This window comes from Vigna angularis, chromosome 10 (genome assembly GCF_016808095.1).
Source record: "Vigna angularis cultivar LongXiaoDou No.4 chromosome 10, ASM1680809v1, whole genome shotgun sequence".
In the NCBI taxonomy this organism is placed as follows: Eukaryota; Viridiplantae; Streptophyta; class Magnoliopsida; order Fabales; family Fabaceae; genus Vigna; species Vigna angularis.
In genome coordinates, this window is record NC_068979.1 from 11,266,272 (window position 1) to 11,337,788 (window position 71,517).

At 34.2% G+C, this 71,517-nt stretch overlaps 6 protein-coding genes and 1 pseudogene across 7 annotated transcripts in view; 3 read left to right on the top strand and 4 right to left on the bottom strand.

Annotated features, from left to right (window-relative positions):
- The window catches only part of LOC108335182 (isoflavone reductase homolog), a 2,665-nt gene extending 79 nt beyond the window's left edge, over window positions 1-2,586 (top strand). The window contains exons 1-4 of the mRNA XM_017571136.2: window positions 1-516; window positions 1,498-1,738; window positions 1,918-2,121; window positions 2,206-2,586. The exon at window positions 1-516 is cut by the window's left edge and continues 79 nt beyond it. Of these exons, the coding sequence (XP_017426625.1) occupies window positions 187-516; window positions 1,498-1,738; window positions 1,918-2,121; window positions 2,206-2,369 (939 nt within the window). The 5' untranslated portion in view covers window positions 1-186 and the 3' untranslated portion in view covers window positions 2,370-2,586. The remainder of the gene's footprint in view (window positions 517-1,497; window positions 1,739-1,917; window positions 2,122-2,205) is intronic.
- Window positions 2,587-2,789: 203 nt separating this feature from the next.
- Window positions 2,790-5,639, bottom strand: LOC108335277 (myb family transcription factor PHL11). Its single transcript, XM_017571255.2, has 6 exons — window positions 5,005-5,639; window positions 4,310-4,386; window positions 3,919-3,979; window positions 3,668-3,740; window positions 3,451-3,520; window positions 2,790-3,325 (listed from the first exon to the last, which is right to left on the bottom strand). The coding sequence occupies exons 1-6, from the start codon at window positions 5,138-5,140 to the stop codon at window positions 2,933-2,935; spliced, it is 810 nt and encodes a 269-aa protein (XP_017426744.1). The 5' UTR covers window positions 5,141-5,639; the 3' UTR covers window positions 2,790-2,932.
- A 16,208-nt stretch (window positions 5,640-21,847) lies between these two features.
- Window positions 21,848-22,234, bottom strand: LOC108335265 (histone H4-like; annotated as a pseudogene).
- Window positions 22,235-25,655: 3,421 nt separating this feature from the next.
- Window positions 25,656-29,472, top strand: LOC108334583 (uncharacterized). The gene is made up of 2 exons (XM_017570445.2): window positions 25,656-26,483; window positions 27,984-29,472. The coding sequence occupies exons 1-2, from the start codon at window positions 26,140-26,142 to the stop codon at window positions 29,248-29,250; spliced, it is 1,611 nt and encodes a 536-aa protein (XP_017425934.1). The 5' UTR covers window positions 25,656-26,139; the 3' UTR covers window positions 29,251-29,472.
- A 7,108-nt stretch (window positions 29,473-36,580) lies between these two features.
- On the top strand, window positions 36,581-40,205 carry LOC108335147 (uncharacterized). The gene is made up of 4 exons (XM_017571089.2): window positions 36,581-36,882; window positions 36,960-37,063; window positions 37,170-37,254; window positions 39,835-40,205. The coding sequence occupies exons 1-4, from the start codon at window positions 36,688-36,690 to the stop codon at window positions 39,922-39,924; spliced, it is 474 nt and encodes a 157-aa protein (XP_017426578.1). The 5' UTR covers window positions 36,581-36,687; the 3' UTR covers window positions 39,925-40,205.
- A 2,162-nt stretch (window positions 40,206-42,367) lies between these two features.
- On the bottom strand, window positions 42,368-45,697 carry LOC108335990 (plastidal glycolate/glycerate translocator 1, chloroplastic). Its single transcript, XM_017572255.2, has 7 exons — window positions 45,103-45,697; window positions 44,539-44,800; window positions 44,230-44,345; window positions 44,041-44,150; window positions 43,275-43,452; window positions 43,027-43,156; window positions 42,368-42,814 (listed from the first exon to the last, which is right to left on the bottom strand). Exons 1-7 carry the CDS (start codon window positions 45,530-45,532, stop codon window positions 42,664-42,666), a joined length of 1,377 nt encoding a protein of 458 aa, XP_017427744.1. The 5' UTR covers window positions 45,533-45,697; the 3' UTR covers window positions 42,368-42,663.
- A 255-nt stretch (window positions 45,698-45,952) lies between these two features.
- Window positions 45,953-50,620, bottom strand: LOC108335989 (4-coumarate--CoA ligase-like 6). Of its 2 annotated transcripts, XM_017572254.2 has the most exons (7): window positions 50,546-50,620; window positions 49,268-50,332; window positions 48,678-48,867; window positions 47,665-47,810; window positions 47,116-47,183; window positions 46,724-46,826; window positions 45,953-46,382 (listed from the first exon to the last, which is right to left on the bottom strand). In XM_017572254.2, the coding sequence occupies exons 2-7, from the start codon at window positions 50,303-50,305 to the stop codon at window positions 46,269-46,271; spliced, it is 1,659 nt and encodes a 552-aa protein (XP_017427743.1). In that variant the 5' UTR covers window positions 50,306-50,332; window positions 50,546-50,620; the 3' UTR covers window positions 45,953-46,268. The 2 variants fall into 2 exon arrangements, with proteins under 2 accessions (XP_017427743.1, XP_017427742.1); XM_017572253.2 differs by having other exon boundaries at window positions 49,268-50,616.
- Window positions 50,621-71,517: the final 20,897 nt, after the last annotated feature.

Here is a 71,517-nt window from a genome sequence, read left to right on the forward strand (position 1 = left end):
CCTTCCTACTCTAGAGAGAGTAACTTGAACTCCACCTTTTCAAGATATTGCTATATTTCTTGGTAGAAACTTATAAATATGCAGAAAGAGGAATGATGAAACGTGAAAGTAAAGGTTGAGTCTTTCGCAAGTTTTTATATATAGTTGGCATTGGGTGGTGCATTTACTGAAAATTAAGGAGAGGCAATGGGAAAGAGCAAGGTTCTTGTTGTGGGGGGAACTGGGTATGTGGGAAGGAGGATAGTGAAAGCAAGTCTAGAACAAGGGCATCAAACCTATGTTCTTCAACGTCCAGACTTAGGGTTAGATATCGACAAGTTGCAGATGCTGCTTTCATTCAAGAAGCAAGGTGCTCACCTTGTGGAGGCTTCTTTTTCTGATCACCAGAGCTTGGTCGATGCTGTGAAACTTGTGGATGTTGTCATTTGCACCATGTCTGGGGTTCATTTTCGCTCTCACAACTTGTTGCTGCAGCTTCAACTTGTTGAGGCCATCAAAGTTGCAGGAAATGTCAAGGTATGCATTTTTCGTGTATACTAAAACGGTGTTCTCATGGATCATATTATAGTATACTCTTTCTGTAAGTTTATTAAAACTACTTAAGCAAATATAGCATAGTTAGACAGGAAGATTTAATAACATATATAATTTTCAATAAATTTTAAGGAATAAAAGAATGTGTTAAAGAAAAGTTCAAATCAATCTTACTGATAGAGTCACAGAACGTTAAGGCACGCAACCTTTCTTAAATCAGTGTTTTGTAGCCTTCAAGCCTTAAAGACAAATCAATTATAAGATGCCAAATTCAGCACCGGGTATGCTCTAAATTGGTTTAACTGCAAATGGTACACATCTGGATGGTTCTTTTAGGATGGATTAACCCGGGATAGACAATATAATTAAGACCTTAACGAAAGTTATGACATTATTTTAACCCAACAAATTAAGAAGTTTATGAATCTTCTTTCAACTTTTTCATTTTTACTTAGTCTAAGACTTTGACATAAAGTCATAAGAAAATGACGATGGAAAAAGTATGCCAGAAGAAATTACATTGGTCTGTGTATTGTGTGTAATGAGGTTTTGAGGCAAAGTGTAATTAGTGTATGCTAATTGGTGGATGTAATTTCCTGTGCTGGTTTTGAAACAACAATCTTGGTCAGGCCCAGTTCATTAACATATATAGTGTGGCTGACAACCTTATAATGAGAATAGAAATAGTATGTAGATAATTTCAAAGTTTTATGAAAATGTTATTCATTTTTGGCTCAAATTTATAATTATAGTACATTTTCATTTTTACATTTGAGTAGAACCGGTGAATCATTGAATATAATCTCAATCATGCATATATAAAATTTTAGATAAGTTGAATAACATATTTTATTAATGACTGTCCTGTGATAGTAAGAGCTTTTACTTTATTATTTCTTTTAAGATAGTTATTGTCTTTGAATCACACTTTTGTAATCAATATAAAATTTGTTTGTTGTTTAGCGTTTTCTGCCTTCAGAATTTGGCATGGACCCTGCACTTATGGGGCATGCACTTGAACCGGGAAGAGTGACATTCGATGAGAAAATGACTGTACGGAAAGCAATTGAAGATGCCAACATCCCTTTCACTTACATCTCTGCTAACTGCTTTGCTGGCTACTTTGTTAGTAACCTCTCTCAAATGGGGACCCTCCTCCCTCCACGAGACAAGGTCATTCTCTATGGTGATGGCAATGTCAAAGGTACACAAAATTTTAGTACAATAATAAATCTATAATGCTGTTATTTCTTTTCATTATATGTGTTATTATGCACACTCTTGCTGTCATATTGTGTGAAACTTATTCATAGTTTAAGAAATTAAGATGCATTCCCATGTGGTCTAACACTTTATACTAAAGAATATCCATTCACAATGCAGCTGTTTTCATGGATGAAGATGATGTTGCAACATACACAATCAAGACAATTGATGATCCTCGAACGCTGAACAAGACTGTATACCTAAGACCACCAGAAAACATTCTCACTCAAAGACAGCTAATTGAGAAGTGGGAGAAGCTCATAGGGAAGCAACTAGAGAAGTCCAGCATAAATGAACAAGATTTTCTTGCTTCCATGAAAGGTAACAGTACACCCGGAAGAGAAAGTACTAAACTTTTTGTAGTAATTCTTTTATTTCAACAAAAATGACTTTGGTTAATTCCAGGTTTGGACTATGCAACACAAGTGGGAGTGGGGCATTTCTACCATATTTTCTATGAAGGGTGTTTGACAAACTTTGAAATAGGAGAAGGTGGAGAAGAAGCTTCAACACTTTATCCAGAGGTGAATTACACTCGCATGGATGAATACCTTAAAGTGTATGTGTGATGAGATTATAGGCATGAATAAAGTGTAAGTTAGACCAACCAAAAAATTGGGAGCTGGTATAATAAAATTATTGAGGAGAGATAACGATGACCTCACTTGCAAGAGATTCTATTTTTTTTTCTGTTGAATGATTTCTGATCATGTCTGCTGTAATTGTGAAATTTTATTTTTCATCTGAATTCCCGTATATACAAGAAAATGATGATCGCCTCGATTATTGTTGATGTCCCAATTGGATACTATAACTTGTTGATGACTTGGTTGATTGCTCCTATTATACTAAAACTTGGATACCATTGTTTATCATAGAGTTATTAGAGAAAAAAAATCAATTTAACAGGAAAGTTATACTAAAAGCTACTTGGGAATTTGTATCAAAATTTTGTCCAGTGGAATATTGGTAATAAGGACTTAGCTCTAGAAAAGGAAGAGATAACAAGCTGTTTTGATATGCAACTTTAGTTGATAAAAGAGAGGGAGAAAATTATTGAGAATATCTAGGGAAAGGGGTATATATATCATTCAATCTAATGGCTAACTTAAAGTATGAAAATTCAAAAAATCTACCCCCTATATGAAATCATATTGACATCCATTTCAGCCCCACCAGAAGACATGAGATCATTGCTACCCTTAATGTTTAAGTCAAACTGTATTGAACCCCCATCAATCTTGGGCTTTTGATCCCTATTTTGTTCTCTCCCTACTTCCTCATAATGGAAAGCTGAGCCATGGTTCTTATTATAAAAACCGGTCACTTCTATTATGTTTTCTTTGCTATCTTTATTCATATTTTCCATGAAATTTGACAAAGCAGAGTTGAATTCAGTCAACTGAGCTCTTGATGCTTCAAGACCTCCTGATCCATCCAAGGAAAGGGTTCTCTGAGCTTTTTCTAACACTGCTTGCAAATACTTCCCTTGTGCCTCTATTCTCATCTGCAACTTCTTCTGTACCTATTGCCAACAAAGAAGTTTAACACAAGTGAATCAAGATTTCCTATAGTTGAACAGTAAAAATTAGAAATCACATCTTATAAAAAATTTAATTTAGAACTATGCAAGTTAAAACTGAGAAATACCTCGAGCTGCTCTTCCAATCTCTTTTGAACTTCAATCTGATGCCTCAGTGCTTCTGCTATTGGGGTTTCTCTATTTTAGATATGAAGATTAGTTAGGAAAAGGAGAAACCAAACAAGTGCAAGAAGTGAGTTGCATTTGCACAAAGCTAAAAGAGCTAAATTTAGATGAGACTTTGGTTCATAGAAACTATAGTTATGCATATGATCTGAAACATACCCCCCTTCATTATCACCTCTGTAAGTAGTGTTAGGCCCTGAAGAACGAGTGCTAAAATTTACAAACGAACATCCTAAAAACAAACAGAAACATGGAAAGAACATTATTACGTTATTATCAAACATTTCCAGATTTTTATGTTCTCTATTTAAGTAGTTTCTTAAGGTAAATCCACCTATAACTGTTCTAAACGATTTGTTAAAGAATTGCATAGTATACTCAGTGTTTGTCAAAACTTCAAACGGACTCACTACTGTTCTCTTTGTTCAGTTCCTCGTTTTGTTTTCGAGTCTGCTGTCCAAGTCTATACTTCTGCAAATAAACAAAACAACAATGCAAAATTATGCTTCCAAATGGTAATTCTTTGAAGATGGTTTAGGAGAAAACAAGAAAATTCTTTGATGTTTCGTGAATTCCAAATATCATTCACATATAAATTCAGTATTTTCACTCCTTCATTTGCACTACTTTGTTTCCATCTTTCTACAAGATTTTTGTATGCTACTAAATAATTAATGATAATATCAAATCAAAATAACATATACTTTGTCTTTTACACTTCTCCATCTATTTTTCTTTCTACATTTTGTAAACGGTACCCTCATGAATCAAATCTAGTATATGCAAGTTAAATCTAATTACCTGTAAATGGCTCTTCAAATGATACAGTGTCAGACCTTTCAACCCCATTAACCTCAGAACAGACTTGGGAGTGGCCTCTGAACAAAAAACAAAACATTTCAGATTAATGTCGTTTTCTGACAAAGCAGAAACCTTCACCAGCATCAAACCAGAAGATTATAAAATATTAAAAATGATAAGGATTGAGTAAACATTGGATTAGCCCACAGAGACATTAGCTGTACAAGCAAAACCCCTAGAGCAAAAAGCTTGAAGGAAAGTGATTGGTTATTTCCATCACTTTCTGAACCAACGATTTGTACCGCAAAAATGTACAGAGGAGGGAAACACCAAATGCTACTTTAATTTCAGGCTACATCAGCATGCAGATTATACGAACAACCGTTTGATAGAAAATACATAATTCTGTGACCAACCAATTTCTTGATTTGGCGCAGCAAGTAATCGTAGTTTCTAAAAGCACCCCATTACTCCACCTTTTTTCTACCCTTTCTGAACTCCAGTTTCAACAAAAACTTATCTCTCAAGTTAACTTTTCTGTGTCAACAACACCAACAAAGATAAAAGTTGAGAAAATATTTTCACGAATCATAATGCACATTTTTTAAATTCAACATACAAAACACAGACAGAAGAATTTGTGAAGTAAAAGTGCTTTTCAACTCTCAAAATTGAAATCCAAACACTATACATACTATCGGGGCCACCAAGCTTTGTAACTGCATCCACAAAGCGATCATGAAGATCTGCTGTCCATCTTAGCCTTGGCTTCGGGTCTCGTGTCATAGTCATCACCAACCCATTATAACTTTCTCTTCCTCCACCTTCCATCACTCACTCACTTCTTATGCTGCACCTTCAATTCAACTACCACCACTCTCGTTTTCTTTTCAACTTAAAAAGCAAATTCCAACAATCCCACTTGCAGAGCTTTTGCTTTATACCTCAGCCAAACAGCACCTTCATTCTACTATCCCAAAAGCGGAAAAGAAGAAAGGAAAAAGAAGGGATCAGCGTAGACCACAAGAAGATATACCATATACCCTTGGCAACTGGACACTGATGGAAGAAGAATATGTAATTCCACAACACACAACTCACAACATAAACCACCCCAAAGGAAAACACACTCTGATTCTTATCAATAATAACCTATCGGAACCAAACCATAAACACCAAACAAGTCAGCACAGAACATCATTGATTAGACACAAACAGAGCACTAGTGCGGCTAAAATAGAAAAAAAAAAAAAAGGTGGCTCTATGGCGTAAGAAGCAACACTAGTAATAACAAAAGCATTAAATGCGGCGTTTGATGGGCTTTTATATTGCTGTTTTGTAACAGTAATTCAATTATTTTGTTTGTAGTAATAAATAATTAACTGTCGCTAAATATTATCGTTTTGGTGCAATACATTATGTATACATGACATGATACTGTATTATGACTAATTAATAATATGAAAATTATTATAAGGTTGTAGAAATTAGAAGCTACAATTTAGTTATAGGAACATGTTAGAGGAAATCTCGGCGACGAATCCGAAGTAACATCGTGGATACTATGTTATTTAATCCGGAAGATGAAAGAGCAAGGTTGTTTCTTGGGGCGCATTGAGACCGTTGGATGAGAATAACAAGAGAGGGTAAGCGATCCAACGGACGAAAATGCAGGATGGATGACACGTGGATGCCAGCGTGGAAGATTCGGAGAAGAGAGAAATTAGCTAAAAATGAATGATGAGAGTTAGAGAGTCACATCACATGGATTGGATTGGAAGGAGGGGGAAGTGGGACCCACTAAACGAACACGTTTTGGTTTGTCCGTTGGGGATGGCCACGGAAGAATATTCTCTCTCCCGCGGAGGAACTGAGGTGGGAGATGCATGCTCTGTCAATACCCCATTTTTTATTTTTTTTAAAATTATTTAGTAAAATTTATCCATTGTATTTAACATGTTTTTGTAAATAAAATAAAAACGAACGAGATAAAAAATGGGACCTTTTTTTTTTATTTTTATCCAAAATGAGTAACAACAAAAGAACAAAACAATGTTCTGTTCTGTTCTGTTCTTTCCCGAATACTGTTGTTTGGGTGCAGAATTTGTATAATGTGGTCCAATAATATATAAGTTGTTTCAAACATTATATATATATATATATATAATTATAGGATGTTTTTTCTGTTCCAAGTCTCTTATTCAGCAAAAAGAAATAAAAAAAATAACAGTTTGTATATAATGTGGTATGAAACTGTTTGAATAGTAATAAGTTGATTGCAGGAATGTTTAGTCCGTGAAGAGGTGATAATCTTCCAGATCTAACACAGAGTTCTTCTGTCTTTTCTTATTGCTTTTTATCTTCTTCTCCTCATTTTTTATTGCATGGATTTTATTCCTTTTGTTCTTTCTGGGTCCATCTTAATTAGCTTCAGACACTACATATATATCTCTTACACTGTTCTATCCACTAATCACAATTACTTTTAATAGACTGCTAAAAAGTTAACTTATGTTAATGACAATTAATCACGGATTTGAAACTCAACCATAATAATCCAAAGGGTTTGTTGGTGATTCTTCATTTACTGCTTTTTATAACAATTCTCTTCACACATCCTTTTTGGTAGATGTAAGTGGAGTTATTTTAAAATTTTCTTCTACTTAAAAGGAGAAATTTGACCAAATAAAATTCAAAACAAAACTTAAAAAGGCCCTTATTATATGATTTTTCAAAAAAATAAAAAGCTTTTAACTTTTACTTTATTCCTTTATTTCGAATTTGAATTTCCAAACTTACAACCTCATGGAATGATTAAATGATTTAAGATATTTTTTTTTATGAGATTTAAGTGTTGTTTAGTCTAAAAACAATACTATGAATTTGTAGAAAATGACAAATGGTGAATTAGATTAAGAGCCGGCAATGTTATGAATATAGTATGATAGAACATGACAAGTTGGCACTTATGGCAATCGAATCTACTATGGATCACATGTTCGGTTGGCTAAAATACAATGTCATGATGGTGGGAGAAATGTTCAAAATCGCATGCCCACACCATAGCTTGTTTCTTCCAAGGTTGACACATTCACTTTTTTAATTATATTCTACCCTTTTCTAAAGCAGCTTCTCTTTTGAACACAAGTTTTTCTTCTACAATTCAGAAGACAAAATTGTGATCAATGCATTCATATAGCAAAGTTATTCAAATAGTAGTATTATATTAAAAAGAAATTATGCTGAGAAATTGTCAAAAGAAATCAGCACGTCCTATAATCCTTTAGTAGTATTATATACCTACCTACCAGTTTTCAAAATGCAAGTTATAAAGGGACTAAGCATTTGATGCTCTAATTTGTTCATTTTCTAGGAATGGATACGTTTAAAGAAGTTCAACTCTCACTCAAATCCACAGAGCCAGTTTCACATACTCCAATTTTAGTAAAGTTGGAGGACTATGCCCAAACAATCCTACCATTTACTTTTATATTTTTTGTTTGTTTGTTTCAATTCAACAATCTTATACTATTTAAGAGTTAAAATTAATAACAATTTAAATATATTTTTTTCTTAATGTTTTATAGTTTCTTTTATATTTCTTAATGTTTTATAGTTTCTTTTAAGAATAAAATTCTAATGGAGTTTTTAATTCTAAAAGAAACAATATCTTTGATACGAATAATTGATATTAATGATGTTGTTTCAATTAATTTCAGGTCTGAATATTGATGTATCTTTGGGAAAAAAACAAAGTTTCAAGCACAATCATTTATTTCCTCCGAGCTAGATACTTGTTTCAATATGTTTCACATAATTTTAAAATTAAAATTAAAGATAATTTAAATACGCATTCTTCTATTAATTTTTTTACGTATCTTTTAATAACAAAACTATAACGAATTTATAAACTTTAAAATAGACCATACTTCAAATTATGTAATTGATATGAACAATATTATTTCAATAAATTTGATATTAGAACAATTCATAAGCTTGAATCATCTTAACCATGATTAAAATCAATAAGTAGTGTGATTTCAAAATTGTTTTTTATGAGGATATTACCAACAGGCCCATGTGACAAGATATTCTTCATAAAAATTACTTAGGAATAAGTATTACTTTCATGTGAATCTTGTACACCATCGCGTTTAAAATTGAAGGAAAATAAACACTTTCATTCATAGTAATTTATGACCAACTCTTCACAACCTCTTCTATGATCTAACACGACTTCTTCTAACACTAGTTAGTTTTTATTGAATTAGATCCTGCAAATTATGCTTACGTTTTTAAATGCTTTTCAACATATACAATAAAAATGTGGTACCAACATGAACAATCTGGCAAACAAAATATCTCTTTCCATCTCTGTAAACATGATGAAAATAATACTCTTGTAGAAGTTGATATAAAAGAATAAAGATCACGAACAAATGATTTCAAGAAGCGTGTAGATTATTGTCCTTAAAAACTTATCCGCAATGTATTGCGCAAGTCCCCCAAGATACAACAAGAACTTTTAAAAAATTTTGAGGATCTCAGAACTAACAAGGATCTCTAAAAAGAGAACAAAATAAACCCAAAATATTTTTAGGAAAAGAAGAAAAGAGAAAGAATGAAACTAATAGAAGAGAGAATGAAAGAATAATGGTTTTTGATGATCTTTAGAGAGAATGAAATGCTCTATTTATAAAGCATGAAAAGGAGTGATCCGAGGAAAAGATCTTGCGGAAGAAGCTTCCCGAAATTGTGCCTTGCAGATGAGTGAAACCACTCTTTGAACGTGGATGATCCTGAGCGTGACTTGCGGATAAGTGGTATTGACCACTTGGAGTTGCAACATTCCAACGTTCCTTATGGAACGTGGACAACCAAACCAACTTAGATATTTTGCAATATAACGGCACTGTAGGCACTCCTTTTTATAACAACCCCCACATATTACAAAATATATATATATACATAAGAGATGAAAGAGATAGAAAAGAAATTATTCTGGGTTTCACAAGATGTAATGCATTAGAGGTGCATAACAAGCTATATGAACCAGTCTTAGATCAAGAAACATAACACACATTGTAGTTGGTATAGCAAGCTATATGAACCAAGGACACTTGACGTGTATTAAAGGTTTATCAATCACAATACACCCTCACAATCCTTGTTATTATCGTTGTATTGCACTTACTAGGTCATGTGTGTGCCCGATATTCATGAGTGCTCTAGAGATCATGCCAAGGTCTCATGCAAGCGGCTCCACTTGACACTCATATAGGTAATTTCATCAAGTCTATGCTGCAAATCATACACCACGTGTAAGGGATATGAAGATCATTAAAAACTTTGTTTAATTACAAATTTTATCCTCTCAAAGATGTAGTCTCTAGCACTTTCACACACACCATAGGAATGAACTATTTGATTTAAAATCAAATTAGTGTTATCAGAACTAACAAGTGACTTATTTTTACCCATATGAACCTTATTCATGGGATCTTCAATCACAAAGGTTGAGTTACTATCACTTGTTTGTTTGTCAGTGGCTTAAGTTCCATTTCCTTCGATGTTTCTAAGATCATATTTCTTCCTAAGGGTTTTGTCAGAGGGTCTGCTAGATTCTGTTCTGACTTCACATAGTCAATGAAAATAGTTCCACTCTTTAGCAACTGTTTCACCAAATTGTGTCTCAATTAGATATGTCTATTTGTTCCATTGTAATTCTTGTTTTTAGCTATATCTATTGCCGATTGGCAATCATAGTGTATTGACACCGATGGAGTTGGTTTCATTCCTAGTGAAATGTTTGCTAAGAAGTTTTTCAACCACTCAGCCTTACTACCAGCCATCTCAAGAGCGACAAACTCATATTTTATTGTTGATCTTGCAATAATTGTTTGTCTGGCTGATCTCCATATAATCATATCACCCTCAAGTGTAAATACATAACCACTAGTGGATTTTGTCTCATCTAAATCTAAGATCTAGTTAACATCATTGTACCCTTCTATAGTACAACCATAAATCCACTATAATTCAATGGCATAATCCATTGAACCTCTTAAGTATCTCATAAGCCTAGAAAGTGCATCCCAATGTTCTTGATTTGGACATTGAGTGTACCTACTCAGTCTATCTACTACATAAGCAATATCAGGTCTACAAAAGCTCATCAAGTGTAGTAAGCTCCCAATTATTTGGGCATACTGAGGCTAAGATATAGATTCTTCTATATTTTTTATTAATTTAGAGTTAACATTATAAGGGTTACTCACGGGTGTGAAATCATAATACCCAAACTTCTTCAGAAGTTTCTCAATGTATTTTTTCTTGAATAATAATATACCATCTCCCTTCTTTATGATTCTAACACCTAAAATTACATTGACTTCACCCATGTCTTTCATTTCAAAGTTCAATCCTGGAAACAGTTTAGTTCTAGCGACAATTTCATTGCATGTAGCAAAAATTAACATGTCATCCACATACAAACATATAATGACACAATCACCATTTTCAAATTTAGAGTAGACGCATTTATCAGCATCATTAGGCGAAAAACTATCACATAGCAATACATTATCAAGTTTTTCATGCCATTTTTTTGGTGATTGCTTCAACCCATACAAAGATTTTAAAAGTTTACATACTTTATTCGCTTGACTAGGTACAACACACCCTTTAGGTTGAGTCATATAAATTTCCTCCTCCAAATCATCATTTAAAAAGGCATTTTTAACATCCATTTGGTGTATAACTAGCTTATGGATGAAAACTAAGGCTAACAATACTCTAATAGAGAAAATCCTAGTCGTAGAGGCAAAATGTCAAAATAATATATGTTGGGTTTTTTAGTAAAACCTTTTGCTACTAATCTTACCTTATACTTCTCTATAGATCCACCAAGATGATACTTTTTCTTAAAGATCCACTTACAACTAATGGATTTTGCTCATTTAGGCAAATATACTAAGGTCTAAGTATTATTTTTCTAAATTGATCAATTTCAATCTTAATGGCTTTATCCACTTTTTTTGCATCAGGAGCACTGATGGCTTCTACAAAGCTACTTGGATCATTATCAACTAGATATGTATAAAAATCATTACCAAATGAAGTTTCCTTCCTCTGTCTTTTACTTCTTCTTAATTCTTCATACAAGACATCATTATTATTATTATCTACAGGCTGAGAAGTCTCACTAACCTTTAAAGGAAAAACATGTTAAAAAACCTCAGCATTTTTTGTCTCCATTATAGAATTACTTTCAAGTATATCACTTTTAAGAACTAGAAACCTATAGGCAACATTATGTTCAGCATAGCCTAAGAACATGCAATCAAAGGTCTTAGAGCCTATTTTCCTTTTCTTAGGATCGGGTAACATCACCTTAGCTAAGCACCCCCACACTCTTAGATATTTAAGGTTAGGTTGATAACCTCTCCATAGCTCATAGGGAGTTTTACTAGATTTCTTATGAGGTATTATATTTTCTAAAAAACATGCATTAAGCAAGGCTTCTCCGCAAAGATTATCAGGTGCACTAAAACTAATAAGCATCACATTCATCATCTCCTTAAGAGTTCTATTCTTTCTATCAGCTACTCCATTAGACTCGGGTGAATAGGGTGGGGTTACTTCATGGATGATACCTTCTTTAATACAAAAGTCATTAAACAATACATATTCACCACCTCATTCTGATCTAATCCTCTTAATTTTATTATTTTTCTACTTCTGCTTTATAGGTTAGAAACACATCAAAGACTTCATCGTTATGTTTGATTAAATACACCTTAGTGTATCTAGAATAATCATCTATAAAAGTTATAAAATAATTTTTACCTCCTCTAGACATGGTTTGTTTTAAATTAGCTAGATTAGTATGAATTAACCTTAACAATTCAGTTTGATAATCTACAGAATAACATTTTTTTGTTATTTTAAATTCTACACATATATCATATTTACTATTCTATTTATCATGCATATTAATTAATCCTAGTCTTTGTAATTTCATAACATAGGAAGAATTCACATGTCCTAATCTAACATGTCATATATCATATGAGTCAACAATATAAGCAGAAGAAGACGATTCATTAATATTTTCATAAATGTTAAGTACAAAGAGACCTTGATCACAATATCCCTTGCCCACAAAAAACATTATTTTTTGTCATTACAGTTTTGTCAGACTCGAATGACACTTTAACCCCCACTTTTTTCAATAGTGTTACAAAGATTAAATTAACTCTGATTGATGGCACATGTAACACATCACTCAATGCCATAGTATGTCTAGATGTGAGTTTGAGAAGAACTTTCTCTTTTCCCATAACAAGAGTTGTCCTGGAATCACCAAGGTAGACATGTTCTTCTTCATCTCCTATACTAGTGTAAGAGGTAAAATAACTTATGTTTGGACAGATATGTCTGATAGCACCAGAGTCTACCACTCACTTGCTTACATTGGTCATCAGATTTACTTGAGAAACGACCACGACAATAATGTCATTTCTTCTTAAAGGTGGGGTTAGATGCGTTGGGACGAGATTTTCGAAAATTATTTTTCCTATTGTGATCAAGTTTATGTTCGTACCTTTTTGAAGCAAGTTTGTCTTCTATCATGTTTGCTTTTGCTGACAAAGTTTTGGCCCTCACAACAACACTATTTCTTGTTGGTATCTTCAATAATTATGTGAGTGATCAGGTCTGAAAGTGACATTTGCTTGTGTCTATGTTTTAGTTGTTGCTTGTAATCAATTTAGGAAGGCTACAATTTCTCGATCAGAAGCTCTGAAACAAATTCATCTGATAGAAGAATGTTTTTTGCTTTGATCTCTTCGAGCAGCTTCTGATACTCATTGATTTGCGACTTTATGTCCTTGTGTTCAACCACTTCCCAACGATAGTAATTCCCAATAATGAACCTTTGTCTAATAATATCGTCAACAGTGTATTTCAGAATTAACGAATCCTAAATGTCTTTCGCTTCCTTATAGGAACAATACACATCGAACAAATCGTTAGAGAGTGCATTAAGTAAAGTATGTCAACATACCTTGTTTGTATGAACTCAATCTTCAACTTGTTTCGAATTTGGAGGGAGACTAGAGTCATGTTTTGAAGAAGAAAGAGCAAAGGCGACTTCGTACATGTCTAAGAGGGTTGACACACGTTCTTGCCAGCATCGAAAATTCTGACCAGAGAAGACTTCAATTTTTTATACATCCGAAAAGGGTTTCGCAAAGACCGTCTGAGTTCCAAAAATAATATTTTGATTCTCCGGAATTGAGTTGTTGTCAGCCATAAGTCCTTAATATTGTTGTAGAAGCTGACTATAAAAGAATAGAGATCACGAACAAAGGACTTTCCGAGGCGTGTAGATCATTGTTCTTAAGGACTTATCCGTAATGTATTGTGCAAGTCTTCCAAGATACAACATGAATTTTTCAGAATTTTTTAGAATATCAAAACTAGTAAGGATCTCTAAAAAGAAAATAAAATAAATCCATAATATTTTTAGGAAAAGAAGAAAAAAGAAAGAATGAAACTAATAGAAGTGACAATGAGAGAAGAGTGATCTTTAGAGATAATGAAGTGCTCTATTTGTAGAGCATGAAAATGAGTGTTCCAAGGAGTGAAGAAGCTTTCCGAAACTGTGCCTTGCGGACGAGTAAAACTACTCTTAGAACGTAGATGATCCTGAGCGGGACTTTTGCGAATAAGTGGTATTCACCATTTGGAGTTGCAATGTTCAAACGTTCCTTACGAACGTAAACAACCAAATCAACTTAGATATTTTGCAATATAACGGCACACTCCTTTTTATAACAAATATATACCACGTCTTTCTAAACAGAAATAGTTACTACTTCTTCCTTTTTTTGTCGCTGATATATATACAGATAATCAAAATAGGTTTTGTGTCTCTTAAAGCCTTGACAGTATTTTAATAAACTCAACCACCGATCATGTTGAAGCTTCTGAAAAGAATAACTTAAGTTTTGAAGCAAATGATGCAAAATTAGACATGGGAAACAACTTGCAGAACAGGTGATTAATAATACGATAGCACAAGCTAACTTCCTAACTGATAAATAGTTTGATGCAGTATCGATTAGTCACTATTCAAAACTTCTGGAAACATGTATCTTTTTTGGACCCTTCACCAAAACCAAAGACATTAACATATTTGAAAAATGAAATCCAAAAGTGAAGTGCATCAAGAAAATTGATCCCAAGTTCTGTGTGTTTCATTTTTAATCAGCTTAACATGCCACTGGCACACCCTCTTACAATGTCTCAACAAATCACTCGTCAACTCATGATAAGAGATGCAACTTTATATGATTATGCATGCTCTCATAATTTTGTGCACACGCGTTTCAATGTTTAGATAAAAGTAACAATCATTATCAGTTAAGCATGCATCTAACCTCAGTTTGATGCAGAATATTTCAACTGTGAAGGAAGTTATGACAGTATGACATGCCAGACAAAATTTTTAAGAGATGAAATTATGAGGCTGTGGCCACTAATGCACTTTCCAACTACTAAGATCGAATAGTAAATAATGGTTGTTAAGAGTGAACAGTGCATCATGTTGCGTATTCCCCAACATAGAGCCCACAAAAGGACCCATGACACTCAAATTTTCCTTCATAGTTGATTGATCCTGAAAACATGCTGGTTAGGAACATGATTATGGTGGAAGGAAAGAAGAATTAGTAGCATGAATTTCAAACTCTGACTGAATTTCTTAGATGGACCAGGTTAACCACAACGTAGTACTCTGTCTGGTACGGTTATCTATACCCTCATAAAACCAAACTGTTCAAAACTGGCCTCAAAAGTCAAGCATTTGAAATAATTGTGCAGAGCTTGATGGGAAGGAAAAAATGAAAGAAAATAAGTGAAAAATGGTTGCTTTAACCCTAAGTTTGGTATAGATGAAAGTGAAGGAAAGTGGTTGTAAGAAAATGAAATAAAAGGAAAAGTTGTAAGAAAAAGAAGTGGGGTCTGCGTTTTTAACTGTTGTGTTAAATTCCAAAACAAAAGCTCCCATTTTAGATTCCACAATTACATCTTTGAGAATCATATTTTTTTTCTTTCTTTTTCTTTTAACTTATGATATCATGAATTATTTATTTATATTTTTACTAATTTTAATTAGTTTATATATATATATATATATATATATATATATATATATATATATATATATATATATATATTTACACACGTATATATATACACACTGATACTGTAATGTAAAAATGTAAACCATATAAAAGTATTTATTAAAATAGTATAATTTTTTTTTGAAAAAAAATCATAATGCACATTTTTCATAAAAGTAAAAATAATAATAAAAATATATCGAACATGTCCAAACACATTCTAGTCATGTTAGTATGATTAACTAATTAGAATTCGGACAATATACTAACATTCACAATTTATAGTTAAGAATAAAGGAATATAATAGGCTCGAGCAAGGTAATTCAGTCATGTTATTAGATCCATTCAAGTAAAATAATGAACAATAGTATAAATAATATGTTGCACAAGTTAAATTAATTACATTTTGCATTTATTACAATATGATGTACTTAGCTTTTGAGTGTGGAATATTTGAAGTTGAAGCTCTCTATAATATATTTGGCTTTGTAAGAAAATTGGCACCCACCATAGGATCGACATATAATGTTGTAGAAAAGCTGACAAATAGTATATTCTGAGACGTGTAGTTTCACTATCTTTAAGGACTTATCCGTAGTGTATTATGCAAGTTCCCATGATACAACAGAAACTTTCCAGAATATTTCTGAGGATCTCAGAACTAGTAAGGATCTCTAAAAAAAGTATAAAATAAACCCAGAATTTTCTTAGAAGGAAAGAGAGAAGAGAAAAATGAGAGGATGAAAGAAATAGTTTTGATGTTTTGGAATGAAAATAGTTGTTATATTTATAGAACATATAAAGCACCTTACAACAAAGGAAAATTATTGTTGCAATTTAAAACGATTGAACATTGCTTAATAAAGATTGTAATGTTGCGGCCATAAAATTTCTAAACGTTGTAGAGAACGTTACAAACCTAACGTTTTTTTGCAATAATTAATATTTTATAACAATCCCCCACATATTGCAAACGAAGTTGAAAGAAAAATTCTTTGACTCAAATATTTCAAACACTAAAAGAAAGATAAGAAACTTCTATCCTTGGTCTCATAGGATGTAATGCATCAGAGCTGGTATAACAAGCTATATGAACGAGTCTTAGATTGAGATACTTAACACATAGTGTAATTGGTATAGCAAACTATATGAATTAAAGATACTTGATGTGTGTTAGAGGTTTATCAATCACAATACACCCCTATAATCCTTATTGTTATCGCAGTGTTACGCTTACTAGGCTATGTGCATGCCCGATATTCATGAATGGTCTAGAGATCATGCCAAGACCTCATGCAAGCGGCCCCACTCGACACTCATATAGGTGATTTCATCAAGTGTATGCTGCAAATCATACACCATCTATATGAGATATGAAAATCATTAAAAACTTTGTTTAAGCTAAAATTCTTTCACCACATAGAATTTTAATGACAAAGTTTAGCCTCTCAATAATGCAGTCTTTAGCACTTTTACACACAAACCGTAGGAAGAGACATAATTGATTAAAATAAATTTAGTGCTATCAGAACTAACAAGTAACTTGTTTTTACCCATATGAACCTTATTCATGGGATCTCCAATCACAAAGGTTGGGTTACCATCACTTGTTTATTTGCAAGTGGCTTAAGTTCCATTTCCCTCGATGTTTCTAATATCATTTGTCTTCCCAGGGGTTTTGTTAGAGAATCTGCTAGATTCCGTTCAACCCATACAAGGATTTTAAGAGTTTACATACTTTATCCTCTTGACCAGGTATAACACACCCTTCAAGTTAAAGTCATATAAATTTCCTCCTCTAAATCACCATTCAAAAAGGTTGTTTTAACATCCATCTGATGTATCACTAGTTTATGGATAGCTGCTAGAACTAACAACACTCGAATAGAGGAAATCCTAGTTACAGTAGCAAAAGTATCAAAGTAATTTATGTTGGATTTTTGGGTAAAACCTTTTGCTACTAATCTTTCTCTATACTTCTCTATGGATCCATTAGGGTGATAATTTTTTCTTAAAGATCCACTTACAACCAATAAGTTTTGCTCCTTTAGGCAAATCTACTAAAGTTCAAGTATTGTTTTTCTGAATTGATTCAATTTAAGTCCTAATGGCCTTATCCCACTGTTTTGCATCAAGAACACTAGTAGCTTCTACAAAGCTTGTTGAATCATTATCAATAAGATAAGTATAAAAGTCATCTCCAAAGGAAGTTTTTTTCTTTGTCTTTTACTTCTTCTCAAATCCTCATTCATCATATCATTATTATTATTATCATTAACAGGTTGAGATATCTCACTAACCTTTAAGGGAAAGATATTTTTAAAAAACTCAACATTTTTTGTTTCCATTATAGAATTTCTCTCAAGTAAGTTACTTTTAACAACTAGAAACCTATAGGCAGCACTATGTTCAGCATAACCTAAGATCATGCAATCAGAGGTTTCGGAGCCTATTTTTCTTTTCTTAGGATCGTGTAACATCACCTTAGCTAGGCACCCACCCACTCTTAGATATTTAAGGTTAGGTTCGTAGCCTTTCCATAACTCAAGGAGTTTTACCAATTTTCTTATGGGGTATTCTATTTTGTAAAAAAACATGCAGTAAGCAAGGTTCTCCCCAAAGGTTATCAGGTTTACCAAAACTAACAAGCATAACATTCATCATTTTCTTAAGGGTTCTATTTTTTCTCTCAGCTACTCCATTAGACTCATGTGAATATGGTGAGGTCACTTCATGGATAATTCCTTCTTTAACACAAAAGTCATTAAACAACACATACTCACCACCTCTATCTGATCTAATCCTCTTAATTTTCTTATTTAATTGATTTTCTACTTCTTCTATATAGGTTAAAAACACATCAAAGACTTCATCTTTATGTTTGATTAACTAAACTTTGGTGTATCTAGAATAATCATCTATAAAGGTCACAAAATAATTTTTACCTCCTCTAGACATGGTTTGTTTCAAATTAGCTAGATCAATATGAATTAACCCTAACAGTTTAGTTTGGCATTCTATAGAAAAACATGTTTTCTTGGTTATTTCATATTCTACACATATATCACATTTACTACTCTATTTATCATGCATATTAATTAATCTTAGTCGTTGTAATTTCAAAACATACGAGGAATTCACATGTTCTAATCTAGCATGCCATATATCATACGAGTCAACAATATAAGCAGAAGAATTTGATTCATTAATATTTTCATAAACATTTAGAATGAAAAGTCCTTGATCACAATATCTCTTCCCCCACAAAAACATTATTTTTTGTCATAATGATCTTGTTAGACTCAAATGAAACTTTAACCCCCACCTTTTCCAATAATGTTACAAAGATTAAATTAACTCTGATTGATGGCCCAGGTAGCACATCACTCAAGGCCAGAGTCTTTCAAGATGTGAGCTTAAGAAGAACTTTCCCTTTTCCAGAACATGAGTTGTCCTGGAATCTTCGTGGTAGACATGTTCTTCTTCATTCCCTACACTAGTGTAAGAGGTAAAAGCACTTTTGTTTGCATATATATGCTTGGTAGCACTAGAGTCTACCACCCATTTTCTCAGATTGGTCATCAGATTTACTTGAGAAACGATTGCAACAATAATGTGATCTCCTTCGGCTATATTTGCTCTAGGAGGATTGTCGGTTCTTACTTTATGCCTATATTGTGGTGCATGATGGCCTGACTTTCCGCATACGAAACAATTTCCTTTCTTCATAAAGGTGGGTTTAGATTCATTGAGAGGAGATTTAAGAAAATTATTTTTTCTTTTGTGATTGAGTTTATGTTCGTACCTTTCGGGAGCAGGTCTTACTTCTACCATATTTGCTTTTGCAAATAAAGCTTTGGCCCTTGCAGTAGCAGACTCCTTCCTGTTGGTATCTTCAATATTATGTGTGCAATGAGTTCTGGTAAAGACATCTGTTTGTGTCTGTGTTTCAACTATTGTTTTTAATTTGTCCAAGATGGCAACAATTTCTCGATTAGAAGTTCTAAAATAAATTCATCCGGTAGAAGAATATTCTCTGCTTTGATGTCTTCGAGCAGCTTGTGGTATTCATTTATTTGAGTTTTTATGTCCTTGTCTTCAATCATCTCCCAATGGTAGTAGTTTCCTATGATGAATCTTTGTTTAACGACATCTTCGGCAGTGTATTTGATAATCAACGAGTCTCAAATGTCTTTTTCTTCCTTTTAGGAATAATACACACATCGGACAAATCATTAGAAAGTGCACAAAGCAAAGTGTGTCGGCATACACCTTGTTCGCGTAGGTCCACTCTTCAACAAGTTTTGAGTTTGAGGGAACAGTAGGGTCGGGCTTCGGAGATGAAAGAGCAGCAGCAACTCCCTACATGCCTAAAAGGGTGGACACGCGTTCTTGGTAGCGCTGAAAGTTCTTTCTAGAGAAAACTTCAACTTTCGACACATCCATAAGTGATTTCGCGAAGACTGTCTGAGTTCTGAAAGCAAAGGTTTGGCTCTCCAAAGTCATGTTGTTGATTTCAACCATAAGTCCTTAAGATTGTTGTAGAAAAGCTGACAAACAGTATTTCATGAGGTGTGTAGTTTCATTGTCCTTAAGGACTTATCGCGGTGTATTACGCAAGTCTCCCAAGATACAACAGGAACTTCCCAGAACATTTCTGAGGATCTCAGAACTAGCAAGGATCTCTAAAAAGAGTATAAAATAAACCCAGAATTTTCTTAGAAGGAAAGAGAGAAGAGAGAATGAGAAAATGAGAGGATGAGAGAAATAGTTTTGATGTGTTTTGGAATGAAAATAGTTGTTCTATTTATAGAACATAAAGCACCTTGCAATAAAGGAAAATGATCGTTGCAACTTTAAAACAATTGAACGTTGCTTAATAAAGATTGTGACATTGAAGCCATCCATTTTCTAAACGTTGTAGAAAACGTTACAAACCTAATGTTCTTTTGCAATAATTATTATATTATAACAGAATAAGTGTTACATGGTGTCTATAAGGAGTAGGATGTCAAGTAGGTTCATGATCCTCCTTGACCCACGATGCTGAAAACACAAATGAAAGTAGTGAAAAGATAGATGCCTTAAGGCACAAGAACGCCAAGTTAAGAAGGAGGGTTGATGCCAAAGGAGTATTTCACAAAGGGAAGGAGAAGGAAATCTTCGAGAACGCAAGATCGGTATAGAGAATTGCATCTCATCTTCTTGTTATCAATGAAACCAAAGGCATAAGCAACTATAAAATTGAAGGAACAACAAACAACTCCTCGGCAGAATCTTCAACATTTCTTTCTTGATGGTATCAGAGATACCCCACTTCTCAAGAAGTGGAAGTCCTTGATACTAGATTAATATGATCGGAACACCAATCTAGACGAGCATGTCATTCTGTACATTACTAAAATAAGTTTAAACTCAACCGATGATGTTGTTATCATATTTTACCATTTTGAAAAGAGTCATCATAAAGTGCTTTACTCACCTATCACCTATTCCATCAATCGCTTTGGTATTCTGACATTTTTCTTCACGACACAGATCGTTATTAATAAACATCATTACCTCGTCTCCCTAACACATCTCAATGTTAAAAAGAAAAAAAAAATAATTTTTTAATTATTATGATAAATCCCAAAACCAAAAACTCACGTTCCAAAATTACATAATTACATATTTGATTATCATACTTTTTTTTAACTCATGGTAATGTTAATTATTTATTTGTATTTTTATTAAGTTTTATTAGTTTATATATATAATTCAATGTAAAACTAAAAATGATAAAATAAAACATATATAAATACTTTATTAAAATTAAGAAAATATATTATAATGTATTTGAAAAACATCCTTACATTTGTATAAAAATAAAAATAAAATTATTTTTTTAAATTTTAAAAAAATTGAAAATATAGATAAAAGTTATTAAAGTGTATTTACATTTGGTAGTTACGAAGAAAAAAAAACAAAACAAAGTAACAAATATATAAAAAGTAAAACAAGACCTCGTAATAAGGTGTTTCTATTGGGATTATCTATGTAACTTTTAGGTTTAATGTTTCAGTAGGTGCTTATTTTCATTCAAAATCTCAAATAGGTCCTCTTCTTTTTTGGCGTCTCAATTGAGTCCTTATTTTGTGAAAATTGCATCAATTAGACCCTTACCGTTAAATTAGACCTAACGAATTTAATGTATACTTGACGTGATACGTTGAACTATATTTTTAATTGATGTGGCGAAATGATGTGGATTTGGATTATTTTAAAATTAAAAAATTGAGAAAAAATTGGGATCCTTCTTTACAGCATCATCATTTTCAGCAATTTCATCTTCAACGATTTAAAAGAACAACACAAGGATTTCAAGAGAGCAAGTAACACCTATGTCACAACACAATTTCAAAGAAAAGGAAATCATCAAAGCATTGGATCAGCCTCCAAAACCATAGAGAGTCCTTCCGTGTCTCTTTAGCGCATACACCACGTCCATGGTCGTTCCTCCTAGCGTGCTCGATATAGGTCACAGCGTCACGAATCACATTCTCCAGGAATATCTTCAGCAATCCTCTGGTCTCTTCATAGATCACCATTGATCCTCTTCAAGCCACCTCTTCTCGCCAATCACCGAATCGCCGATTTCGTTATTCCTTAAATGTTGTCCCGAAGAACTTTCCTGGGCCTCTTCGCACCTCCCTTGCCCAATCCCTTTCCTCCCTTACCACGACCAGACATTTTCTCAACAGTTTCTGCGCTCAAATAGATCTACTTTGAGGATTTTTAGGGTTTTCTACTAGTTTGAATTAGAACTAGAATAGGACTCTAGAGAAGGATTTTGATCGAACTAGAAAATTTAGGGTTTTGTTTTGATTTAAGATTTCAAATGATTTTTCGGAGGGAGATATACGGGTATTTATTGAAGGTGGTTCCGAGTTTTGAGTTTTCATCTTTGTCGTTGGATGGAGAATTGATCGACAGTTAATCTTTGCAATTCGTGCACTGCAAATCCTTGGGATCCTTGTCTTCTTCAACATCGTCGCGACACACCTCCATCACCTTCACCAAGCTCAAACCTGCAAACCACAAAATCAAAAAGAGCTCATCCTAAACCCCAATCGCGATACACCCTAGTTCGCAAAACGCCACCATCGACCTCGCTGTCAACCGCGAGCCTCCATGGCTATCATGCCGCAACAACAACCATGTCGCCACCCAAACACCATTGAAGCCTCCATGGAAACCCTACAAATAAAAAAAAAAAAACCACAGAGCGACCAGAGAGCCATCTCTACGCCTTCAAATCGCAAAATGAGAGACCCTTGGCATCCATCCTTGGCCGCCGTGAATGAAGGGGCGAAACCCTGATTCGAAAAACTCCGATCTGCAAAATAAGCAGTGGCGCAAAGGAGATGAACGGCGCGAGGATTTCTCTACTTCGTGATTTATGTGTGTGACAAAGATGGTGGCAGCGTGGAGGACTTGACGACAACGCAATGATGATTGCCAATTTCTTTTGAAAATAAAAAATAAAAAAGAAATGTGAGAATATAATGAATTCCACGTCATTTAAAAACCAATGTGACAATGCCATATCAACTTAGCAATAACACCGTTAGACCCAATTTAACGGTAGGAGTGTATTTGTTTTAATTTTAAAAAAATAAATATTCAATTGAGACGCCGAAAAACAAGAGACCTAGTTGAGATTTTGGACGAAAATAAAAACTTAGAGACACATTAAACCTAACTTTTACTCTCTTTCTTATTTTTGTATATCACGTTTTCATTTTTATGTTAATATTATTACCATTAGTGTAGATAAATTAATTTATAATAAATATATATTTGATGATGAAAATATTAATAAAATAATAGCAGTGATAAATTTCAGAAATAATAAATTTTTTTAATATTAAAAACAGTACTATTTTTAAGCTTAATTTATCTTAAAAAAAATATTTTTACATTATTTCCCTCCTACAAATAAATTATATTTTTTCTTTTTTCAACTAACAAACTTCTTTCTGAATTCATCTTTATATATTTATCTTAATTTAATTAATTAGATCATATTCATTTCTACTTTATTTCTCTTTTATTTTTCTTTATTTCTAATTTTTACTTTTTTTTGCTCTTATTTATTTTCTCTTAGCCAAAAGAAATATACGAAAAATAGAGAAACATAAAAAAAAAATTAGCAGTTAATGAAAATGGTGAAAAAATAGTGAAAATAATTAACTGTTATGAAACAACTTGTTTTTCTCATTTCATCTTAAGCGTAAAAACTTAAGCGTGTGTTTAGTTCTTTTATGATAATAAAAATAATAAAATTATTATTATTGTTATAAAATTAAATTTAAATATATTTTTTAAATTTTTGTTGTAAGTATTTTTTATTTATTTTATAAATAGTGTTATAATTAAAAATATGAGTAAGTTTAGAAAAAAGATTAAATTAAAACGGTTAAATTTTTAAAATAATGTAAAATTGATTAAATAATTATTTTAATTTAAAATAAATTTTTATTTTAAAAAGTAAATTTGAAACACCAAATATAAAATCCTTTAATATAGTATAGAAATATATATATATATATATATATATATATATATATATATATATATATTCTCATATCTATACATATACATTATTAAGTATCATTCAGGATAACATTGACATATGACATGTTTGACTGTAATAGTAGATGTGTCCAAAAGTATAGAGAGATGAAGTAATACTTTTAATAAAGGATGATAAGTAAATAGTTATTGATATTATGTCTTTTACTTCAAATTTTTGTTGTGAACTTGAAAAAACATTTAATAAATTTTATTTAAATAAGTGTATCTAATCTATACTAATATATACATGTTGTAAATATTTTTTTTTTATTTTGACATGCACAAGTATTGCTAAAATTTAAAAATAGTCAAGATAAAAAATAAAAACATAAAATCTTATATATCTGATTTGTTTTAACCGAGCTTGGTGTTTATAAAATACATATTTACAGTAACACAAATATTATAAAGGTATTTCTTTTTAGAAAAAAAAAACATCCTTTTAAGTTTACCTATAAGTATTATTTAATTGGCTCCCAAATATTTTGTTGAGTATTCTCAAAACTTCAAACTATTTTAACTTAGAAAATATCAAGAATAAAAGTTCACAAAACAAAAAATAGATATAAATAGAATGAATAAACACAATTCTACATAATTTATTAAAAAATGTATCCACCATGTGATTTTTTTAGTAAAAAAAATATGTAATAAAGAGTAAATTTGAAATTAAATAAAAATATAAAAATAATAGTATTGAGAGTTATTAGGTTAGTATAAAAAAAATAATGTCAAAATATCAAAAGCTTTATTATTAACAAAATTTTTAAAATAATTATTAAATGCAACGAATAAACTCTAGCATTACCTAATCACTTCCCACCTTGAATTTTGTAAATGTTACTAACTCTTGAATAAGTCAAAAAAACATTTACTACACCCATCAGTGTAAGCTCTGTAAACTGTGTAATAATTCGACCGTTTAATGGTAAACCTGCACGCATGTGTTCATCCTCACATCTTAATCGTCAGTTTCTGTTCATAAAGTACAAAACACGCAACACGACAACACGCAACAGTACTAAACTAATTTAAGGTTAATGAATTTAAAATAATTTAACTACAATTTCTATTTTCATTTAAAGAGTCTCCCAGAATATAAGAATTTAATTATAATGTAGAAACAAACAAAAGAGGAGGTGACATTTAACTACTACATTATTTCTTATATTTGCCAGAAAATCATATTATAATTGACTGCAAGCATCAAGTGAGATTCATTAAACTATGTAACTGGACAGTATCTAAAAACTTGTATAGTAAAATTTGTCACAAGATGACAGAATCTTTTATGTAAGACACAACGACAATTATTTTTAATTCGCAACTAACAAACCTGTTGCCACCCGTTGAGAATCCAATAACCAATATGTCAAAATAACAATAATACGCAGCTCATACATTTACTGGTTACATAAATTCAGCAGAAAACATTTAAAAAAAAATTACATGCTTATGTTTTTTTCAGAGCACTGTCATCTGCATTCTGAAAACTTACTACAGTACATAAATAATTTTACTAATAAAACGTTTTTATATTGTATGAGTAGTAAAAGAAACCTGCTTTCCTATAAGTGGTATGATTATTAACTGCAGGATATTATTGGTTGCATGGGACCAAGTGTCATTCATAAATGAAATTTATATAAATGGGAAGCTTTTCCACACACAAAACTGAGCACTGTAGCGACGTTTCCTTCTTCTGTAACGTCTCACTGTGGTGATATTTTATCAATTCCCTAGAGACAGATGAAAATAAAGAGAGGTGGGAAATTATAGTAATATATACTTTCACTAAACAAGGCCGTTTAGAAAGTTTCATTAGACCAGCTGTGCACAGTTGCACACCAAACCAAACTCATCCTTTAGTTAGTCCCTTGCACTAGTGTCACCTTTGTTAAACCACAACACAACACTCTTTCTTCTTTCTTTCTTTCTTTCTCCTCTGCAACTTTTTATTTTCTCTCTCGCCATTACTCTCTCTGACACCTGTGGTGCCTTCGTTTTCTGTGTTCAAAGTGATGAAAGAGGTGACGGTTGAAGCTGATGGAGGGCAGGGAGGAGCACAGGGCGTGCAAGAGGGTGGAAAGGGCACGGTGAGGCCAGACATACACAACAGGGCCATGAAAATTTTGAGGGCAAGAGAGCCTTACAATGGGTACGAGGAAGTGGGGGAGAAACCCTCAGGTTTTGAAGTTATGGGATGGTACCTTTACGAGTTTTGCTTCTACTTTGTTCAAACTGTGCTTGTTCCTGTTGTGTTTCCTCTCATAATCAGTCAGCTACAGCGTCTCCCCACAGATTCGCTTCAGGAATGGGCCAAAAACCACCCAGCCAAGCACTGCTCACAAAAGGAAATTCATCTGTGAGTCTACTTTTTCCTTCTCCTTCTCATTTTCCTGCTCATTCTTTCCAACATTTCAACTCTTTTCCTTTTCCATCTACAATTTCACTGCCTATAGTAGTGCCAAATGCCATTTTTTAACCAAAAAATTTGTTTTTTCTTCTGTTGTCTCGATCTAGTCTAGTTTTGGTGTTTTGGGGCTTCTGTTAGCAAGTGTTTTGAAAAGGTTGCTGTAGTGGCCATGGATGGTACATCAGGGTTATTTTTTTGTAGAAGAACAAAAAAAAAGACTTATTTTGTGATTTTAAAAACTTGGCAGCGTGCAAACTGAGCATAGGGTTCCATTATTATTATTATTATTTTAATTTTTAAAAAAATACTATTTTGAGCCGTTTGGTTCCACTATAGTTCACCATCATGAAAAGTCGTGTCCTTTGTGGCTTTCTTACAATTCTACTTTACTCTTACTCTACTCAAGAGTTAAGATTCCTTTTTCAAAGCACTTCATTACCCATCGGACATCAAACCTATTTATTAACTATGTTGGCATGTCGACCTTTGATGTACAACAAAAAACACCCTAAAGCCATGCCCTTGTATTCTTGGCCAAAACAAGAGAGAGAGTAAAAATCCACGCTTTCCTCCTAGGGAGTATCAAAATGTTTGTCGGACCATCCCAAAAGTCATCAGTCACCTTTTAAACTTTTACAATATCCATGGTATTATCCACAACGGTAAAATATGCATTACTTAACTTCATTATATTCTATTAACTTTTTAAAAATCACTATTAACACTAATCACTTCTTTACCTGAAAGATCTGTACTGTTTACTCACACATTGACAAATTTTGCATTAAAGACAGAGTATTATTATATGTGAAAGTTTGTACCTTTAATTTTGGGTAAAGGCTAAATCTTGCCTTTTGGGACCTTTGGGTGAAATTTTCATGAGTTAAATTAACTACAATTAACAGTGCCGACACATGAAATTGTTTCTATATCTTGTATCTTATCCTTGTAATCTTTTCATAACTACAGTGCTCCCACTAAGAAACAGTAGTAACTGATTTTTTTCAATGTTCCCAAACCAAAATGCTGTACACACTACAGGATTAAGACTGTGTACACATCAAATAAACAACAGAGACACACTATTTACTATGTAAAATAGTCTTTGCATGTTCCCAAAGTTCCATTTAACAGTGACAGCATTCCCATAAACGGCAGGAAGATTATGTGTGCATGATCATTGTAGTCTGTGCCAACATATTAAGACAACATTTGAGCCAACAATTATGTTACTGGTTAATTTAAAGAGTAAATAATTCATGCTACTAGCTAATTTAGGAGTACATAGTTCATGCACTTATAAGGCAAAGGTATTTTTACACTGTATGTATACTACGAATATCAAGGATGATTTCTGATAGATTGATAGTTGATACTAGACTATGACAAGAAGTATAACCTAAACTAAAGTAAAACATCTAACAAAAGTGCAATTTGGTGGAATTGCAGGTATAGCAAACTCACAAATCACACCATAAGAACAGGTGGTGGATCAAATTTCTCCGCTTTGGAGTGGACATCGATTGCTTGGGCCACTGGTCTAGCTTTGGCTGCTCCAATTCTGGGGTTCATTTCCTTCCATCTTGATGGCCATTTCCCAAAACTCATCACAGCAGCAGCCACAGGAATCGGAGTTTTCTTCTGCCTCCCTGCAGGCTTCTTCAAAGTCACAGCCATCTTCGTTCCCTACATTGCTGGCATTGTTGCGGCCAGCACAGTTGCAACTGCTGCTCACACCCACCATCTCGGCCTCATGATCCGTTGTTTCACAGGACCAACCCTCAAGAGAAGCCAATTCTCCCTCAGACAAGCAGTCTCCAGCAGACTCTCCCTCCATGCCACAGCGGCCGGATGCCTTGGAGCCGCCATAATCTCCTCCTTCACATACCATATGCTCCGGGAACTCAATGACAACGACCGTGATGTGATGAGTCTTTGGGTTGTTTCAATATTCAGTGGTCTAATATGGCTTGTGGGGGTATTACACATTGTCACATCCATCAGCAGAACCACCGATTCCATCTCTTTCTCCTCAAGGCTCCACCCTTTTTCCATCTTCAAGTACCCTCATGCAATCGGAGGCCTTGCAGGGGTTTTCCTCTCCTCGTTCACCACCATGTCGATTTTCACTGGGGGAGTGATCTTCATAGTGGGACAACTCTGCATTAAGCCAGTGCACTTACTCTATTTCTGGCTAACTTACTTCCTTTTCCCACTTGTTTCTTTGTCAGTACTACAACCCTTGCTGCACGTGATCAAAATGAATTCTGTGAAAATGCAAATAGTGGGGTTCCTTCTGTCTCTCTTGTCATCTGGATTTGGATTCTACTACGGACACAGCCACTGGAAATGGGGTCACTTGGTGTTATTTGGTGCAATTCAGAGCACAGCAACAGGGATTCTGTATGCTTTTGGGAGGCTCTTGGTGTTGGACTGTGCTCCCTCTGGGAAAGAAGGTGCATTCTCGATCTGGTATGCTTGGATGAGAGCTGCAGGGTTGTGCGTGGGGTTCACGGTGGGGTCGGTGGCGCCCGGGCGAATTAGGACTTCATTCGGAGCTGCGTTCTGCACTGCCATTGCTGGAATTGTGGTGCTGCTATTCGGGAACATCAGTGATGTTGGAGGTGCTGTTGCTGCGGGGCATGTCAGAGAAGAATGTGAGAGAAGTTCTTCGAGTGCGGCTGGCTTGGATTCTAAAGAATCTGCACGAGTTTGAATAAGGAAAAGTGATGAAGAATATTGTTGTCTTTGTGATTCTTTGCAAATGATGTTAGTGCATGGAAGAGTATAAGGTTTTTATTTTATGATTGATTTTAGATGTATTCTGGTAGTTAATTGCTGTTGTTGTGCATGCATGATGTTTGGTCGCTGTTGAGGATTTGGGTGCTCATGGCATGTGTAACTGTGTTATAGTATTTTCTCATATTTCTCTCTCTTATACATCATTTCTGCATAAAACTCTTCTAACCTGCTTTTATGTCTAATTCTAGTTACAATTTCCAATTCTTAAAAGTTCCATTTTTTTTCTATTTAAAATGCCAAAAGTTTTTTATTGATATTACTAGCCATGTGGAATAGTTTTGGATTATTCGTTAACAGAACAGAGTAAATGGTTTTATATTGTAAATAATGGCTCACTTAACTTTTGGATGGTTTAAACTAAAAATGTTGTTGTTTAGTTTGTCATTTTCTACAGTTTCCATTATAATTGTAAATTTAAAGATAGTGCAATTGCCATAAACTATTTATTTTCGGAGGATGATTCTAAAATTTAAAGATATCGATTGTTTTGTTCTATTGACTGAAGTTTATTGAACCTAGTAAATAATGTGGATTTTTAAACATTAAAGTGTGAAGTTGCGTTTTTCTTGTTTTATTTTTAAATAACACAAAACTTGTTTAACAGCACAACCAATTTTTTTTTATGCTATTAGAAAGTCAGATCAGAATACACGAGGGGAAGTTTCTTTTATATTCTTTTAAAATATTTAGCATAATGGAAACTTGTTTTTCTATACAAATTTTTTTATTTAATCAAGAGTGGTTTTTTTAAAACAATCATACTTGGTTAGTTTTTTTAATAAAGGCTTAGTACCAATTTTGGGTCTAAATTTTTGTTAGGTTTTAATTTTTTTTCTGTTTAATGTTGTTTTAAAGAATGTAATTTATGTTCAATTTAGTCCTTTTTGTAGACGGTGTTTAAATCGTTAAGGGCGCAATGTTCAACTGTGCAATCAATAACACATCACCCTTGACACGTCATCATCATCTCTTACCTCCAAAAACTCTAATTTCCCTTACACAGAAACCTTAGTCACCACCTAACCCTAACCGCCGCCGCCACGGTAACGGCCAGCCACCATCTTTGCACTTTCATCATCTTCTCCGTCCAGCAACCACCCATGGCCACCTACCAATACCTTCATTGGCGCCACCCGAGCATCCAACAACAACCACCACGGAACCCATTGTCACGAATCAAATGAACCCAAAATGAAAAAACAAATTCATGGAAAAAGATCAAGAAAGGACCACCTCTAATCGTGATCACCAGAACCAACATCCTTCCAAAGAACAAATCAGATACATACTCCAAAAGAAAATTCCAAGTTCAAAAACCCTAACATTCCCCATCTGAACCATCATTCCTCACTTCGCAAAACCCAAAACTCAGATCTGTAGGGAAGAACAAAATCCCTAACCACTGGCAAAACAGAGAAGAACCAAGAATTCTCCAAATCAATTTTGAAACGAAAATCATATATTCCAATTTACAAAAACCCCCCAAATCGAAACCCTCAATCGCGAGTCCTATTGCTGCGAAACCGCTTGAGAATGGTGGGCTTCTCGCATCGCGACTATGTCGAAGATTGAACCTTCGCGAAGGCGCCGCCGCTGCAACCCTCAACGCGCCGCGAGAAAGGAGTTCACTCTCGTTTCTGCAAAACTCCGACAGACCCATTATAGTCAATTGGACCATCGCAAGCTTCAGTTTTCCTCTACCTGCATAGGCGTAAGGAAGTCTTTCCCCATTGCATTCAGAAACCTTAATTTTTTTGGTGGGGAAGGGGCTGCCACGTGGTAGTCCCTCATTGGTTGCGTCATGTTTCAGTCAACGCAGGTCAGCAGTTAAATGACATGACATTCACTTATTGAACGGTTGGACAGTGCGTCGTTAACAATTTAAACGCTGTTTGCAAAAAGGACTAAATTGAACATAAATTACATTCTTTAGGACAACATTGAACAGGAAAAAAAATTAGGACCATTTCGAATAAAGCTGACAAAAATTGGGACCAAAATTGGTATTAAGCCTTAGATAAACTAATGAAAACTAAGAATGGTCGAACAAGGATTACTATATTTATACTATTCAACTTGCAACAAAACAAATTATTTATTATCTATTAGAAACTTATTTAAAAAAAATACTTGTATGTAGTTTAAAACTCAGATATTTTAAAAAAAATATTTTATAAATTTTTAAAATAAAATCTGAATAAAATTACAAAAAAAAAAGTATAAAATATAATATAAATTTAATTTTAATTTTAATTAAATTTAACCTAATAAAATATAAATTAATTTTAATTTTAATTAAATTAAATTTAATAAAATATAATTTTAAATTTTTTGTAGGTAATGAATACAAATAGTATGATATCTATATTCGACCTATTTTAAATAGGTATTAAAATATCCGTTACGTGTAAATATAAACTATCTGATGTCGATTTTATCTGCAGATTTTTGCCGACATAGTTATTTTTGTCATCTATAATGAAAATACATTATTGTATTTGTGAGGGTTAAATATGCTTTTAGTCCCTCAACTATCAAACGATTTTAAATTTAGTCTCTCTTTCAAACTTTGGTTTGATTCCTGTCCTTAAGGAAACTATAAATTTTCGTCCTCTAAAACCAACGCCATTAAAAATAGGTTGAGTTGGCTAACGTCTGACCATGTGTGATGCCATGTAGTCAGTGAGTAATTCAGTTGAAGGAAATTAGGGTTCTTTTTTTTTGTTTTCATTCATTATCAACTATGGGCATGCTATCCAATTATGTTCAAACTGAACCAACCACAGTCCAACAAAGCCATGGCGGCATCACTCACCGCACCCCACAGTCCAACGTTGTCGGAGCCATGGCGGCATCTCGTCAGCTCCTCCATTGTCACAAACTTGTGCCACCACCATCAACTGGAACCCAAAAATGCAAGAATCAAGACCCCTAACTCCAAATTTTAAAAATAAATAAATAAGAGAACACAAGGACAGGAAACCCCCAAAATCCAATTTGAAAACAAAGATTCCAACTCCTTTAATCGCCATATCAGAAAAACCAAGAATAGAAACCCCAAAGAAAAATTCCCAAATTCAGAAACCTTAAAATCAAACCCCTAAATTACAAGATCAAAACCCTCAACCTATAGCTGTTAACCTGCATAATCAGGTTTAACCGAAAGATTTCCTCCTATCAACCTACTCAAGTCCCATCACTGGAACTACAAAAAGAATGTTACTACCATGTCGAAAAAGGGAAACAACAATCATGCTACAACGATGTGTTTATGTTACAGATGAAACGGTCTATGCCTTAGATGGATTGGATTCTTAATTTTTTCTTTTCATTGTTTAGGATGATTCAAGCTCTTTAGAGTTGAATTCCATTAAGGCTATAATAAAATGTGTAGAAAATCACAAGCTTGAATCAGAATTTGACCTTCATCATTTGAGGAAGCGAGCTACCCTTCTTGAGAAAGCTAAGGCAGAAATGTAAAAGTGTTCAACATCAGGAACTAAACCTCATAACAAACAAGGCAATGGATCCAGTTCTTCCCGTCCAGCCAAATTTAGTAATGCACACTAGTAATCTTTTGGCCGCAAGAACCTAGCACCTTCTCTATAACCCAGTCTCGTTGGAAGATTTTCTGGTCCATTCAATTGCCCCAGCCAGACCGTAATCGATGGTGCAACAACTAATCCTTACGCGACAACCTATGGAACTACCCTCATGCAAAGTCTAGCTGGAATAACACAACAACACTACTCTATGGTCAGACGTTAGCCAGCTCAACCTATTTTTAAAGGCGTTAGTTTTGGAGGATGAAAATGTATAGTTTCCTTAAGGAAAAGGATCAAAGTGTACCAAAGTTTGAAAGAGGGACTAAATCTAAAATCGCTTGATAGTTAAGGGACTAAAATATATTTAACCTTATTTCTAATAACCTAGAAATTAGAGTATTTAAAGTAGACGAGTGTTTTATTTTAATGAGATCGAATTTTTTTAATAATAAATGTTTTATAATATAAACAAAAGTTTATATTGTGTCTCATTATTTAAAACACAAACCATCTTTCTAAAAGCTCATTCTTTAAGTTTCTCTACCTTCTCTCTAAGGTATCTGATTCCTGTGTCATTTCTTTGACGATCAAGAGGTGCCTAAACGACAATAAGAGCGAGGTCTATATTTCTACCCGATCAACAAGAGGTTCCTTTCACTATTTTATTTTATGATCCTTGGTTTTGAAGGTTGACGCATGTGTCCACCCTTATCTATTCCTCGTTCTTTGTCAATCAACGGTCCTAGTGACCTATTCTGATCTCAATTATGCAGTTTGTCGACGTTCTTAAGGTTCCTTGAGCTTGAAGCAAGTGTTTGGCATGTTTAGAGCTTGATAGCTTTTGGTCTAAGGTAAGGGAAGCTATTGTTTTTCTTCTAATTTGAGTTGTAAAGTATGTTTTGGGTATTTAATAGTATCGAAGTTCAATGTACGTTAATTTTGATGTTTGACTCGTGTGTTTTGTTTTAATATGCATGTATGATTGAATGAAAGTGGTTGTATGAATCTAGTTAAAGGTGATTATTTTCTTGTGTATGGTTGGTGTTGTGAAGGTTGATGGTATGAAATCGATAGAGCATATAGAGGAAACAAAATATATGTTGAATTATTAGTCATTTTGACCTTAAAAAGGGGGTTTTGGTGTGTGAGTTTAAATTAAGGGTTAAATAGAGTAAACTCAGTTTTAGAGTATGTTTAGATGTGAATTGTGACTTGTTAGGGTTGTTAATTAGTTGAAATTTGTTTTAGAAAGAGGTATTAGTATTTTGGTGGAATTTTGACTGGTTTTCAAGTTCATTTTGTCGATTTGGACTAGTGAGTTTATGAACTATAAGTTTGGTGCCAAAATGGTATTTTTAAAGGGTGTTGGTAAGTCATTTCTAATTTGTTGGAGTCCCTAAGTTGTTTAAAAATAAGCTATAACTTGTGGAATTCAATTTTAGTCTCTAAGATGAGGATTTAGTTGTTTTAAGTTGAAATCTTATGGTATAATTGTGTAAAACTAGTATAAGTTGAGTTATACACCTTGGTTTAAGTTTATAATAGGTTAGAATATAATCTAGAAGTGTTAGAAGTTGGTGAAAATTATTAGAATAGGTTATGGGTGGTTTAGGAGGGCTAATTATGTAGTTTTAGTGGTGCAAAATTATGCATTCTCTCTGAGCGAGTAGAACTATCTTTAGTTGAGCGAGTGTAATCGTTGAGCAAGCATGACTCACTATTTCTGTATTCGCAAAGCGATGCATGGTAGCTGAGTAAGTGGGCTATCAGGTACTTTTAACTAAGCGTGCATATTTTGTGGTTGAGTGAAAATATCATAATTTTGAACTAAGCTTTTCTATACTTCTTAAGGTGTGTTTAATATATGTGATTGTTTGAATGATTGGTTTATAATATTTATTGTGAACTATGAATTGATTTATAATATGATTTGGAAACAAGATTATGTATATGATTATGTATGATATATGATGACGAGTTTTGTATTCTTTTATCTTATTTTTCTTATGATGGATAATTAAAGTGATAATTTAAGGCGTGTATGGTATATTGTATGGAATGTGTGGTATGGTTTGGAACATGTGGTTAAATGGTTGAAAGGTTGTGGAAAAAAGTTTCAAAGAGAAACTTTTTATTGGTAGTTTCAAGTATTGTTAGTATGAATACAGAAAGCTCAATCGTGGGAGTTATCTTGAAACTCTAATGATCATTCATTCTCATTTAGAGAGGAGTGATACATGTGGTGAGAGTAGCGTGAGGTCTTAGTCTAGGTGCTTCCAGTATGACCTAAGACGCGATATAGATTAACTTTGTGAGTGTGGTAGGATGAAAACCATTAGCAATAACTCTACAGAGCAATAGAGACCACCACAAGTGCACGACCTGCCATAACTCGATATTCATACTAAATACGGATAGTACAATCTAGGTCTTGACATGTTTAAGATGTATGGATTGTTTTATGATAAATATAATTTATGTGTGAAATATTAATTTATATTATTGTTTGTTTTGTATCACTAGCTTACCTTTGCTTTTGTGTTGTCTATTGTGTGTTGTTTTCTCTTTTGTAATGATTACCTAAATGGTGTGAGGTTAAGGAGAGTCTTTACAATTGCTCCAACGAGAGGTAAGGATGAAACAAAGATGTAGTTAGATGGATCTACAGAAGTAGATCTCTTCTTTGTGGTAGGTTTGTTTTACTTAGTTGTTCTTTTAACATTTATGTAACCTTTTTTTTTTGTAGTTTTATACTATTAAAATGTGATGTTACATTATTCACCTTTTATATAATAATAAAATTATTATTATTTATTGTTGTTATTATAATTATAAAATAAATTAAATAATTTTTACAATTTTATTGTTAAAGTATTTTATTTACTTTATATGTAGTTTTCTAATTAAAAAATTTTTAAGTTTAAAGAAACGATTAAATTGAAAAAAAACTTGAAAAAAACGTTTAAATTTAAAAAACAATCTGCCACTTAAAAGTAATAAAATTGATAAAATAAATATTTTAATTTTAAAATACTTTTATTTAAAGGATAAAATTGAAAAAGAAATGTACAAATTAAAAAGGAATTTTTTATATATATAGTTATAGATTTTAGAAAACTTTTTTATTTAAAAGATAAAACTGAAAAATAAATGTGGATGCCAAACATATTCTTTTATTTGTAGTTATATAAAATAAAAATAATAAAATTATAATTTTATTGTAAGTATTTTTATTTACTTTGTAAATGATATTTTATATTTTATTAAAAAAATTAAATTTTAAAAAGGAGATCGAACTTAAAAAAACAGTTAAAATTAAAGAAAGTTGTCACTTGTATGGTAAAATTTATAAATAATTACTTATTGAAGGGGAATATTAGAAAACATATGTGAAAAAAACAAAACTAACCTCTTTATCCAATATTATAAATTTAATAGAAGGAAATATTTTTCCTTTGTTAATTTTAATCAAAGACACTATGCTTCATTTGGGAGGTTTTCAACCTAAATATATAAAGAATATGGTTTATTTTCCACTAAGATTGGTAGTTTAAATAGTAATTTAGGGGTACCAATAAAAGACTCTACTTCGTACACAATGAGGAGCTAGGAAGCCCAAATTAGGCTCCACTAACAAGAAACAATTAAGCCCAAATTAGCCCAGATCTTCACCTCAAAGTTAAACAAAAACTAGAATTAAAAAAAAAAAAATCCCCAAATTCGAAGGTGAAAAAGAAGCACTTTGGCAATCGCAGGTTTGGGTTCGATTGTGCAGAGTGCAAAAACTGCAAATCAGTGAAGTCGCCATGCTTCGTTGTTTGTCGAAACTTCGTTGTCTCGCCCTTCAATCACGCCAAATTCTACCACCGCCCTCTTCTCGGCGGCTCCTCCACCATTTGCGGCCGCAACCGCTTCACTCTGCTTCCACATTTCGCACTTCTTCTCCTCCGTCCTTAGTTTTCTCTTCATGGCCTCTCCACGCATCTCATCCTCCCCCTTCCGTAAGTCTTCGATGCTAACATCTAGAGTTTGTCATTCCGATCGTCATTGTTATAGCAGTTTAATTTGGTGTGTATAGTTGGTTCAAGTGCGCCACGTGTCGTCCAGGGAACGAAAACTGAGAAGAAAGCCGATGACTCCAACTATTTCCAAGGTTAAGAAAACGAAAATGAAATCTTATTCGTAAGTTTCCTCTTCGTTACTCGCATAGGTTTTTGGGGGTAGTGTGTGAATATTTCTTTTTTCTTTTGTTTGTGAGAAGTAAGTGATTTCACTATGGTTGGGGCAGGTCTTTAAAATCCAGATTCAGAACAATGAATGATGGGAACATCAGGCGCTGGAAGGAAGGCAAGCGTCACAATGCTCATCTCAAGGTTCAGTTTTTTTTCTTTTTCTGGATTGATGAGGTTTTATGATATGTGATGATAACCCAATTTAGATAAACTTATCAGTAAGTGTTTATAGGGGAAAATTTAAAAAAAAATGAAAAATGAATTAAACTTCTTTTATAAGTTATAACTAACTTCTTCCTGTATTCTCCAAAAGCTCAGGTGGATGAGGTTTAGTTCATTTTTTTTTATTCTCTTCCCCTGTAATTGTTTGTAGATAAATTGGTCCAAACAGGCCCTTTCTGATTGTTTGTTGGAATGTGAGTTTCTTGTTGGTGGTTCTGTGTAGAATCCTTGATAATTTCTGTTTGCTCTATCAGTGTGAATAGCCAAACAAATCATGTCATACTCATTCCCAAAATTCCCTTCTCAACATTTCATGAGGTGCAAATAAGTCACAGAAGTTGTTGACTTGTTCTTATTCACAGTGGACTGATGCTGTCCTTCCTAAGCAAGATTCATATAGCATTTGTTTGTAGTACATTACGGTGGCAAGTTTCTTTCAGAGACAAATTGCTTTTGAAAATATAAATCATAATTGCCGTTTCTAACCTAATAGCTAGATTATGATTTGGATTTCTTCATTTGCAGAAAATAGAGCAACTTGTGTTTCCTTAGGATGTACAATTGTAAAATTTAGGGTGACGAGGCATTAGTTATGGTATGCTTGTAGATAAAGGTATTAACAAGCATTTAACAAAAAGATATGAAAATATAATATTTGGTGGCATTGGCATTTGTTGTGGGAGGTTGCACTACAGGCCAATTCAGCATGATTACTGGTTTATTGAAGAGAAAAACAATTGTGAAGTTTTCCTTGTTTTGGGTTTTTGCTGTGATTGATGTTGAGGTGGTGGTATACAATGCATAGCATGTTTCCAATTATGTCATCGTAGCTGTTGGGACAGTTGGCACCCAGCTTTAGCATGGCTATATCTGTGATATGGTTACTTGACAATAAATACTTACATTTTTTTGGTTCATTGCCTCGTTGGTATACTTCTACAGTAGTATTTGTTGACTCCCTCATTAGCTGTGTGCTGTGAAAATAACATTGTAAGATGGTGTGATGTGATGTACAAAACACGAACATTTACATCTGTTTATAAATTATATTGTGGTCAAGTTTTCTAGGGGGCACATCCTCTACTTTATATTCGGAACTTTGAATTAGTATGTTGTATTAAGAAAAAAATTATAATCATATTCTCACAGAGAAAGCATTTTGCAGAAAAGTTGTTTGTGTTAAATTCAGCAAAGCAATCATCTATGAACTATCTCAATAACATTCCTTACATGATTACTTACAACGATAAAAAACTAGCTGTCCCAAGTCCTAACATTATTAGTCTAACATTAGTTGCGCTAAAAAAATTCAGTCATTGGCGCCAATACATAGATTTAAAATTTTTATTTTTTTATATTTCTTAAAAAGGTTGTATAAATGTTAGAGATAATAAAAAATGTTTACATGTATGATTTTGTGGTTTTAAACTAATTTGCTCATTTTCAAAACAATGTGATAGAAGTCAACTTTATTATTATATTCATATACAAAACTATGGAAGTTTAAGACATGAATGTGTACATAAGAACTGATGAGGTTAAAAATCCTAGAAGTCAAAAGGAGTATTTGTTATTTGCCCACGTGTAAATATACATAACCTCTTATATGTCCATTAAGCAATATAAAAATATAAATTCTGTTATTGAACTTATTTAGTTTTAACCCCTTCAATTCCTTTTTGCATGGTTGATGTAAATTATATACTGTCATATTTTCTGGAAAATAAGGTCATAGAACAATTTGTTTGAATTTTTCGCTTTTTGTTGATGTGATTCTGGTTGGTTTAGACTATAGATAGATCAATGAAAGTATGTGTATGAAATAAAAGTCTAAAATGGGTTGAGTTGCTTTCTTCCTCATTGATTAATAAATGTCAGTGTGTAATTCAGAATTCACTGAACAAGCAATTCAAAGGCACAGGGGGGGCAACACAAAGCACTGTTATATATCTGAAATACGGAATTTATATTTAGTAAGGGCATCTATGACCCCACAATTCATTCGATGTTGACATGTCCATACTTCTAGAATAAGAATACTAGTATAGCAACTGTTTTACCAAGGGTGAATTTCTTTCTCACTAGCTAAGATATAGAGTCATGGGGTGAATTACTAATTTTTATCCTTGTTTGCTGGCTCATAAATGTCAATGGGAAAATTCAGAATACACTGTAGGAACAATTCAAAATTCACAGTTGCGACAACAAAATTACCTGTATCGTATGTATGTCTGAAATGCGGAATTTGTATCTGGAGTCAGAGTATAATATACCAAAGGCGAATCTATGTCAATGTTATATACTGAAGACAAGGGGATTGAATGAGTATTTAAAATCAATTACAAGATTAGCATGGTTACCTGGAAAATAAAAAGGGGTAGGGCAGGGAGGGAGGATCCAAACAGTCAACTATGCTTCTCCTAATTTTCTCTCTCATCCAACAGTATTGTATGGATTTATCTCTACTTAAAATTGATGAATTTCTGGTGTCCATTGCAGTCAAAGAAATCAAAACGTAGATTGAGGAAACCTGCTATTGTTCCAGCGGCTTATGCCAAAGTAATGAAGAAGCTCAATTTCTTTGCTTAGATATTGGAAGTTTTGCTGCTGGTTACAGCATGAAAGAGGATCGACCAGGTTTTGCATTTTTAACTCCAATCATTTGTTGACCTTCACATTTTAGAATCTGTAAAACGAGCAAATTGCCGAACAGTTTGTTTGTTGTGGAACAGTTTGAATTGATGATATTTCGAGGTCATGCCTATTTAAAGTGGCATGTTTTAGTTGATAATGTATGCATTATTGTTAACATCCCAGTGGCTGATTGATCCTTTCATGTGATACATTCAATTTGAGTTCAGTTTGATAAAGTATCGGACTCCTGGATACATGTTGTAATAAGGGAATAGTTAAAAGCCTTGGGCTTCAAAATCTCTATTCGTGTATATATTAGCGTTTTAATTAACTTTGGCATTCGCGTGTTTCGGCTGAGAAAGGCTATTTTCTTAAGTTTACTGGAACAATATTTTTTTTTAATCAGTTTTTTTTTTCGTAAATAATAATGTATTCACTCTTAAAGTATACAAAGTTATTTTGCAGCTTGTAGCAATATACAGGGATAATTTGGATAATCAGTATGAATAGATGTTTAAGCCAAATCAATACTATTAAAAAAATTAGGTAATGAAACAACTAACTTTTTGACTAAGAAATAAAGCTATCTGATGTATTAGAGGATTTTCTCTCAGCTATTATTTTTTGGTTAACTGTTCCGGTCAATCAACTATCGGTATTAAGTGCTACATTTTTCCAATTTATTAAGTACTTAAAAAATTGAAGCTATAAAAATTTAAATTATTCCTTTAATTTCAAAATTTGTCCTTTTCTCTGACAAGATTTTTGGTGGCAACGTCCATTTGATCACCAAATAAAGTATGAAGTTTTTAGTACTAATGTTGCAATTTTAATAGTATGTTGGTAATTAATAATTCATCCTCAATGTTATGAAATCCAATAATTAAAAATAGCGAAATTAGAAAATCGCACTAAAAAAATGAACAAGGATTTGAATATAATAAAGGAAAAATGTAGGACTTGGAGAATTAAAAATGAGGTAAAAACGTTATTGGTTCTTGAAAAAATATTAGAATACCCATCGTCATTGTATCACACCACCGCTGTCACCACTTCAATCATTCGGTGCTGAAGAGAAAGAAGAAAACAGGAAGAAGAAAGGGAACGAGAAAAAAAGCTCGTTCTAGAAATTCTGGAATGCATTTCATACGCGAGGATGTTCTGAAAAAACTCATTCGGAAGTTATTTTAGAAAATTTTATTTCAAATTTTGTTGTATTTCGAAAATTTTGTACCAAAAATCTTTTTCTAAAAATCTTATTTTAGAAATTTTGAAAAGCTTATTCCATTTTTTTTTTGAAATGTGTAATACAAAACTCACTTTAGATTGATCATTTCGAAATTTGACTACACGAAGAAATTGTGGGGTGCAGTAAAACCCAAAACCTAAAAATCATATGCTAATCATAACGTAAAAGTAGACGATACAAAAATGACAGTTCCTTCTTGTACATCCATAAATTGTCCCCTGTACTCCTATACGAAGAAAATCTTGATTCTTTCACAGTAGAAGTCATTTTTGAAAGTAAAAAAATTAACCTTTAAATTATGCAATTTAAAATAAAAATAAATTTTAGATCATATAATTTAGAAGTAAAAAATATTCTAAAGTATGTAGTCCGGAAATAAAAATAACTTTTACATTATGTAACTTAAATTTTGTTTTTCTCGTAATCATCTCAACTTTTAGAAATACTTTTAACTTTCAAATTATACAATTTAAAAAAATCAGAAAGGACAAAAGTGGAAATTTTCAATATAAGGGTACGGGGGAATTCATGAAGGTTCCTACAAAAATGGTAGTGCGAATGGTTACAACTCAACAGTATTTGGATTTTATGAAGAGACAAAATAGATTGATGCTAACCTAATTATTCCGAATCATGTTGGTGTAAGCATTTATCATTGATCTTTTAAAATATCTTTTCCAATTGATCTCCATTCTTCAATCTCTCAATTTCAATTTTGAAAATTAACATAGAAATATTTATTATCAAGAGAATGACCTTCTCTACAATATTTAATATTTGAAGTTACAATATAGATATTTTTAGTACAGTTTCTTTTAATTTTTTTTATCTATTATGTATTCAAAAAAATTATATTTTTCAATTGAACGACTATAATTTAATTTTTATGTCAATTGAACAATATGACTGTTATTTTATCTTTTCATCTTATTTTTTATATAAAAAATGAGATTTTAAATTATTCTAAAATAATATTATGATTAATTTAAAATGATTTAAGTAGCTTTTATTATTTTAATATTATTTATATCAATTTTAAAATTTTACATTCTTCTATCACCAGGAAAAAAATAACTAGATAAAATAACAGTGACGTCACTCATTAATAAAAGAAATTAAAGTAAAAATCCAATTAAAAATATAAAAATCTTGACAAAAAGGATATTATTTCTTTTCATTTAAACTTAAGGATGGTTAACAATTTTGAAGATTAAGACCGTTTTAGGCAATGAGCTTAGGATTAAAAGTTTAATAAACTTCTCCTCTTCCAAAAATATTTTCTTACAAAACAAAAACAAGGTAGAATTGCTTCCAACATAAATATTCCAAGAAATGGTGCTTAGGTTCTTACTATTGTGTAGTAAAAGGTATGCATGGTATGGCATTTCAAGCAATGTCCTGCAAAACGCAGCTGGAACATAATATGGATGGAGCTGTCCACAATTTCAGCCGATTACTGCAAGCAAACTTTGTCTGAATGCAGGAATTGAGCAAAGTATAGATCCAAATATCCCATTCAGAGCATAAGCAATGGCACAAAATGGAAGAGCCTCAGGTTCCTTAGCAGATAAAGCTGCTGTTCCAAGCCCATGACAACTGTATATATTGATCCAAGACCAAGAAATATAAGTATATATATGCTTCAAGAAGAAATCACATTTTTTCTAATGGCTTTTTTCTAAAGTGATCATATTTTTTAATGTCCAAACTACTATTCAGAAGCACTGTCTGTGACTATTGCATATGATTGGTCTGCACTCTGCAGAAATTATGGTTTCTTAGTCAAATCTAGGAATTGCAAAATATACCTTGAAGCGGTTGCTATGCCACGAGCAATTGGGTCACGAAGACGGAGTTTATCAAGTGTTGATTGCACAAAATTTGCACCAACTAAACCAGTCACTACAACTGCAGCTGCTGTGACTGATGCATTGGCACCTGCAGACAAATTTTGAAGATTAATGGTAGGACTTGAACTAAGTAACCTTTACATTTATTGCATTAGCTCCAATATAGATTCACTGTGACGATTGACCATGCAAAACATGATGTTTACCTTCAAAAAATGACACAATGCTGACGGCCAACGCCACTGTTATACATCTGGGTAGAATGGATACGGTTAATGATTGTTCTAGAGAAAGTAGACGTCCAACAATAGCAGTTGAGTACAATGAGAATATGGTAGAGATTATGACAGAGGTGAAAATCTCTGCTGCATGCCTCTTTACAAGCTGAACAAAGTAGATAAGTTACAACGCATGTTTTGTGCTCAAATACTTTGGCTACATGAGCTTATGAATACATATTTGTTCAAGTAAGATCAAACTCTATAAAGTCATTTGCAACTAACTTTCCTATTATTCTTATAAAGGTCTTTTCTAATTTGGCAAGAACGAACTGGTAAAGAAAAAGAAGGAAAAAACAGAAAGTAAAGGTGGGCGAAGATGCAACATAATTGATTATCCTGTAAGCATAATTCACTGTTTTGATGAAATAATAGGTGCTCTGAAGTGTATTTTGTGTACATAATCAAATATGGAAGAAATGGGTCACCATAATAGATTATAGTTTTTTCTTTTGTTACTTGTTTGTTTCTTCTATGATTATAATAATAAATAATTAAAAATTACAATAACAATGATAAATAAAATTATTAACAACAAATAAAGTTATCTTATTTTCTGCTATCTTTCAATTCATTCAAACAACCTCACTCACTCTCCACTCTAATTCTCTTCCTTTCTAGCATTTTCCACTCCTTCACTTTCTTTCACACCATCCAAACACTAGTGGTCATTAGAAATGGAGATGGTTATTACCTTTTTTTGTTTGAACATAGCGAAGGCAAATGAGAGAATAACAGATCCCAAAAATCCCATTAGAATGTCACCGGCACCCGGATTAGATGATGAGTTTGTAAAATAATATCCTGGGAATGTCAAAAGAAGAATCAGTAAAATTATGTCAAAGCTAAATCGTAGAATATTAACTTCAACTATAATTTACACCTAAAACAGCATCAAGCCCTGACTTAGAAAGAAACCCCAAAGCAATTGCTGCTAGCTCTGCAGATGCTGCACAAAAAATTATTGGGTGGAAGACCTTCTTCAAGCTTGATGGCAATCTGAAAACAAAGGGAGGGGATAAGAAAAGGCATAATTATAGTTAGTTCTAATAAAATGCAAATACAATGTTGCATGACAATATCACATTTTTGCTCCATCTAAATCATAAACAAAGAAAGAAAAAGTAACTCTCCCCAGAACCAGCCGTGTAAAGAGTTCAATGTATATGCAGTGATGAAAAGGAACCTTTACCCTGAACCAATCATGTAGCCTAAAACTGTTGACGCAAGCAAGAATGGAAGATATGTTCTGGCTCTTGTCCCCAATGCTATTGGAAAAACCAATGAAGCAGCAAAGGATATAAGAAGAACCCCAGTCCATGCACACACTTCAATCGAAGAAAATGGAGATGGCTTCTCCATAGGCTCAGCATCTAACAATTCTGTCTTCACAGCTTTCCTCACACCTATAGCTGTCAAACCAGTTACACAAAGTGTAGCTAGCCATCCTCCAACTGCACAAGTTCAACAAGTCTCAACTCTCATCATCAAATCGTAACATTTAGACTCTATTTACATAAACTTCTCTATGAACACTTACAGGTGAAACCATTAAGAAGACAATGAATTGTTTTTAAAATCAACTTCTGCAATTAACTTATTTTCTATCTATCCTTAGTACTCGTGAGAAAATTTTCCAAATAAGATATTAATTACACATACACAGACCGTCATCGTTGTAAGGATGATTGAAACAATCATCATCACTAATCAGCATCACGATCATAAGAATAAGAGCTTGTCCAGTAATCAATACCTACAATAAGGCAGATTTTGATTGCAGAAGAAGCGGGAATCTCTTTAAGAGAAAGGGGAAGCACAACCAAATAGGGAACATAGAACAAAGGGAGCCATCTCTGGATGAAAACAATTCCCGGTTCGAAGAACTTCTCGAAGGCCACAGCAGCAGAGGGCACAGCATAATCAAGAATAATCAGAACAGAGAAAATACAGAACATCCCAAACAAGGCACTTGGGAACTCAATTGAAGCTGCTGCAAAGGCTTTTTTCAAGAGAAAGTCAGTGGCCAGAATGAGGCCAAGGGAAACAACCCAATGCAGCACCCCAAACACTCGAAGACGCAAAGTTTGGGTGACAGACTCAGTGGAAATGGAAGTGACCCCAGTTTGGGATTGGAGTAGCTCTGTGCAAAGTTCTTCACTTTTGCAACTTTCTGGGGTACCCATTATTAGCTAACAACCATTAAGTGAACCAAATACCTGGGATTGAATGACCAAACTGCAAAGTAATCGTTACCTTACTATGTTTCGGAGGGCAATAAATGGAGACCGATCACAGAAAAAAGACAAAATACAGATGTACAAATTCCATACGTGTTTGTATGTCACTTTATCTAACATGCTGTACTGGCATGGGTATCATTCTACTTTAAAATATAAACCATAAGGCTTCCTTTAGTTTTATATATTTTAATTGCATACGATGCTAAATCAATATTCTTAGTCTTAACACAATAAATTACTCAGATTAATTTCCAAAGCATGCAAAATATTCGTGATCAACGGTGCGAGATATTTTCCTTTCGTTACAGAAGACCGAGTTAATAACATCCTATCTCCTATGTCACGTGATGTTAGGTCCCTCTATTTTTGTCAAAAGCAATGTAATCATTCGATTCTTCTTGAATCAATGTGACTATTGATTGAAAATAGAATACAACGATCACTAGTAAGACCAAAAAAATTCAGTAAGCAAGTATCATTTTACTAAAAGATATGCATGGTAGAATTTTTTGGTGATGTGATATTACGACATAATGTTCTTCAATACTTTACTAGCCCTCATGAATGGTTATATTTTATTACATTCACTTTTTTCTATGTTAAGATGATCCACTTTCCGAAATTTTCCTCGGTAATTTTTCAATGTAACACTTGATGCGAGTCTTGAGAAAATGCATTATCATAGTTTAGAAGTCAAGCAATTCCTCAGTTGCTTTCTTAGGATCTTGCCAGTCGCAGACCTTGGTATCTTGTTGGTGAAGAACACTTTCCTAATCTTTTTATATGGAGCAATCTGCCACAAAAGAGTTACAAATGGCACAAGGTCTTAGTAGCTAACAATAACGTAACATAAATGTGCACAGTTTTATATTATCGTCAAATCACAAACCAAAATGTATGATAAGTTTGGTGATCCTTAAGATTACAATCTTAAAAATTTTGACAAATGTAAAACCTTTTATATTATCAGTGCATGACCATTAAGCACTTAAAATAGTAGCTAGCTGATGTAACACCTTGACCATGATCATAAATGTGAAAACATTTCAAAAGACACTATGGTATTGATTCAAGAGAAAATGTGAATTAAAATATCATAGATAGAACTAAAAAGTCTGTCTTATCAGGACGAACCTGCTCAGCAGCATAATCCATAACATGCTTCGGAGACAGCACACTTCCAACCTTTGTTACCACAAATGCCACTGGAATCTCACCAGTTTCTTCATCCGTAGCACTGAAGTGGAAAATGATGCAACATTTCAGGGTATATTTTTAGGGCCAGCTAAGAGAATTTAGAGTATGATGACTAATATTTACATGCAGTGACATATGTAGATGTTTTGATCTTTTAAAAAACACAAATAAAGCCAATAAACGATGTACTTCTGCTACATCCAGTGTTTGTGTTTCATCTCATTATTATAAGATGAATTATACAAGAATAGGTACATATATAAGTCTTAATTATCATTTTAGGCCTTTTGCTATATCCAGTGTTTGTGTTTCATGGAGTTCATACTTACCCTATAACAGCAACATCAACTATTTCAGGATGCGAAATTAACACAGCTTCTAAATCAGCAGGAGCAATCTGTAACAGATCATAAGCCATATGTAAGAATATACACGTACAACACAAAAATTGTAATGAAGAAATTAAAAAAGAAAAAACCCTCCCTTCGATTGAAAATTGAGCAATATAAAAAGTTGTTTGGGGAAAATACAATCCTACCTCCCAAAAATTATATTTTTCTAAAACTGGAATCTCAAAACTCTACAACAAGCTTAGCAGTTTCATCTGAGAATATATATCAAAATCCACAATTTCCAAAACACTGTTTTTATTTTTTTTTTACTACATATTTTATGTCATTCTAAGCTGATCTGGATTAAATTTTGGAAACTCAATAAGCATTTCATGTGTTCCTCTGAACAACATCTGCATGTCATACTATTCAACCAACTAAGCTGTCTCAAGGAAAAGTTACATATTTGTATGGAAGCTTGAGAAAAGACTGTTCTTTATTAAGGAAATTATTTTTGCTTTTCTGTTAAAATTTAAAATTAGATACCTGAAAGCCCTTGTATTTGATGATATCTTTCAATCGATCAGCTATGTATAAGTATCCATCATTATCAAAATAAACAACATCTCCAGTATGTAGCCAATCATCTCTATCAATTGTGGACATTGTAGCTTCCTCATTATTCAAGTACCCTGAGAAATTAAGAAGAAAATTTCAAATTAATGTATTTCAAGTGAAGTATCAATAAAATAGGCAAAGAAAAAAGTATTAGCAGATAGACTTAACTTGATTGGATTTAGGAACAACAAAGGAACACACGAGAAAACAACTCTAACATTGGAAAATCACAAACAAGAAGTCACAACGACAAACTTTACCAGACGGCTTGAAGTGAAATTTTAATTCACTTTTACCTCAACAAACAGAAAACTTCCGGCAACATTTTACTGGGAAAGACGTGTATTTGGTTCAAGTCATTTTGAAGACAGAATCACTTATTTTCATAATTTTCAATAAAGCTTATAAAAATAAGCAACTATTTCAGAGTAAAAAGTTGTTCAACACAGCAATAAATATAGAGCTCATGTTTCCTCCATGATGATAAGTAGCTAAACAATCTAATACTTCTATTCTGTTTCAAGGGGTATACACATATTTATGAGTATCTGCACAACCTAAATTATCAAGTGGCATGAAAAATGTCTTTGAGTTGCTTATATCAATCACTATTCCTCTCATTAAACCACATGTAGCACTCATAACTACAACTCTAACTCAATTATTTCCTACAAGTCATGTTAATTTGTTGACAACAGTATCTCAATCCTTAACTACCAGAATGTAACTTTGTTACACACACTCTAACAGATAACTTATAATATCACTAACTGGAAGAATACTAAACATAAATGGAGCTTCTAAGCCGATTTTTGGTGTATATGAAATATAATAAACTGCGATATTCAATAAGCATTGCCAAATATTTATACATGGTAAAAACGGAATAAGGTGATTTCTTTCTATTTCATATCAATCAATTAAGGAAAACAGAGTTTTACCCGTCATAATTGAAGGCCCTCTCAACCAAAGTTCACCACTGCTGCCAGGGGGCAAAAATGCACCAGTATTCCAGTCTACCACTTTTGCCTCCATGTTTGGAGCCAATAACCCTATTGAGGAATAATTTCGAAACTTTTCAGTATTGAAGCCACGTGTTCCTACGGCTGTTGACTCAGTCATTCCATAACCCTAAAAAGAAACATTCTTACAGTTGCACATTCTTAAAAATCTAGCGAAACAACATTATCATAAAGAAATAAAAGTCCAATTATCAGCAGAAGTTGATGTGAATATTAACAGCACTATCAGAGTATTTATTATATGCTGTTACACAAAAGTTAAGCTCATAACGTAAGAAGAAAGAAGGGGGAGTTTACATTTTACATGGCTTCTTGCGTGTATCTCTTTCAAACTAAACTGTACAAGTTTTTTAAAGAATTTCCAGTGTTCCCTTTCCTTTACCACAATTTATCATAACAATATGAAATGAGATGGAATCAGAATTCAGCTTATCACAACACACACTTATTTGGAATTGACTCTAGCAATTATATGAATGCTGGCACATGACTTGCATTCTTTGAATCACCTGTATGAAATCAACATCGGGAAAAGTTCGGAGAAAATCATCAACAACTCCTGAGCTCAAAGGCGCTGCACCACAGGAGACCTGTATCAAACTCTGCAACTTACTGTCATTAACACCATTTGCCCTCGTTATCAATGCTGTCAACATCGGCGGAACAACAGGAAAGTGGGTAACTTTATATTCATCAATCACCCTGACAACCTCATCTGTGTCAAATTTCCTCATCACAACGACAGTAGAACCCAAAGACAACAATCCCACAGCAAAAAGCGACAAGCCATACACATGGAACATTGGCAAAACAGCCAGATACACATTCCTCAAGCAAGAGCATTCATATTGAGAAGCTTCAAACCTCACAAAAAGCTCAACCATAGCAATAAGATTTTTATGGGACAGAACAACCCCTTTGCTCACCCCAGTAGTACCCGAAGAATACAATATCCCAGCAGTGTCATCCTGCTTGATAACAGGCCTCTGAGGCAAATCGAAGTCACAAGAAATCAAGTAACAAAAGCATGAAAAACAACCATGTCTCAAACCCTTCTCATTTTCTGGCACAGCAATAACAGAAATTCCCAATTGCTCTAGTTTCTTAAAATTTTCAGGCACAGTAAAAGCCAAACTCACACCACACTCAGCAACATGTCTGCGTATTTCATGGACACTGCTAAGAGGGTTCAATGGTGTGACAATAGCTCCTAGATAGAGAACGCCTAAGAACACAATGGGATAGTAAATGGAATTTGGAAGAAGAATCAGAACCACATCACCTTGCGAAACACCCATTTTGTGAAGACCACAGGCAACGGATTTGACCAAAGGTAGCAACTTTGAGTAGGAAATGGAACACCCAGATGAAGAATCAACGAGGGCCGACACCCCATCATGGCGGTGGGAAAAAATGAAGGAGACAACATCAAGAAAAGGGTCGCTGGGAAGGTCAACAGGGGCATGCTTGCTATGGTAAATTCCAGATTTTGATGAGAACCAGTGAGGGTGAGTGAGGGGCCTGCCGTAGTTTACATTTGCAGACATTGATTCAGGGAAGCATGCAGATGCGCACTGCAATGGAATTATGAAGAATGAGGTTGATATGGTTAAGCTACTGTGAAGTGGGCTTGATAGTTAAGCTACTGTGGTTGCGTGCACGTGATATGAAGATGGAAAGTAAGGAACATGAACATGATTATCAAAAATTGGAACAAATGGAACGAATGAATGAATCGAATCAATGAATGTAAAAGAAAAACAAATAGTGATCAAATATGGGTTTACGGCGGGAACAACTCCACAAAGTCAGTTTCAATGGCCTCGTTTCGCCGCCTCCAACAAACCTCATTAATACACTTTCAATGCACCTCGATTGTTGCTGTTGTAGCTTTTTAAATACTATTACAAAGAGATTTAATATATTTTAAAAATATTAAAACCATTTTATATTAAACGGAATATTAAATAAAAAACAAATATTCAATAAAGTCTGTCAACCATTATTGATGACATTTACTGTAACTTAATTTAGTTGTTATAAATTTTATTCAGGTCATTTCCTGTATACATTTTTAAAATTTTATTTAAATATAAAAAAACTACAAGTGAAATTATATTTTTATTAATATTTTATCTAATCATTGATAGAAAATTTTAATAATTCAACTTAAAAGATTTATGTCTTAATTTTATAATTTAATATATGATTTTGTAATGATGAAAATATTCTTTATTTGATTTTGAAGTAAAATGTTGTTTAATTTTTAATATATAATAAAAGTATTAACTATGTTTTGCTGTTAAATTTTTGTGATATTTTGCTTTATATTACAAAGATTGGTTTGACATTAAATCTAAATTATTTTTCATTAGGTTTAATACCAATTTTGATCCCAATTTTTTGTTAGCTTTATTTGAAATGGTCATAATTTTTTCTATTCAATGTTGTCCTAAAGAGTGTAATTTATGTTCGATTTAGCCTTTTTTGCAGACGACGTTAAATCGTTAACGCCGCACTGTTCAACTGTGCAATAAATGGCACATCACCCTTGACATGTCATCATCATCTCCTATCTCCAAAAGCCCTAATTTCCCCTGCACAGAAACCCTAGACACCATTTTTGCACCTTCATCATCTTCTCCACCACTTAAGCCCTAATTTTTTAAAATGTATTTCTGATTAGGGTCTCAGCTGGCCAGACCACCATCTTCGCGCATCATCTTCCTCGCGCTTCCAAAACCTTAGGTCGCCACCACCGCTGCGCAGCAAAGCCCATTTCAGGTCGACGCCACCGTAAGAATCGCGACTCAACGCGAGAACCTGCAACCACCACATCTCCATCCGCGACGCCATCAAACCTGCAGCAAATCACGAGTCTTCCTCCTCTAGCACTAACCTAAATCGCGAGTTTCGTACAACATTCATAGCCAACAGTGGAATCTCCATGGGCGCCGCTACTACTACCACTCTCCCTTCTTCAACGCGCCGCCGCGGAACACACCTCCATCATCCTCGCCAACCCCAAACCTACAAACCACAAGAACCAAAAATTTGCAGGACCACGAGCTTAAATCGCAAATCCCTGTAGCGAACCGATCGACTCTCGTGCTTCCACCGTTCGGTAGCTCACCCCTTCAGTCGTTCGGTTCCCTTCTTCTTCTCCCTCACTGCTCGGCCTCTTCCTGCCTTCCACCTCATTGTGCCTGAAAGGAATCCACGTGGGCAATTAAATGCCATCTCATTTGGATTTTGCACAATTGGACAATGCACTGTTAACGATTTAAACGCTGTCTGCAAAAAGGACTAAATTGAACATAAATTACATTCTTTAGGACAATATTGAACAGAAAAAAAATTAGGACCATTTCGAATAAAGCTGACAAAAATTGGGACCAAAATTGGTATTAAACCTTAAAAGTATTATTATATCCATATTTTAGTTTATAGTTAACATGTTTAAAGACTAAATTAGTTTTTCAGTTTTTTAATGATTAAATTAAGAATATCTCAAATAATCAACCTTTTACCTATATTTTTTAATATTCATTTTTTTAGTTATCTGGGTTTAATATTTGTTTTTATAAAGGATAATGATATTTTCACTCTTTATTTAACAATATTTTTACTTCGTCGTGTGTAGACGTGATTTGTCCAGATGAAAAAAGAGAAATATGAGGTGGAAAGTTCAAAATTAAGAGTTGTAAGGGTTTCAGGTTTGCACTTTCTCTCTCTTTTGTTTGGATTCAAAATTTCATTTTGAAAGTTGAGAAAGGGGGTTGTGCGAAAGTGCGATAGAGAACCATCGTCATTGCAATTGTCGTTCGTTGTCACTGGAACTGTCGTTCATCGTCATTGCAACCACTATTGGTTTCGAAGCACCGTTGAAGGACGAAACCACTATTGACGTGGGGTTTTGGAGGTTCTTGCCGTTCGTTTCGGAGTTTTCAACCATTTGTAGTTGTCACCATTCATTTGAAGCATTGAATCGTCGTTCGTCTTTGTTTTCTTGTTCTTGTTTGGTTATTGGGTTTTTTTTTTCAAATTTTTCATTTATTTTATCATTTTGGGGTTGTTGTTGGGTGTGTTTTTTTGACTTTTTTCTAACTTTGAATTCATTATTTCGTGTATTGTAGGTATTCTTGCAATGGAGAAAGTTGGGGAACATAGTGAACATTGTCATGGCAAGATGAATTTGAACATGTTAATTATAATATTAATCTGAAAATGTAATGTTAATTATAATGTTAATCTAAAAATGTTGATTATAATGTTAATCTATAATATTAATGGACTCACTTTTATGGGAATGTTTGAATCTAAAAATGTTAATTACAATGTTAATACACCCCTAAGTTATGATCACCAAAACATACATTAATAAATCAAAAATAAATCTGTCAGTATTGGATGGGGACTAGTGGTCAAATGAGTGGAGACTTATGTTAGTTGTTTTGCACAGAAAGGTAGACTAACTTTTACAAAAACATTTCAAACTTAAAAAATTCATTATTAGGTCCATACACCCTTAAGTTAAACAAGGTTGGTATATCATAACCAAAACATACACCTTATGTTACAAAATTATACATTAAAAAGTCAAAAATAAACCTGCAGTATTCGTTGGAGACCAATGCTCAAATAAGTGGGGACTTAGGTTACTGATTTTGCACAGGAAGGTAGACTGACTTGTGCAGAAATGTTTTAAACATTAAAAATCGATTACCATGTCCATACACCCTTAAGTTAAACAAGGGTGGTATATCATGACCAAAACATACACCCTATGTCACAAAATTACATTAAAAAAATAAAAAATAAACCCGCAATATTCGTTGGGGACGAGTACTCAAATAAGTGGGGACTTAAGTTACTTATTTTACAAGGAAGGTAGACTCACTTGTGTAGAAATATTTCAAACTTTTAAAATTGATTACCATGTCCATACACCCTTAAGTTAAAAAATCAAATTTTTTTGCACAAGTTAGTCTACCTTCTTATGCAAAACCAGTAACCTAAGTTCCCACTTATTTGAGCATTGGTCTCTAACAAATACTACAGGTTTACTTTTGACTTTTTAATGTAATTGGTCATGACGTACCAACCTTATTTAACTTAAGGGTGTATGGACCTGATAATGAATTTTTTAAATTTGAAACATTTTTGTACAAGTCAGTCTACCTTCCTCTGCAAAACAATTGACATAAGTCACCACTTATTTGACCATTGGACCCAACCAATATTGCAGATTTATTTTTGATTTATTAATGTATATTTTGGTGATCATAACTTAGGAGTGTATTAACATTATAATTAACATTTTTAGATTCAAACATTCCTATAGAATAATGAGTCCATTCATATTGTATATTAACATTATAATAAACATTTTTATATTAATATTATAATTAACATTTTCATATTAATATTATAATTAACATTTTCATATTTATCATGTTATGACGAAGTTCACTGTGTTCACCAACTTCCTCCATTGCAAGAATACATACAATACACTAAATAAGGAATCCAAAATTAGAAAAAGAGCCAAAAAAAAATAAGACCCAACAACAACCCCAAAATGATAAAATAAATGAAAAAATTGAAAAAAAAAACAAATGACCAAACAAGAATAACAAGTTCAATGCTTCAAACGAATGACGACAACCGCAAATGGTTGCGAACTCTTAAACAAACAATAGGAACCTCTAAAACCAATGTCAATGGTGGTTTCGTCCTTCAATGGTGCTTAGAAACCAACATTGGTTGCAGCGACAATGAATGGCAGGTTTAGTGAAGGCGAACGACGATTGCAACGACAGTGGTTCTCTCTCACACTCTCTCGCAACTTCCAAAAGGAAATTTGGAATCCAGAAAGGAAAAAGAGGGTGTGAACCTGAAACCCTTAAAACCCATAATTTTGGACTTTCCACTTCATTTTTTTTTTTGGCCATTTAGACCAATCATCGGTTGACACGTGGTAGAGTCAACATGTTGTTAAAAAGAGAAGTCAAAATATCATTATCTTTTTCTAAATTATACCTTTTTATGCTGTATATTTTCTAGACATTAATTGTTTTCTTTGTCCCTAGTTTGGGTGCACTATGTTAAGTTGGTTTAACCTTTTAAAAAACTTTCAATTTAGTCCAAACTTGGTTAAAAAGTTTCAATTTTATCGAAACTTGATAAAATTTGCTTCAATTAAATCCTTTATGATAAATATGAAAAAATGTCTTTAACTTTTTTTTATCTCTTCTACTCCTCTGTGTAACACAACATTCTTTGTAGTGTTATCTTCAATCTATGGATCTTTTTTTTCTTCATAACCAGGTGAATGAAATGGGTAATGATATGTTAATAGAGATTTGTTTATAATATTTTAATATAATGCATCTGTTATTTTTTTTGTTGAGATTTATAAAAACTGGGAAACTCTGCAACATGAAAATATTATAGTTTTACATAATTTGATATTTGTAATATAATAATATTAATATCAAATATTACAATTGATCCTACACAGGTATAATTTTATGAACTTCAAATTTGCTTAACATGGTTTTGACTTAGCTCAGTAAGAAATTTTTAAATATGTGTTTGAATATTTTAATATTGATTTTTCTATTAAATGAGAGGTAATAAATTTTAAAAAAAAGTTATAATTATTATTTATGAATACGAATATTTTTTATAAAATATTCTGGAATAATATTTTTTGTGATAGATTATCCAACGAAAATGGTGACTAAAGAAGCTATTAAACCATATTTTTAACAGTGTTGTAGGTTATATTTGTTTTGTTTTGTCTTGATATTATATGTTGTTCATATATTTTATTTTCAAATATATTTTATAATTTAATCTGATTTAATAGTTTACTTCAAAAGTATTTTTCAATTTTATCGAATAATGTCAGAACCCATTTAAAACACATTCAGGACTCGTTTTAGTGGAGTTCACGTGTCAAGAAGGGGGCTCGACACTCAGATGACGGACGCTAGGTGTCAAGCGAAGAGGATCCGAAAATCAGATAGTGGAAGGCAGGTGTCAGGAGATGAGCAGACGTTCGTTTTAAGCAAAACTGAGTTTTTGGAAAGTTTACGCCACACTCTCTGCATGCATCTTCTTCCTCAAAACTCTGAAATTCTTATTTCTCCTCCTTCTCTCTAAAAGATCTCCCTTCTCTCTACCAAATCTCACCTTTTCTCTTCTCCGATCACCGTTCAGGCACCGTAGAAGCATTTACGGCATCAAGAGCTTGAGTTTGAACCAATTGGTTTTGGTTTCCAAACTGGTCTTAATCTATTATGGAACTGGAGATCTCTCGGTCTCGCTCCAAGTTTTAGTTCTAGTTCTGAGTTAGCATTTAACGTTCGGTATTGGTGTCCTTAATAACCTTTGAACAAAGAAGAAATTTAGATGATTGATAATGAAAGATGAAATTGAGAATGATTATGAATGAAATATGAAGAGAATGTGATATGGATTGAAATGTTTGGATTTTGAACGAGCGTTCCGGGGAGGAATGACTCTTGGATGAATATTGGAATTGGTAAAGTATGACTGTGGTAATGTTAAGCTGTCGATTCATCCTGATGTTCCGTGAGTACTCGTCCTCACGTAGAGGAGGGTAGGTCATGTGTGGGAACGACAGGAGGTCCTAGTCCTTAGGGGTACTTTGGACAGATAGGACTAACCTCGGGTGGCAGCTGTTGAGGGTATCCCAGTTACTACATCACCCGGGTGCACGAACGTCGTAGCTACACAGATTTCATACAGTCCGGACAGTTAGTCTAGTATTATGATTTATATGAAACGTATAATGAAATATATCATGTGTGTTTGATTGAGTGAAATGTATGTTTATACATGAATTAAATTACATAAGCTTACCCTGTGTTTCCTGTTCTGTCTTGTTTTGTACGTCCGTCTTTGTCATTGCAATGATCATTCGTTGTGGATGTGAGCAGAAGGAGACGTACTTCTAGAAGAGACGCTGGAGGAAGATAACCTGGTCAAGGTTGAGGTGAAGACTGAACAATAGGACGTTCGGTTAGTAACTTAGTTGATTGTAAGGTGGTCGTTCGATCATCTTCCCTTTTTGTTTTAACTTGACCGTTCGGTATCTTCTTTTGTGAACTGTTCGGTCATGAGTGTACCTTGTACAGCTTTATTTGATAGTAATGCTTTGTAAGGCCGATCGGCCATAACCGTACGCTCTTCTTAGTGTAAGACTGATCTGAATTATTATTAAATGTAATTATTCTATTATATAGTTTATACTGTATTTTTGGGATGTTCAATAGTGGTATCAGAAAAGTTTTGTTCCTTAAGGAACACTGTAGGTTATGAGCAGACTATGCTTGTGGTGTGTGCTCAACGTTCGTTTGATGAGTGATTCAAACTCCTTGAATTTAACTAATGATTGTTTTCTCTGCTTCCAGAGAACTAATGGCACCAAGACCTCCTCCTCAACCTACCGAGCGTGATACATCTGACCACACCAGACTAATGGAATCAGTAATAGAAGCGCTTCAACAGTAGAATGCTGCCTTGGTACAGCAGAACACGACCGCTTTGCAGAGTTTGGAAGCAGCGCGGGCAAACTCTGAAGCGACCCAGAGGCAACTGATGGAGATCATCGCAACCACAAGGAACACATCTAGAGCGTCCACTTCCAACGCTACTCATCAGACCGAGTGGAGCTTAGAGAGTTTCCTCCAACATCATCCAGCTAAGTTCAATGGGCAGTGTCTACCTGATGAGGCCGACCAATGGCTACGGGACATGGAACGGATATACAATGCAAAGGGGTGTCCGGATGACAAGAGGCTGGCCTTTACAGAGTATTTACTAACTGGAGAGGCTAGTTATTGGTGGACGAGCATGAAGATGATTCTGGCGGACACCCAGAGTCACATCTCGTGGGAAGTATTCAGAAGCAAGTTTTACGAAGAATACTTCCCAGATAGCGTTCGTTTTGCAAAGGAGGTAGAGTTTCTCCAGTTGGTGCAAGGTAGGATGTCCGTGTCGGAATACACCAACAAGTTCAAACACTTAGTGAGATTTAACACTATGGCGACCAGTGAGGAATGACAGTGTAGGAAGTTTGAAAATGGGCTGAGGAGTGATTTGAAGCTGCTGATATCCAGCCTATGTATTAGGTCTTTTCCTGCCATGGTTGAGAGAGCTAAAGTATTAGAGAAGAACGTGACAGAAGTGGAACATCACAAGAAGCAACAACAACAGGCAATAAGAGGACCCATATCTTCAAGGAACAATACTAATCCAAGGAGAACGCCTTACGCTCGTCCAGCATTGCCTTCAAATGCTGGTGGGTCTAACACTCAATCAGTGAGTGCTGTCGGGCAGTTTGGATAGCAGAGAATAGTAAAGTGTTTTCAGTGTGGGGGATCCCACTACCAATCGTCGTGTCCTCAATTGGTGGGAGCAAAATATTGCACTCGCTGCAGGAGGAGCGGACATGTGGAGAACGAGTGCAACATGGGAGGACGAGCGATAATGAGGCCACCAAATGCTGGAAGAAATCAACTAATGGGTGGTGGTCGAGCGCAAGCAGCTGGTCGTGTATATGTCTTAACGGGCGCTGAAGCAACGAGCTCAGGTACACTTCTCACCGGCACTTGTTTATTATATGGAATGCCTTGTTGTGAGTTGTTTAATTATTGTGAGAAGGAAGTTGTTTGATCTGGTGGTGTCAACACCAGCAATTGGGTTAGTTTGGATATCTAACCTTTGAGTTAGATGTTCAGTAATAATGTAGTGAACGTGTTACTTTCTGACGTTGCCTCACTTGGAAGTCATTCCAAGTAGTTAGTGTGTAACGTGCTCGGTTTTTTTGTGGTGTAGACCGTTAGGCAGTAAGTAGTGTATATAGAACGACAATGAGGGGCATTGGGACGTGTTTCTTAAAGAGGTTCTTTGATTTATATCTTCAACATGAGGATTGCGTCTCTTTTTATCTTTTGCAAGGTGTTGAGCAGTATTAGTAGTCTTATGGGATGGCTTCAACAGAGTTAGTGGATTTGCAGAATCAAATTTTTAAGGATTAGATGAAGTAGTTTTGATTTAGTATATGCCAGTTTTGCTAGTAAAGAAGAAGGATGAGTCAGAGTGGCGCAGCAGAAGCGTGGTGGTTATCAGTTGAGATGTCAATGTTAAAGATTGGTCCAAATATACAGTAAAGAAGTAGTTCAATTGCTGGGGGTGTCGTAGTAGCAATTCAGACGAAGATCCTTACTTTACTTTTGAAATTCGACAACAATCGGAGAGGGAATTGGTTAACCAATTGAAGATCGGTTCAATTATCCTCCTAGAGGAGTGACCAAACGAGTAGAACGATTCAGACGTTAGAAGGCCGGTACGAACGCCTGCTTTGAATCAATTAGGGGTCAGAGATGAAGTCTCGTCTTCTCCAAGGACCAAAAAATCCAGTCTCTGCCTAAACCTAAGATATTTGATACTCTCCTTCAATCACTCGAAAATTTTCTATACTCTCTTCCTCAAACAGTAACTGTCAGCTAGACCAACTTTTAATTTTATTCATTTGGTTCCTTGTTGATTAATCGTTCGGTTTTCATCTGATCATTCGTGGCCAAACCTTATCTTCCTTCTGAGCGTTGGTTATGAACGAACGTTCTGTTCTTTTGTTTTCTAGGGCGTTTGTTATTTCTGTCCTTTACTTGGATTGGCTATATATATATATATATATATATATATATATATATATATATATATATATATATATATATATATATATATATATATATATATATATATATATATATTAATAATAATTCAATCCCGTAATATTCAGATTATTCCTTTCTGTGTTTCCTCTTCTCTATTTTTCCGGTTTCTTCTATTTCTCTGTTTCACACTCGAATCAAACAGTGATAAACTTTTTCATTAAATCTTTTTCCCTTGGAAGACTTGTGACTTTATAATAGTAACTTTTCCCGTTCGGTATTTATGTTACCGATCAGTTAACCTTTCAAAGCCATTATCTCTTTATTTAAATGTTATCAACCGGTTCTTTACGTCAGAGTTCTTCTGTAGTTCACTCTCTTCCCATAACCATTCAGCCTATCATCCCCAGACGGACGGTCAATCTGAAAGAACCATCCAAACACTTGAAGACTTGCTGAGGACGTGCGTACTGGACCACATGGGTGTTTGGGATGAAGTCTTACCTTTGGTTGAATTCACCTACAAGAACAGTTTTCAGTCCAGCATCGAAATGGCTCCATTGAAGCTCTCTACGGGAGGAAGTGCCGAACGCCACTATGTTGGTTCCAGGAAGGAGAGAAAATATTAACTGGACCTGAGCTTATTCAACAGACAACCGAGAAGGTGAAGTTGATCCAAGAGAGGTTGAAAACATCGCGGAGCAGACAAAAGTCCTACGCTGACAAAAGAAGAAGGCCTTTGGAATTCGTTGCAGGAGATCATGTCTTTCTTAGACTGAACCCAACTACTGGAGTAGGCAGAGTCGTTCGTCCTAAGAAGCTATCTCCCAAGTTCGTTGGGCCTTATCAAATCTTAAGGAGAATTGGACCAGTGGCATACGAGTTGTCTTTGCCTCCTCAACTGTCCAACCTTCATCCAGTCTTCCACATTTCTCAACTTCGGAAGTACATAACAGACCCTTCTCATGTACTGGAGTTAGAAGACGTTCGTCTTCGTTAAGACCGAACGTTAGAGATGCAACCAGTTCGTGTTGAAGATAGCCACACCAAGTACTACAAGAGGAAAGCCATCAAACTGGTAAGAGTGGTGTGGGACGAGAAGACTGGTGACTCTACCTAGGAAGTGGAAGAGGCCATGAGGGGCTTGTATCCCCATCTATTTTTGGGTAACTCTAAAATTTTTGAGGACGAAAATTTTTGTAGTTAGGGGGACTGTCAAAACCCATTTAAAACGCACTCAGGACTCGTTTTAGTGGAGTTCACGTGTCAAGAAGGGGGCTCGACACTCAGATGACGGACGCCAGGTGTCAAGCGAAGAGGATCCGAAAATCAGATAGTGGAAGGCAGGTGTCGGCAGATGAGCGGACGTTCGTTTTAAGCAAAACTGAGTTTTTGGAAAGTTTACGCCACACTCTCTACATGCATCTTCTTCCTCAAAACTCTGAAATTCTTATTTCTCCTCCTTCTCTCTAAAAGCTCTCCCTTCTCTCTACCAAATCTCACCTTTTCTCTTCTCTGATCACCGTTCAGGCACCGTAGAAGCATTTACGGCATCAAGAGCTTGAGTTTGAACCGATTGGTTTTGGTTTCCGAACTGGTAAGTTCTTCTTGTCCTTAGCTGTTCGTTCTCTGGTACATGTAAAACAAGTTCCGGTTGCATGAGTTTGTTGGTATCTGAGGGGGTATTTTTCGAAGAGTATAGTGCAGCGGAATTAAAACTCAGAGAGCGGAATGGGTGTTCGATCACAATTAAAATTAATTTGGTCCTTTTAGTAAAAATAATTTTTCTTTCAGAAAATTAATCAAACAGTTGATATACGTAAAATAATAAAGAGTGTAAGGAATAGAAAAGTTGACACACTGAATTTTTATCCTGGTTCGATTCAACAGAATCTACGTCCAGTCGTTAATCACTATAAATAGTGATTAACAGTTCCACTAAAAAATGGTTTAACAGATTACAATCAAATGAACAGGAATAAAACGAAAAGAACCACTCTACCAACTTGAAGAGAATCGCTCCAGCAATCGACCAACGATTCGCAAGCTTCTCCTTTCACAAGACCAGGCAGAGTACCTTGCTAACTTGAAGAGAGTCTGCTCCGACTATCGACACACGATACGCGAGCCTCTCCTTTCACAAGACCAAGCAAGGGAACAATGAACAAAAAGCTCTCTAAGAACGTTCCTCTAACACACAGTGTTCTAAGCTTTCTCAGTTCAAAAAAAACGTTACCTTCTGATTTCTCCAAATCAAAATATATAGCCAAGTACACTGAATGCCAAAGGTCAGCTCCCAACTGCCATGAATAATCGATTATTGTAAGTGATAATCGATTATTCAAGTCCATTACAGAGTTTTCAAAAAAGTGATAATCGATTATATGAAGTGATAATCGATTATTCAAGTATGACTTGTGATAATCGATTATTGGGAAACCATAATCGATTATACTAGTAAAAATTACAATGTTAACATTTTCCTACTACATTCAAAATCTACAAGTTGCTTTTTTTAAATATTTTCCTACTACATCAAAAATCTATAAGTTGCAGCATCATCAAAACACATCTTCAGGTTTTACCAATACTCCTTATTGGTAACAGAGTTCATAGTCTCATTCTGAAAGAGTTGTTCAGCGTGAGGGTAGAAGGAAATTGTAGTCAGGCGAACCTTCATTCTGACTCTAGGAACGATCGTTCACTTTATAAGGTAAGGGAAGCTTATTTAATTTAATTTGTATGTTTACTGTGTTGTATGAACGTTCGTTAGTTGACTGAATGAATATGATGCATGATGGTTGATATGCTTGAATTGTATGAACGTTCGTTAGTTGACTGAATGAATATGATGCATGATGGTTGATATGCTTGGATTGTATGAAGTATGAAAAGTGATTATGAGATGAATGTATAAAGTTATGAAACTATATGTTAAGAAATGAATTGGAATATAAATGATTCTAATATGAAATTTCTATATGAAAGAGTACTTCGTCACCGAATGGTCATCGACCGTTTGGTATTTCATAGTAAATTTGGTTAGACTTGGATTCCTTCATTTGGGAAGAATCTTAGTTGAGGACGATCGTCTTCGTTTCGAAATACTGTGCATGAACGATCGTTCTGAGTAGTGCTTGGTCTTACACCAAGCGATCGTCTGAATGGTGCTTGGTCTTACACCAAGCGATCGTTCTGAGTAGTGCTTGGTCTTACACCAAGCGATCGTCTGAATGGTGCTTGGTCTTACACCAAGCGATCGTTTTGAGTAGTGCTTGGTCTTACACCAAGCGATTGTCTGAATGGTGCTTGGTCTTACACCAAGCGATCGTCTGAATGGTGCTTAGTCTTACACCAAGCGATCGTTCTGAGTAGTGCTTGGTCTTACACCAAGCGATCGTCTGAATGGTGCTTGGTCTTACACCAAGCGATCGTCTCATTCCTTTTATAATATATCTTGATGAAAATAGCGTTCGTCCAACTTCAATAGAGTTTTCCTTTTTCCGTGTTCGGTCATTGACTTACATTCAGTTTTATTGATACTAAACTCAAATAAGCTAAGTACTCATAAGCGTTCGGTTTCTTCATGCGAATTCTTCTAAGTATTTTTCTTTGAAGTGTCCGTAGTTATTGATTCCGGCCTAGAGCCTTAGTACTTGATATGGTCTTTTCGGTGTTCGGTTAGAACTCGCAAGAGTCAATTCATCTAATTGGCTCACCTTTTAAGTAAAGAGTCGTTCTTTCTAGTCGTTCATGTTTATATGATTGAACTCGGTTTCTTTCTCAAACCGATAATAATCCTCTCAGTCTTAATCTATTATGGAACTGGAGACCTCTCGGTCTCACTCCAAGTGTTAGTTCTAGTTCTGAGTTAGCATTTAACGTTCGGTATTTGGTGTCCTTAATAACCTTTGAACAAAGAAGAAATTTAGATGATTGATAATGAAAGATGAAATTGAGAATGATTATGAATGAAATATGAAGAGAATGTGATATGGATTGAAATGTTTGGATTTTGAACAAGCGTTCCGGGGAGGAATGAGTCTTGGATGAATATTGGAATTTGTAAAGTATGACTATGGTAATGCTAAGCTGTCGATTCATCCTGATGTTCCGTGAGTACTCGTCCTCACGTAGAGGAGGGTAGGTCATGTGTGGGAACGGCAGGAGGTCCTAGTCCTTAGGGGTACTTTGGACAGATAGGACTAACCTCGGGTGGCAGCTGTTGAGGGTATCCCAGTTACTACATCACCCGGGTGCACGAACGTCGTAGCTACACAGATTTCATACAGTCCGGACAGTCAATCTAGTATTATGATTTATATGAAACGTATAATGAAATATATCATGTGTGTTTGATTGAGTGAAATGTATGTTTATACATGAATTAAATTACATAAGCTTACCCTGTGTTTCCTGTTCTGTCTTGTTTTGTACGTCCGTCTTTGTCATTGCAATGATCATCCGTTGTGGATATGAGCAGAAGGAGACATACTTCTAGAAGAGACGCTGGAGGAAGATAACCTGGTCGAGGTTGAAGTGAAGACTGAACAATAGGACGTTCGGTTAATAGCTTAGTTGATTGTAAGGTGGTCGTTCGATCATCTTCCCATTTTGTTTTAACTTGACCGTTCGGTATCTTCTTTTGTGAACCGTTCGGTCAGGAGTGTACCTTGTACAGCTTTATTTGATAGTAATGCTTTGTAAGGCCAATCGGCCATAACCGTACGCTCTTCTTAGTGTAAGACTGATCTAAATTATTATTAAATGTAATTATTCTATTATATAGTTTATACTGTATTTTTGGGATGTTACAAATAATCTTTTTAGTTTTTTTTTAAAATTTAATTATAATGATAGGTAAAATATTTAAACTTACGTGGAGACAAATATATAATTATTAAAAATATAGTAATTAACATTCTTATAGTTTTAAAAAGTAGAACCTATCATCATACAAAAATATATAATGTAAAGTAGAACCTATAATATTGTGTAATTTAAAACAACTTTTAGTGAAAAGTAAAAGATACTATAGAAAACCCTAATAAAAACTTATTCATTATATTAAACCAGTATTTACTCATCCAGTGAGTCGTTTGAATTTGAAACAAATGTTTCACAGGTTTTTCAAATTGGCTACTCGAATCTCGCATGTGGCACGTCTCTATTATTTAATTGCACAACGTCTCTTGCTAGACCCCTTTTCTTCTTCCAATTAAATAATTAATGGACACTTTGCTTTTCATTTTTAATAATATTATTAATTTATACTACATTTTCAATGTTGTAAACACCATCTTAATAAAATAAAGGTTAAAATTATTTTATTAAATTGAAGAGAACACGGACAAAGACGAGGTCTACTGCATTGCACAGAGGAGTAGAAAAGAGAAAAAAAAAAAGTTAAGATCTACGTATTTATAAGAGACTTGATTGAAACAAAATTTACCAGTTTTGGACGAAATTGAAACGTTTTAACCAGATTTAGACTAAATTGAAACATTTTTAAAAGGTTATATCAACTTCACACACTGCGCCCAAACCAATGACAAAGAAAACAATTAAACCTTTAATAATTTATTCTTTTATTTCTTAAATTGAGATAAATTTTATTATTTCATGACTTTAAAATCAAAGTTATTAATAATTTTAACATAAGAAAGTTAAAAAAAAAACACCACAAATCTATAGTTATGGACTTACATTTTCTAGGGTGTTTCTCCCTACACCATTCCATATGTTTCCATGGACCTTCCCATTCCAAAATTATCCTTTTGATAAAATTAAATGAGTGTGGTTAAAAAAAATTTACTCCTCTCATCTCGGTCAACCACGACATTAAACTCTTTTTTCCCCAATATATGTGTTCTCCTTCATTTCATTTTTCATTCTCTTGTTCTCTATTCTTCTTTGTTCATTCTTCTTGTGTTGATGGTGTAAGTTGTTAAAGGTGGTGTGTTGGTGGTGCAAGAGGTTGGTGAAGGTGGTGTCGTGGTGATTCGTGGTGGTCACAATTCGTCTCAGGTGCAAATTGTTGAAATAGACATTAAAATGGTTTTCAAAATTCGTTGCAACCTTTAACGAATTTCGAAAATTGTTTTAGCCTTCAACGGATTTCGAAATCCGTTGAAGGGAGAAACGATTTTTGAAATCCGTTTAAGGCCTCTACGTATGTATTTATTTATTTATTATTCTTTGTCTTTTATTTATTTATTATATTAGAATTATTTGTTTATTAAATTTAATATATTATAAATTGTATATATGATTTATATAGATTATTTATTAATTTAATAATTATATAGATTATTTTTATTAATTTTTTTATATGTTTAATTAAGGTTTAATCCTTTGGGACATCCCTATTTGTGTAGGATTGTCTCAAATAGATCCTCGTATTTATTTTTATCTCAATTAGGTCCCTATTTTTGTAAAATTGAGTCAATTGGAACCTTGCTGTTAATTTCAATAGACGGCGTTAAATTTATTGAGTCGTGGCATGCTGATGAAGCAAATTTTAATGACGTGGCACGTGGTTGTGTAATTTATTTTATTTCAAGTTTTAAATAATTAAACCTAATTTATACTATGACTGATAACAAAATAATTAACCCTAATCTTCGTCGCCACACCCCTTCAGAACCTTGTTCAGCATTCCGTCATGCACGCTGCATCCTCCACCAGCTTCAGCACCTTCTCCATCGCTGCTGCTCCCAGCTCCGCCTCTGCTAACAGCCTCGCGTGAAACCACCATCTTCTACAGTGGTCCACGCAGAACTCCCTCCCTGAGCCTCTGCACGCCATCCTCCTCCACGACAAGCATCACAACATCATTCATGCCTAGCAATGAGGCATCTCATTGATCAGGGGATCCGTGAGCTTCACCGCCCTTGGGTTCTTGAAATCTGCGTGTAGAAAAGTTGGTTAGCCTCGGTGATGCAAACCAAGTCGTTCCCCCAAAACGCGCAATTTGCAACGTTGTCCTCGAAGCACTCATTTCCTAGAGAGAGGTTAGGTCGCCGGAGGAAGAGAAGAGAAGAGGCGGCCGCTGGACGAAGAGAAGAGGCGAAGCTTGCGGAGGGCAGACTCGGCGTGTAGTTGGACGATCTTGGAGTCGTCACTGATGACGGCTGATGCGGGCGTCGCGACCCGTCAAATTTGATTGCACGAAAATATGCAGTATAACTAGGAAGTGACTCTTAGGTCGTCTCTCAAGGACCAATTTGTGTCGGTTCAGTCTCAGATCTAACACGAAGTGGGGGGTGTTTTTGTGATTTTGTTTGAATGTGGTAAACTAAAATTAAAAACTGACTGGAATTTAAATAAGACAACTGAATTTAAAAATAATGAAATAAATTTTAACAACGGTAAAAACAAGCGGTAAAAGACAGTAAAAACTGAACGGTAAAAAAAATGAAAACGTCTGAAAATAAAACGAACAGTAAAATTCAACAGATAAAATAAAAAACACTTAACTGAAAATAAACTTCATCAAAGAATTAACACTGAGAAATAAAATTTCTGGTACAAATGAAAATAAAATGAGTACACTGTGACACATTTCTACTGAACTAAAATTACATTGTAGTGTTTGGAAAATGGAAAATTTAGAGGAAGAGAAGAACCGTGCCCCTTCCAGGCCTCCCAGGCCGTTCTCTGTCCTAAAACTACTCCTAAAATCTACTACCAAAATCTACTTTAAATCTGCTGCTGCTCTTCTCATTTTATAGCCACTCCTCTGGACAAATTCCCGTATATGCCTCCCTCATTTCAGAATTGTGGATTTTGTCTCTGGCACCCGTGAATTCCTTTTACGTTTTGTTTTTGTTCCCCTAGCTTGCTGACTTCTTCAACTCCTAAATGTGCCAAGGAAATAGGTGGGTTCCACTTCCAACTTCTTGCTGAACCGTGAACCTTGCTTCTCCCTCTTTCACGGGAATTTTGCTCCCATTCCAAATCAAGGATCAATTCTTCTTCACATTCTTCTCTTTTGCTTGGACCGTGGAAGTGCAGCTCTTCACGTGTGCACCTTCTTCTTCCTTTATCTTGTTTTTCTTAAAGCAAACAAAAAGAAGCTTCTCCTTCATCCAGCCCGTGTGGACATTCCTTGACCAAATAAAAAATCTGCACCTCTTATTAATAAATGAAATCAGCCCTTCTTCTATTAATCACGTTGCAGCTGGTCCAAAACGTCCCAGCTCCCTTCTCTTCTCTTCAATGTTGGATAGGTGCTGCATCCTCTCATGCTTCCATCATCAAAATGTTGTGTGCTTTGAACGTGGCAGCTGCTGTAGTCCAGCCAAGATTCACGTGAATCTTCTTCCAGTAGGCTCCCTTCACCATTCCATGACAATGAATCAACTCTTCTCCCTTTGGTTCTCCAAAACAATCTTCAAGAAAACATCCAAAATAGCATGCAAGTGGTGGCTGGATGCGTGAGGAAAACTGCTGGAATGATGAAGTCTTTGCTGCCATGGGGTATCACCTTGAGAGCTCCTCCTTTTGCTGGCCAACCATCCATGTGTATTAACGTGAAATCCATGCCTCTTTCCCGTGAATATATGTCTCTCTTCCAAGCAAAAAAAATAGCATTTCCTAAGTGGTGAATGGACACATAAACCGTGAGCCTTTAGTGGAGAAACCATGTCAAAAATTCTGCACACCAAGTCAAGGTGATTAACGTGAAGTGGTGGCTCCCATTTCTTGTCCAACTTTGCAAAATTCTTCACAAGAAAGAATGCAGCCGTGAACTTCATAGGTGGTGGTCCCCTTCATCTTTTATTCCTTCATGTGATGCCAAAATGAATGCATAATACCGTGGCCCATGTGTTGTCAAAAATGTTGAATGGCCGTGTGAAGTGGAAGAGAAAAGTAATCTGCACATTCTTCTTTCATTTTAATAAAAGAATTTCCTTGTTTGGTGTCACAATGAATGTGCTGTGAGTGCTTAAGGCCGTGTGGCAGCTACTATGTTCCAAGTGATGTTGAAAAACCGTGGCTGCACTTATGTGGTGGTCCCATGATTTTCATGTGTTGTCTAGTATCTCCAATCAATTTTTCACGTAGGAAAAAGAGGCCATGTGTATGTGGATGCACAATTTCCTTCAAAATAATCAAATGAGTTACGTATCAATTGGACATGTAGCCATGAGTTTGGCTTAAAAAAATAATAATGTGGCACATGCAAATTCTTCTTCAAAATTTATGTCACATCTATCTTGAAGTCCCAAATTTATTTCCAGAATTTTCCTTGCAATTACTAATGCAAATAATTAACTCAAATAATTCAAATTAATTCAAATTAGAATTTTTGGTGTAATTAAGCACAATTAGCAAAAACGGAAAAATACCGAACATTTAAGCACATTTCCCCGATTAATTCTAGCACAATAAACTAAGTAAAGTGAAGAAAATATTGACTCATCAACGGCGACCGGGCCGCCAAAGGGCGCAACGACAACCTTGGTAGTAGCGGTTGTAGAGGAGCTGCCACTCCCCAACGACAGAGACATTGGCCATTGAAGGGGTGGGAAAAAGAGGGCAATGCAATTGATAGGGTTAGGGTTTGGAATTGAATCAGAGAATGAACATTGATCGATCGCGAAAGCGGTTCAGAGGAATTGGGAAGAGGAAAGTCGTATACTTTCTTCCTAATTTCTTAGTTAAGTGTTAAAAATGTGTAGTGGGACATGGGATTTGTGTACTTTGTTCCTAATTTCTTGAACGGTTGTCCACAAGTTCCACTTCTTGGCCTCCAAAGGCATCTTGAAAGGTGTATTCTTTTTAGCTTGGGGATACTGTAATTCTAGTTTTCTCTATCTAGTTGAGCTTCTCAGTTCTTTGGGATGCACTTTCCAATTATCCAACAGGAAGAGGATTTACTGTTTAAGATTTGAAGATTCTGGAATATATAAACCCCTTATTTTGTATTGAATGAACGGAACTGAGGCACTGGTTGCTGATTGACATAAAAGATAAAATACTTTTTGAATGATCTGCGTGAAATCACTGCAACTTCAAAAACCCTAACAGGAAGAGGACACCAAGGAAGAAGACAATGCTTTAAATTTCACCTAATGCATAATTAAATTCCACCTAATACAATCTCAGTGTGCTACGTCATTAAAATTTGCTTCGTCAGCATGTCACGACTCAATAAATTTAACGCCGTCTATTGAAATTAACAGCAAGGTTCCAATTGACTCAATTTTACAAAAATAGGGACCTAATTGAGATAAAAATAAATACGAGGACCTATTTGAGACAACCCTACACAAATAGGGATGTCCGAAAGGATTAAACCTTTAATTAATTATGAATTGTTATTGAAAGTGAATAATATATTATAGGTGAATATTATTTAAAATGGAAGAATATCCTCATGGTATGGATTCTCAAGTTCATTCTAGTTTTATATTAGGTTTTTCTTCTTTCATAAAAGAAGTTGGAGAAGGAGATCTCACAAATAATTTTACCACAAATAAAATATTTCCTTCTCGTGATCACTTAATTGAATGGGTGAGAAAGATCACTCATGATTTAGGATTTGTCGTGGTTATAAAAGATCTGACAAAACTACTAATGTATAGGGAAGAAAGACTTTCGTCTTACTCAGATGTGAAAGAGGTGAAAATACAGGAAATACAAACCTGATGTAGAGGCTAGTGTATACGGGACTCAAAAATGTGAGTGTTCGTTTAGGTTAAAAGGTAAACCATTTATTAATGGGGACGAATGGGTCTTGAAGGTCGTGAGTGGATATCACAACCATGATTTGGCTGAAACTTTAGTTGGTCACCCTTATGTTAGTAGGTTGAATAAGAGTGAACAGTCATTACTCATTGATATGACTAAGACTAAAGTTACACCTGCAAATATTTTATTAACCCTGAAAGAAAATAATGATCGTAATGTCACAATGATTAAACAAATCTACAACGCAAGAAATGCGTATAAACGATCATTGAGAGGGTCGAGAACTGAACTACAACAACTTATGATCGTGTTAGATCATGATAAGTACATTCGTTAGAGTAGGTGTATCGACGAATCAGAGGTTGTTAGTAACCTTTTTTGGACACATTCTAATGCGATGAAATTGTTAAACTCGTTTAATATTGTCTTGATGATGGATTCAATATACAAAATAAAAAATATATATAGACTTTCGTTGCTTGAGATTGTCGATGTGATGTCTATGGGGTTAACCTTCTCAACCACATTTGCCTTCTTGTTTTGGGCTTTGGAAAGTCACTATGAGTGGTCGAGACTTGACTTTGATGAATGTCATTGTAAATGTAATCTCTGAGTCAAATCAGATGTTATGTCGGTTTCATGTCCTTAAAAGTTTTAAAGTCAAATGCAAAATGTTAGTTGATTCTATTAAGGCTTGAGATGTGTTGATGGAGGCATGAGAAAATGTGTGAATTGTGCTGATCAAACCATGTTTGGTGACTATGTGAATCATACTTGGATTATTTCATGCAATACATACTTTGTAAAGGCTTGGACGAACAGAGTAATGCATTTAGGGAACACAACCACAAATAAGTATGTTTTAATGTTATTTTACTTAGTTGTGTTTGCTAAATATTTTTTGATATTGTTGATGTTTTTCTTTCAGGGTTGAGTTTACTCATTAGAGCCTGAAGAAAGTTTTGGGTAGTAGTATGAGAGATCTTTGTTCTTTTTGGGATGTTATTCATAATGTTGTTAATTTGCAACACAACAAGATTAAGGCGTCCTTTAAAAAAAGTCTCTTGCTCACGAGTAAACCTTTTAAAAGATATAGAAGACTTATTGAATGTGTATCTCGATATGCATTGGATCTCGTTGCTGAGGAATTGAAACGAGTGCAGTAGATAGGATTGAATACATCAAAGTGTGGATGCGTATTGAGACGGACGTTTGGTCTCCCGTGTGCTTATGAATTGACCGTGGGATGATCCCTTTGGGTGAAATTCATATAATGTGGAGGAGATTGAGTTTCTCAAATGTTGAATTAAATGAAATCGAGCTGGAGTTATCCATTGAACGTGAACTTAATA

What these genes read in the sequence shown, in the direction of transcription:
- LOC108335147 (XM_017571089.2), top strand. Translation starts at nt 36,688, where the DNA reads ATGCTTCGTTGTTTGTCGAAACTTCGTTGTCTCGCCCTTCAATCACGC. An exon ending in CATCTCATCCTCCCCCTTCC is followed by an intron (nt 36,883 to 36,959) that starts GTAAGTCTTCGA and finishes TGGTGTGTATAG; the next exon opens with TTGGTTCAAGTGCGCCACGT. An exon ending in ACGAAAATGAAATCTTATTC is followed by an intron (nt 37,064 to 37,169) that starts GTAAGTTTCCTC and finishes TGGTTGGGGCAG; the next exon opens with GTCTTTAAAATCCAGATTCA.
- LOC108335277 (XM_017571255.2), bottom strand. Translation starts at nt 5,140, where the DNA reads ATGGAAGGTGGAGGAAGAGAAAGTTATAATGGGTTGGTGATGACTATG. An exon ending in ACTGAACAAAGAGAACAGTA is followed by an intron (nt 3,741 to 3,918) that starts GTGAGTCCGTTT and finishes GTTTGTTTTTAG; the next exon opens with GATGTTCGTTTGTAAATTTT. An exon ending in GATTGGAAGAGCAGCTCGAG is followed by an intron (nt 3,326 to 3,450) that starts GTATTTCTCAGT and finishes TGTTGGCAATAG; the next exon opens with GTACAGAAGAAGTTGCAGAT.
- LOC108334583 (XM_017570445.2), top strand. Translation starts at nt 26,140, where the DNA reads ATGAAAGAGGTGACGGTTGAAGCTGATGGAGGGCAGGGAGGAGCACAG. An exon ending in TCACAAAAGGAAATTCATCT is followed by an intron (nt 26,484 to 27,983) that starts GTGAGTCTACTT and finishes GTGGAATTGCAG; the next exon opens with GTATAGCAAACTCACAAATC.
- LOC108335989 (XM_017572254.2), bottom strand. Translation starts at nt 50,305, where the DNA reads ATGTCTGCAAATGTAAACTACGGCAGGCCCCTCACTCACCCTCACTGG. An exon ending in CCGATGTTGATTTCATACAG is followed by an intron (nt 48,868 to 49,267) that starts GTGATTCAAAGA and finishes GTTTCTTTTTAG; the next exon opens with GGTTATGGAATGACTGAGTC. An exon ending in TCAAATACAAGGGCTTTCAG is followed by an intron (nt 47,184 to 47,664) that starts GTATCTAATTTT and finishes GATCTGTTACAG; the next exon opens with ATTGCTCCTGCTGATTTAGA.
- LOC108335990 (XM_017572255.2), bottom strand. Translation starts at nt 45,532, where the DNA reads ATGGGTACCCCAGAAAGTTGCAAAAGTGAAGAACTTTGCACAGAGCTA. An exon ending in GGCTACATGATTGGTTCAGG is followed by an intron (nt 44,346 to 44,538) that starts GTAAAGGTTCCT and finishes CTTTGTTTTCAG; the next exon opens with ATTGCCATCAAGCTTGAAGA. An exon ending in CATTGTGTCATTTTTTGAAG is followed by an intron (nt 43,157 to 43,274) that starts GTAAACATCATG and finishes ATTTGTCTGCAG; the next exon opens with GTGCCAATGCATCAGTCACA.